This window comes from Triticum urartu, chromosome 6 (assembly GCF_003073215.2).
Source record: "Triticum urartu cultivar G1812 chromosome 6, Tu2.1, whole genome shotgun sequence".
NCBI lineage: Eukaryota > Viridiplantae > Streptophyta > Magnoliopsida > Poales > Poaceae > Triticum > Triticum urartu.
This window is the reverse complement of record NC_053027.1, coordinates 483,591,677-483,663,765: the sequence shown is the minus strand read 5'-3', so window position 1 is coordinate 483,663,765 and position 72,089 is coordinate 483,591,677. Positions and strand designations below refer to the sequence as shown.

The window sequence follows — 72,089 nt, the reverse complement described above, 5'->3', positions numbered from 1 at the left end:
ATGGGAAATCTTACTTATCAAGTCTTGAATACTTTCCGTGCTGTTTGTAGTGTTGCTCGCAAAAGCATGATGATCTAAATAGTAAGCCATATCTGAGAAGATGCAATAACCTACAGAATGACCAAGCAAAGAAAGAGAAAATAACTTGAACAAGGGTTAGGGGTTAGAGATATATCACATATATATAGCACAAAGGGAAAAACAAGAAAAACCTAGTCTATAGCCTAACACGGTCGCACGACTCTAGTCCCCGGCAACGGCGCCAAAATGATCAGGTGTAATATAGCAGGGTTTTTGCGCCCAAACTACGCATGTGTCATGTTCTCCACAGGGACTAGGTGACAGTGACTATGCTCAGCTAAAGCTAGGCTAGACAATTTAAGTGACGAATACAGGGAAAATAAACCTAAAGTATCTAAGATCGTTTCGGAAAATCGACGACAAAGTAAATGAAAATAAGCAAAGGGAGATTCAGATTATATTCTCTATCTTTTTGGTATATTCATAAAACTTGAGAAACTAAAATACTAACACAAGCTGACATCAATGACAACAGAAGTAAAAGGACATGAATGTAACATGACAAGGACACATCTATAACTATCAAACATGAACAGAGGGAAGAAACAAGGTTGTAGGACAGAATATATGTATCATATCAAAGACACACACATATGTATATAAATCACACACATTTATCTCACAAGAACTTGAACTAATACGTGGACTACAAAACTGAATATATTTCTACAGAAAAGGGAACACACTGTGACAACACATACATGAACTGGAATTAAAATACAAAGGGTGAACACGCATAAGTTCTAGCAGAACACTAATTACCAAGACAAAATGTTAGACATCACTTTGTTTCAAAAGAAAAGAAATCCACTATTCAGAACATAGAATTCATGACATGATATTTAACAAGTATGAACTGAACAAACTAATTGGTTTCAAACACTTATCAAAATCTGAACCTTACAAGTCCTACACCACTCCTATTACAGAAAATTTAGAGTACAGTAGCAAGAGAAGGGAGAGATTCAAAGATTAATTCCCAGTCAATCTTCAGGCTTGCAGCTATAGATGGTGTAGGTGATGGAGAAGATTAGCAGGGGGCGAGTTGGAGAAGGAGAGGTACAGCAGCAGAGGGCAGAGCAGCAGCGAGGTAGGGAGAAGAAAGAGCAGCAGGCTGGGGTTCAGAGAAGATTAGGAGCATCAACTAGAGGCAAAGGAAGAAGAGAGCAGCGACAGGAGAAGAAGGAAACAACAACATGATGAGGGGAGGAGTAGCAGCGTGAGAGATCAGCAAGGGGCGCGGTAGAAGAAGAGCAGCAACAAAGGGATTGAAGGAGGAGAAGAGAAGTGGAGGAGCAGCGAGGGGAAGAAGAAGGGCAGCAGCGAGGCAGGGGAGGAAGAAGGCAGTGGCAGAAGGCAAGGTCGCGCGGGGCACCAGACCCCTGGTCTGGTAGGGCGCGCGAGCGATGGTGGTGAAGGGGTGGCGCTGATGGATGGTGCAGCTGCGCGAGGTGGTGATGGATTGGATGGATGGTGGTATATGGAGGTGCTGGTGGACGGAGGGCGCGGTGAAGCGGTGGCGTGCCCCACGCCGGCCTGGCTGTGGCGGCGGCCGAAGGTGGAGAAGGAGGCGAGAGGGGAGATGTGCCAGGCCCCATTGGATCCCTCCAGCGCTTAGGGATTTTGTTCCCCTCCTCTCATTTGCACTTTGTGATTTGGCCATCTTACTTCTCTTCTTTCTTCACAAGAAGATCCTCCTACTTCTTTAGCTTGCCCCTGGTAACTTCTTTTCTTCTCGCACAAGTCCATTCTTCCTCCTCCTCTTCATTCTCTTAGCCACTAGTCCGGATCTTGAAGTTTATAGTGCCTTTGCGCACTTTTCTGCAAAAGAAACACAATGACTAGTAAATGATTCATTATATGATTTTCATGCAAATATTCAACTAAACTTAGGAAGAATAGATGGGCATAACCCAATGAATGGTATAATTGTATGCCAGAATTATATATATGAAATGTGCATATCAGTAGGGCATGCCGCAGTGTCGTCCAAATATTCATGTTCATCAGTGTCGCGCGATGAAGAATATGAGCTGGCCACCAGAGAAGGAACCTTTACCTTCTTGAATTTCTTCGGTGGAGGTGCAGACCAGTCAAAATCTTCATTAAGACCCATGTTCTTCAGATCTTCTTCACCATACAGATGTGACAGGATTGCCCAGGTGCGACCGAAGACTTGATGGAGGTAGTAGTGGTTTTTCTTCACTGCATTGTGTGTGGCAGTCATGTTGTGAAGAAGTGAACCAAACTGACGCTTAACCCATTTGTGATTTCGATCCACCTTCTGGTGAAGACTAAGCAGAAGTTCACGGTCAGTCATCACGCGCGGAGCAGTGGCTTGAGGAGTGGACTTAGGTGCATTGGCAGAGTCGTGTGTGGCAGAGTCATCATTGGTGGAATAAGATGCAGCTTTGCGAAACTGACCATCCAATGGATGAATGCCTTCATCAATTGCAGTTGGTGCCTTGCCCTTTCCATCAACTGAGGAATATGTCTGTTTGAGGACTTCAATTGAGGGCAAGTAGCTGAGATGATTCTAGAAATCAGCTTTGTAGTTGAGTGAAGACCTTGTCCTGAGGAATCTCATGATCCAAGGTGCATAAGGCTTCAACTCAAATGGAGACAGTGCAACATTTGCCATAGTCCTCATGAAGAAATCGTGATAATTGACAGGAATGCCATGAACGATGTTGAATACCAGATTCTTCATGATGCCAACAATTTCCTCATCAGATGAGTCGTGGCCTTCGATAGGACTGATTGTCCTCGTAAGAATACGATAGACAGTTCTGAGCACGTATAACAATTCCTTCACGAGGAATTTGGTTCTTGGTGCTTGACCTGGCTTCAAAGGTTTCATCAGCACCTGCATGTAATGATGTGTGAGCTCAGGTTCACTGTAGATGCAGCGAGCTTCTTTAAGGGGAGGACTGAGTGGTAGAGCACGAAGCAATTCAGAGGCTGGTGCAGTGTAGTGAGTGTTTTCAGACATCCAGTCCAGCACCCATGAATTCACATCTTCAGCATCTCCGGTGATGTGCAGCGTTGCATAGAATTGAGGAATCAGTTCTTCATTCCAATCGCATATGTCAGAGCAAAAGTTGAGCAGCCCAGCGTCGTGAAGAACACTGAGGACTGGTGCGAAGCACGGCAGAGATTCCATATCCACGTGAGGAATATGCTCATGGTAGAAAATCTTCTCCTTGTTGAACAGCACTAAGGAATAGAAATTGGCTGGACTAGCAGTCCAGAAACGCCTCTTCCTAATGCGAGCAGAGTCATATGGGTTGTAATCTTCGAAGAATACGTGCTCGCCGAAGAAATCATCAGCCTTGAACTTTTGCTTGCGTGAGATGGATCCTTTGGCTTCGGCAGAGGAGTGTCAGTGAGTTGCATCACGACCTCAGGAATCTCAATCGCAGGTTCTTCAGGCTGAGGAATTTCTGGTTCCTCCTCAGTGGCAGTCTGCGTCGTTGGTTGTTCAGCAGCAGCAGTTTCTTCAGCGCTAGTGGCTAGAATTTCCTCATGGACAGATGCAGTGGGATGAGTTTCTTTAGAGCCCATGTGAACAGTTTGTGTGGGGGACTGAGGAATTTGCTGTAGAGGAGTGAACATTGGAGAGTTTGGATGCTGACTTTCCTAGAATTCATCACTGATTACGGGTGTGGAGCAGCCAATGTCCACATCATCATATTCCATTTCTTCAATGCCAGCCTCTTCAGCTGTGAACTGAGGCATAGGCGAGGAGATGAGAGGTGTTGAAGGGATCGCATCCACTTCAATTTCTTCATCCAACGCTTCAGACGAAGCAGCAGAAGGAGTTTCTTCATCAGATCCGCTGGGGATCACATATTCTTCATCAAAAGGAACAAGGTCCTTTGATGGCCTGGTTGAGATGGGAACAACATCAATCGAATGTGCAAATGAACTTGTCATAGGCTTCATTTTCTTCGGAGCTGAAGAATCTGAAGCAGCTGATGCTTTCCTTTTCTTCACTGCAGCACGCTCTGCAGCCTTGGTCTTCTTCACATCCGACGCAGATGGAAGGATTGGAGTTGAAGTTGGTGCAGGAGCAGCTGAGGAATCTGGTTGATTTTCTTCAGGCACAACTGATGCAGTTGCCCTGAGTTCTTCAGTTTCTTCAGGCACACCACTAGTGGGTGCCCTGGCAATTTCTTCAGCGGCTGAAATGCAGTCATCAGCCCTGGAACTCACATTATCTTCAGCAGCCTGATTGTCATCAGCGGTGCTGGCATTTTCTTCAGTAGGCTGAGCAGATGCTGCAGCCTGAGGAATTTCCTGTTGCGTTGGGGCTGCAACATTGGAAGTGAAGTTATCCGCAAGTTTCACAAAACGAACCTTGGCTCCAAGCCAATCAATGCGATATGCTTTAAAGTCATCACTGAGTTTCTTAATCTCAGTATGAGTAGTGACAAGTTCTTCAGTTGTCATAGAGACAACGTTTTTCTTCAGATAGCGCTCTTTCTTGTACTGCGCTTTCTTGATCTGCCTGGCCTTCTCAAATTTCCACTTTTCTTCTTGAATGAAGTGGGTCAGCATGTGACTTTGGCCAGGAGTCAGCTTGAAGTCAGGCAAGGGAGTGTTGGGGTTCTTGTGCCAATCATCAATGTAGTCGAGGATCAGCTTGGGATCCAAAAGCAGTGGCACCTCTGATCCTTTGGCTCTAGCGGCCCTGACTTGCCTGTCTCTGATGATTTCTGCAAGTTCATCATCATCAGCTTCGTCTTCATCAGACGACACTTGAAAAGCAAGTTTCTTCTTTTGAGGACTTGGGCGTGGACCTCGTCCAGCAGTGGCCTTTGTCTTCAGTAGTGAGGGGGAAGCTGAGGAACTTGGTGCAGCTGAGGAACTAGCTGAGACAGCTGAGGAACTAGCTGAGACACCTGAGGCAATGGAGATGCCGGTAGTCCTTTGGCACGAAGCGAGATGCACAGGTGCTGAGGATTTGGTCGGAACAGCTGAAGGCTTTGGCAGAGGAGCTGAGGACTTTGGAGGAATAGGAGCAACATGAGGAATTGACCGTGAGGGCTTTGATGATTCTGGCCGTGAGGGCATTGCTGATGAAGCACTTGGCTTGCGCGCAGGCTTCTTTGACATAGCCTTCTTTGCCTTGACAGCAAAGGCCTCAGCAGAGGCAGCAGCAGCAGCAGAGTCTTCATTAAATTTCCTCACTGCTTCTCTGGCTTGCTTAGCCAGCTTGGCTTGGCGCTTGGCCCATTCATTAGGATAGTCCTCACCGCGCTTGAGGCTGATGGGATCAGCGATTTGGCCAGGTGCCAATGGTGCTCTTGGGCATGGAGGATAAAGTGCGAATTTCTTCATATACTTAGGAGTGACATATATGTACTCCCTCCATTCTCTTGCCCATCTCCTCTCTATCTTCTGAATGCGTACTTTGCGCTCATTCTTGGTTTCCTCAGTAGGTGTGCAGTACCCAGCATATATGTCATCAAGGATCTCAAACGTTGTATTTACCTCAGGCCTCTTTCCTCCCTTCTGTGTCATTTTACCATCAGCCATTTTCTTTAGTTGAGGAATTTGAACAATCGAATTCTCTGAAGAAGTATGCAACTTTTCTTCGAGGAATGCTGCAAATGAGTTAAGTTGATGAGAACCTAGTGATTCAGCAGCTGACATGTGTACCTGTGAACTGAGTATAGTTGCGAGGAATTTGGAGAGGTCATATGCGTTCTCAGAAGGTTTTTCAAAATGAACAGGTTTGAGGAATTTGACCAGATGAGTCTTGAAGATTTTCACTAAGCGTTCTTTGTCTTAGGTTCCAAAGTTGTATAGCTCGATGATCCACACAATTGAGGAATCTTGAAGAAAAATGATGCTTAGAGAAACGAATCAAGAACAGATGACTTGTGAGGTGTTCAGTGTGTGAAGATATGAAGAAAAACACTTTTGAAGATTTTGTAGATAATCATTCGAATCAACGAGGGCAGTAAAAGTAACTTTTATTTACCCTGGATGAAGAACACGACGAACTAGAGTGAGGAGATGTAAAGTTCGTCTGTGCAGGTCTTCCACGCCCTAACTTGGCAGAGGAAGACGGCTACGGCGGCGGCGGAGTGAAGATGTCCGCGGTCGGTGACAAGGTCGAGGCAATGAAGCTCTTCCTCACCGGCGGTGAAGTAGCGGCGGCGCTAGGGTTTGAGAAGCTCGAGCTGGAGAGAGAGGTCGAGCAGAGTAAAATAAGTGAGGAAGGGAAGGAGGGGCATTTATAGCCATGGTAAAAAACTGCTCGCCCGAAGAAATTGGACGAACGTGCCCCTGACCCTTCTCATTCGCATGATATGTGTCACCCACGTAGTGAGAGGTGGAGATCGTGTTAGATCGTGGGTGAGCGGATAAGTGTATCGTGGGATGCGAAACGGTTTGAGCGGCAAGACCGAAAATTTCGATAAGATAGGTTTTAAAGTTCCGTTCGCAATTTCTTCAGCTGACAAGGAAACATTGAAGATTTTGAACGAGTTTCAAATAGAACGCACATGAAGAATTTGTGAACAAATTGGGTTGAGTATAGCATAGAGGGGAAGGGTCCGATCACATTCACTTAGCAGAAAACCAACTTGAAGAAATAGCAATAAGTGAATGCTATAGAGGACATAAACTCATATATATATATAGCCAATGAAGAAAAACGACGGAGCCAGTGAAGACTATGCAAAGTTGAAGAATATGAATAATTTGAGGGATTTCAACTTTTGGTGGTGGCGTGACCCACCGTATAAGAATGATGATTTCAGACATCGCGTACAATTATCATAGGGTTCTGAGAATCAAATTCTTCGTTAATTTCTTCACACTAAGAGTGTTATTCTTCATTGATTGAAGAAAAACGTTTCTTCATGTGTTGCACATCTAAGTCATCAATTTTTCATAAGTGTTAGGATGAGTGTCCTTTTCAAAGAACATTCGAAGATTCTAGGATATTTAGCTCACACCGCAACTTGCTAAATCTCTTCTCATCCAAGGGCTTTGTGAAGATATCGGCTAGCTGTTCTTCAGTCTTCACGTGCTCAATAGAAATGTCGCCCTTCAACACATGATCATGAAGAAAAGGATGACGAATCTGAATGTGCTTTGTATTCGAGTGCTGAACTGGGTTGTGAGCAATTTTGATGGCACTCTCATTGTCACAGAAGAGAGGTGCATTCTTCATGTTGACGCCGTAGTCCTTGAGAGTTTGCTTTATCCATAGCAATTGGGCACAGCAAGAACCAGCAGCAATGTACTCAGCTTCAGTAGTAGATAGTGATACGCAGTTCTATTTCTTCGAGGACCAACAGACCAAAGATCGTCCGAGGAAATGACATGTACCAGATGTTGACTTGCGATCCACACGATCACCAGCATAGTCAGAGTCAGAATATCCAACAAGATCAAAAGCCAAGCCCTTGGGGTACCATAATTCAAGTGTTGGTGTGTGAGCTAGATATCGAAGAATATGCTTCACAGCCTTATGGTGTGATTCCTTCGGTGCAGCTTGAAATCGGGTACACATGCAAACACTAAGCATTATATCTGGCCTAGATGCACATAAGTATAATAAGGAACCTATCATGGAGCGGTATACCTTATGATCGAAGTCAATACCATTTTCATTAGTGCACAGATGGCCATTTGTGGGCATAGGAATTTTGACGCCTTTGCAATCTTGCATGCCGAATTTTCTCAGTACATCCTTGAGGTATTTCTCCTGAGATATGAATATGCCATTGTGTTGTTGACGAATTTGAAGACCTAAGAAGAATTTCAACTCTCCCATCCTATACATTTGATATTCTTCACTCATCATATAGGAAAATTCATCACTATAACGTTGGTCAGTACAGCCAAAGATACTATCATCAACATATACTTGGCACACAAACAATTCACCATCATAAGATTTAGTGAAAAGAGTGTTGGGGACCGTAGTAATTTCAAAATTTTCCTACGCACACGCAAGATCATGGTGATGCATAGCAACGAGAGGGGAGAGTGTGATCTACGTACCCTTGTAGACCGACAGCGAAAGCGTTAGCACAACGCGGTTGATGTAGTCGTACGTCTTCACGGCCCGACCGATCAAGCACCGAAACTACGGCACCTTCGAGTTTTAGCACACGTTCAGCTCGATGACGATCCCCGGACTCCGATCCAGCAAAGTGTCGGGGTATAGTTCCGTCAGCACGACGGCGTGGTGACGATCTTGATGTACTACCATCGCAGGGCTTCGCCTAAGCACCGCTACAATATTATCGAGGATTATGGTGGAAGGGGGCACCGCACACGGCTAAGAATATGATCATGTGGATCAACTTGTGTGTCTAGAGGTGCCCCCTTGCCCCCGTATATAAAGGAGCAAGGGGGGAGGAGGCCGGCCCTAGGGGGGCGCGCTAGGGGAGTAGGATTCCTACTCCTAGTTGGAGTAGGTTTCCTCCTTTCCTAGTCCAACTAGGAGAAGGGGGGAAAGGGGGGAAGAGGGGAAGGAAGGGAGAGAGGGGCCGCGCCCCAAACCCCTTGTACAATTAGGACTAGGCTTGGGAGGGGCGCGCGCCACCTCCTGGTCCTTCCCACTAAGGCCCATTAAGGCCCATTGCTTCTTCCTCGTATTCCCGTAACTCTCCGGTACTCCGAAAAATACCCGAATCACTCGGAACCTTTCCGATGTCCGAATATAGTCGTCCAATATATCGATCTTTACGTCTCGACCATTTTGAGACTCCTCGTCATGTCCCCGATCTCATCCGGGAATCCGAACTCCTTCGGTACATCAAAACTTATAAACTCATAATATAACTATCATCGAAACCTTAAGCGTGCGGACCCTACGGGTTCGAGAACAATGTAGACATGACCGAGACATGTCTCCGGTCAATAACCAATAGCGGAACCTGGATGCTCATATTGGCTCCCACATATTCTACGAAGATCTTTATCGGTCAGACCGCATAACAACATACGGTGTTCCCTTTGTCATCGGTATGTTACTTGCCCGAGATTCGATCGTCGGCATCTCAATACCTAGTTCAATCTCGTTACCGGCAAGTCTCTTTAATCGTTCCGTAATACATCATCTCGCAACCAACTCATTAGTTGCAATGCTTGCAAGGCTTGAGTGATGTGCATTACCGAGAGGGCCCAGAGATACCTCTCCGACAATCGGAGTGACAAATCATAATCTCGAAATACGCCAACCCAACAAGTACCTTCGGAGACACCTGTAGAGCACCTTTATAATCACCCAGTTACGTTGTGACGTTTGGTAGCACACAAAGTGTTCCTCCGGCAAACGGGAGTTGCATAATCTCATAGTCATAGGAAACATGTATAAGTCATGAAGAAAGCAATAGCAACAAACTAAACGATCAAATGCTATGCTAACGGAATGGGTCAAGTAAATCACATCATTCTCCTAATGATGTGATCCCGTTAATCAAATGACAACTCATGTCTATGGTTAGGAAACATAACCATCTTTGATCAACGAGCTAGTCAAGTAGAGGCATACTAGTGACACTCTGTTTGTCTATGTATTCACACATGTATTATGTTTCCGGTTAATACAATTCTAGCATGAATAATAAACATTTATCATGATATAAGGAAATAAATAATAACTTTATTATTGCCTCTAGGGCATATTTCCTTCAGTCTCCCACTTGCACTAGAGTCAATAATCTAGTTCACATCGCCATGTGATTTAATACCAATAGTTCACATCACCATGTGATTAACACCCATAGTTCACATAGACATGTGATCAACACCCAAAGGGTTTACTAGAGTCAATAATCTAGTTCACATCGCTATGTGATTAACACCCAAAGAGTACTAAGGTGTGATCATGTTTAGCTTGTGAGAGAAGTTTAGTCAACGGGTCTGCCACATTCAGATCCGTAAGTATTTTGCAAATTTCTATGTCAACAATGCTCTGCACAGAGCTACTCTATCTAATTGCTCCCACTTTCAATATGTATCCAGATTGATGTTTAGAGTCATCTGGATCAGTGTCAAAATTTGCATCGATGTAACCCTTTACGACGAACCTTTTGTCACTTCCATAATCGAGAAACATATCCTTATTCCACTAAGGATAATTTTGACCAATGTCCAGTGATCTACTCCTAGATCACTATTGTACTCCTTTTCCAAACTCAGGGCAGGGTATACAATAGGTCTGGTACACAGCATGGCATACTTTATAGAACCTATGGCTGAGGCATAGGGAATGACTTTCATTCTCTCTCTATCTTCTGCCGTGGTCGGGTTTTGAGTTTTACTCAACTTCACACCTTGTAACACAGGCAAGAACTCCTTCTTTGACTGTTCCATTTTGAACTACTTCAATATCTTGTCAAGGTATGTACTCATTGAAAAACTTATCAAGCGTCTTGATCTATCTCTATAGATCTTGATGCTCAATATGTAAGCAGCTTCACCGAGGTCTTTCTTTGAAAAACTCCTTTCAAACATTCCTTTATGCTTTGCAGAATAATTCTACATTATCTCCGATCAACAATATGTCATTCACATATACTTATCAGAAATGCTGTAATGCTCCCACTCACTTTCTTGTAAATACAGGCTTCACCGCAAGTCTGTATAAAACTATATGCTTTGATCAACTTATCAAAGCGTATATTCCAACTCCGAGATGCTTGCACCAGTCCATAGATGGATCGCTGGAGCTTGCATATTTTGTTAGTACCTTTAGGATTGACAAAACCTTCTGGTTGCATCATATACAACTCTTATTTAATAAATCCATTAAGGAATGCAGTTTTGTGTATCCACTTGCCAGATTTCATAAAATGCGGCAATTGCTAACATGATTCGGACAGACTTAAGCATAGATACGAGTGACAAACTCTCATCGTAGTCAACACCTTGAACTTGTCGAAAACTTTTTTCGACAATTCTAGCTTGGTAGATAGTGACACTACTATCAGCGTCCGTCTTCCTCTTGAAGATCCATTTAATATCAATGGCTCGCCGATCAATGGGCAAGTCAATCAAAGTCAATACTTTGTTCTCATACATGGATCTCATCTCAGATTTCATGGTCTCAAGCCATTTCGCGGAATCTGGGCTCATCACCACTTCCTCATAGTTCATAGGCTCGTCATGGTCAAGTAACATGACCTCTAGAACAGGATTACCGTACCACTTTGGTGCGAATATCACTCTGGTTTACCTACGAGGTTCGGTAGTAACTTGATCTGAAGTTACATGATCATCATCATTAGCTTCCTCACTAATTGGTGTAGTAGTCACAGGAACAGATTTCTGTGATGAACTAATTTCCAATAAGGGAGCAGGTACAGTTACCTCATCAAATTCTACTTTCCTCCCACTCACTTCTTTCGAGAGAAACTCCTTCTCTAGAAAGGATCCATTCTCAGCAACGAATATCTTGCCTTCGGATCTGTGATAGAAGGTGTACCCAACATTTTCTTTTGGGTATCCTATGAAGACACACTTCTCCGATTTGGGTTTGAGCTTATCAGGTTGAAACTTTTTCACATAAGCATTGCAACCTCAAACTTTAAGAAACGATAGCTTAGGTTTCTTGCCAAACCATAGTTCATACGGTGTCGTCTCAACGGATTTAGATGGTGACTTAGATGGTGCCCTTTTAAACGTGAATGCAGCTGTCTTTAATGCATAACCCCAAAACGATGTTGGTAAATCTGTAAGAAACATCATAGATTGCACTATATCCAATAAAGTACGGTTATGACGTTCGGACACACCATTATGCTATGGTGTTCCAGGTGGCACGAATTTGTGAAACTATTCCACATAGTTTTAATTGAAGACCAAACTCGTAACTCAAATATTTGTCTCTGCGATCAGATCATAGAAACCATATTTTTCTTTTTACGATGATTTTCCACTTCACTCTGAAATTCTTTGAATTTTTCAAATGTTTCAGACTTATGTTTCATCAAGTAGATATACCCATATCTGCTCAAATCATATGTGAAGGTCAGAAAATAACGATACCCGCCACGAGCTTCAACACTCATCGGATCACATACATCAATATGTATTATTTCCAATAAGTCCGTTGCTCGCTCCATTGTTCCGGAGAACGGAGTCTTTAGTCATCTTGCCCATAAGGCATGGTTCGCAAGCACCAAGTGATTCATAATCAAGTGATTCCAAAATCCCATCAGCATGGAGTTTCTTCATGCGCTTTACACCAATATGACCTAAACAGCAATGCCACAAATAAGTTGCACTATCATTATTAACTTCGCATCTTTTGGTTTCAATATTTTGAATATGTGTATCACTACGATCGAGATCCAATGAACTATTTTCATTGGGTGTGTAACCATATAAGGTTTTATTCATGTAAACAGAACAACAATTTATTCTCTTACTTAAATGAATAACTGTATTACAATAAACATGATCAAATCATATTCATGCTCAACGCAAACACCAAATAACACTTATTTAGGTTCAACATTAATCCCGAAAGTATAGGGAGTGTGCGATGATGATCATATCAATCTTGGAACCACTTCCAACACACATTGTCATTTCACCCTTAACTAGTCTCTATTTATTCTGCAACTCCCGTTTCGAGTTACTAATCTTAGAAACTGAACTAGTATCAAATACTGAGGGGTTGCTAAAAACACTAGTAAAGTACACATCAATAATATGTATATCAAATATACTTATGTTCATTTTGCCATCCTTCTTATCCGCCAATCACTTGGGGTAGTTCCGCTTCCAGTGACCAGTCCCTTTGCACTAGAAGCACTTAGTCTCAGGCTTAGGACCAGACTTGGGCTTCTTCACTTGAGCAGCAACTTGCTTGCTGTTCTTCTTGAAGTTCCCCTTCTTCCCTCTACCCTTTTCTTGAAACTAGTGGTCTTGTCTACCATCAACACTTGATGTTTTTCTCGATTTCTACCTTCGTCAATTTCAGCATTACGAAGAGCTTGGGAATCGTTTCCATTATCCCTTGCATATCATAGTTCATCACGAAGTTCTACTAACTTGGTGATGGTGACTAGAGAATTCTGTCAATCATTATTTTATCTGGAAGATTAACTCCCACTTGATTCAAGCAATTGTAGTACCCAGACAATCTGAGCACATGCTCACTAGTTGAGCGATTCTCCTCCATCTTTTAGCTATAGAACTTGTTGGAGACTTCATATCTCTCAACTCGGGTATTTGCTTGAAATATTAACTTCAACTCCTGGAACATCTCATATGGTCCATGGCGTTCAAAACATCTTTGAAGTCCCGATTCTAAGCCGTTAAGCATCGTGCACTAAACTATCAAGTAGTCATCATATTGAGCTAGCCAAACGTTCATAACGTCTACATATGCTCCTGCAATAGGTCTGTCACCTAGCGGTGCATCAAGGACATAATTCTTCTGTGCAGCAATGAGGATAAACCTCAGATCACGGATCCAATCCGCATCATTGCTACTAACATCTTTCAACACAATTTTCTCTAGGAACATATCAAAATAAACATATGAAAGCAACAACGCGAGCTATTGATCTACAACATAGATATGCTAATACTACCAGGACTAAGTTCATGATAAATTAAAGTTCAATTAATAATATTACTTAAGAACTCCCACTTAGACAGACATCCCTCTAATCTTCTAAGTGATCACGTGATCCATATCAACTAAACCATGTCCGATCATCACGTGAGATGGAGTAGTTTCAATGGTGAACATCACTATGTTGATCATATCTACTATATGATTCACGCTTGACCTTTCGGTCTCCGTGTTCCGAGGCCATATCTGTTATATGCTAGGCTCGTCAAGTTTAACCTGAGTATTCCGCGTGTGCAACTATTTTGCACCCGTTGTATTTGAACGTAGAGCCTATCACACCCGATCATCACGTGGTGTCTTAGCACGAAGAACTTTCGCAATGGTGCATACTCAGGGAGAACACTTGTCCCTTGATAATTGGTGAGAGATCATCTTATAAAGCTACCGTCGAACTAAGCAAAATAAGATGTATAAAAGATAAACATCACATGCAATCAAAATATGTGACATTATATGGCCATCATCATCTTGTGCTTTTGATCTCCATCTCCAAAGCATCGTCATGATCTCCATCGTCACCAGCATGACACCATGATCTCCATCATCTTGATCTATATTAATGTGTCATTACATGATTGTCTCGCCAACAATTGCTCTTGCAACTATTGCTATCGCATAGCGATAAAGTAAAGCAATTATTTGGCGCTTGCATCTTATGCAATAGAGAGATAACCATAAGGCTTTTGCCTGTTGCCGATAACTTCAACAAAACATGATCATCTCATACAACAACTTATATCTCATCATGTCTTGACCATATCACATCACAACATGCCCTGCAAAAACAAGTTAGACGTCCTCTACTTTGTTGTTGCAAGTTTTACGTGGCTGCTACGGGCTGAGCAAGAACCGTTCTTACCTACGCATCAAAACCACAACGATAGTTTGTCAAGTTGGTGCTGTTTTAACCTTCGCAAGGACCGGGCATAGCCACACTCGGTTCAACTAAAGTTGGAGAAACTGACACCCGCTAGTCACCTGTGTGCAAAGCACGTCGGTAGAACCAGTCTCGCGTAAGCGTACGCGTAATGTCGGTCCGGGCCGCTTCATCCAACAATACCACCGAACCAAAGTATGACATGCTGGTAAACACTATGACTTATATCGCCTACAACTCACTTGTGTTCTACTTGTGCACAACATCAACGCATAAAACCTAGGCTCGGATGCCACTGTTGGGGAACGTAGTAATTTCAAAATTTTCCTACGCACACGCAAGATCATGGTGATGCATAGCAATGAGAGGGGAGAGTGTGATCTACGTACCCTTGAAAACCGACAGCGGAAGCGTTAGCACAATGTGGTTGATGTAGTCGTACGTCTTCACGGCCCGGCCGATCAAGCACCGAAACTACGGCACCTCCGAGTTTTAGCACACGTTCAGCTTGATGACGATCCCCGGACTCCGATCCAGCAAAGTGTCGGGGTAGAGTTCCGTCAGCACGACGGCGTGGTGACGATCTTGATGTACTACCGTCGCAGGGCTTCGCCTAAGCACCACTACAATATTATCGAGGATTATGATGGAAGGGGGCACCGCACACGGCTAAGAATATGATCACGTGGATCAACTTGTGTGTCTAGAGGTGCCCCCTTGCCCCCGTATATAAAGGATCAAGGGGGGAGGAGGCCGGCCCTAGGGGGGCGTGCCAGGGGAGTAGGATTCCTACTCCTAGTTGGAGTAGGTTTCCTCCTTTCCTAGTCCAACTAGGAGAAGGGGGGGAAAGGGGGGAAGAGGGGAAGGAAGGGAGAGAGGGGCCGCACCCCAAACCCCTTGTCCAATTCGGACTGGGCTTGGGAGGGGCGCGCGCCACCTCCTGGTCCTTCCCACTAAGGCCCATTAAGGCCCATTGCTTCTTCCTCGTATTCCCGTAACTCTCCGGTACTCCGAAAAATACCCGAATCACTCGGAACCTTTCCGATGTCCGAATATAGTCGTCCAATATATTGATCTTTACGTCTCGACCATTTCGAGACTCCTCGTCATGTCCCCAATCTCATCCGGGACTCCGAACTCCTTCGGTACATCAAAACTTATAAACTCATAATATAACTATCATCGAAACCTTAAGCGTGCGGACCCTACGGGTTCGAGAACAATGTAGACATGACCAAGACATGTCTCCGGTCAATAACCAATAGTGGAACCTAGATGCTCATATTGGCTCCCACATATTCTACGAAGGTCTTTATCGGTCAGACCGCATAACAACATACGGTGTTCCCTTTGTCATCGGTATGTTACTTGCCCGAGATTCGATCATCGGCATCTCAATACCTAGTTCAATCTCATTACCGGCAAGTCTCTTTACTCATTCCGTAATACATCATCTCGCAACCAACTCATTAGTTGCAATGCTTGCAAGGCTTGAGTGATGTGCATTACCGAGAGGGCCCAGAGATACCTCTCCGACAATCGGAGTGACAAATCCTAATCTCGAAATACGCCGACCCAACAAGTACCTTCGGAGACACCTGTAGAGCACCTTTATAATCACCCAGTTACGTTGTGATGTTTGGTAGCACACAAAGTGTTCCTCCAGCAAACAGGAGTTGCATAATCTCATAGTAATAGGAACATGTATAAGTCATGAAGAAAGCAATAGCAACAAACTAAACGATCAAATGCTATGCTAACGGAATGGGTCAAGTCAATCACATCATTCTCCTAATGATGTGATCCCGTTAATCAAATGACAACTCATGTCTATGGTTAGGAAACATAACCATCTTTGATCAACGAGCTAGTCAAGTAGAGGCATACTAGTGACACTCTGTTTGTCTATGTATTCACACATGTATTATGTTTTCGGTTAATACAATTCTAGCATGAATAATAAACATTTATCATGATATAAGGAAATAAATAATAACTTTATTATTGCCTCTAGGGCATATTTCCTTCAAAGAGTAGGGTCGAGTGAACCGGGTTTGAGGCCTTTCTTGATGAAGAGTTCCTTCAAGGTATCATACCAAGCCCGTGGGGCCTGCTTGAGGCCATAGAGGGCCTTGTTGAGTCTGAAGACTTTGTCAGGATTCTTTGGATCTTCAAAACCTAGGGGTTGAGCAACATACACTTCTTCCTCAAGCTTACCATTGAGGAATGCACTTTTCACATCCATTTGATATAGAGTGATATCATGATGATTAGCATAAGCAAGTAATATGCGAATAGCTTCAAGTCTAGCAACAGGTGCAAAAGTTTCATCGAAATCAATTCCTTCAACCTGTGTGTAGCCTTGAGCTACAAGCCGTGCCTTATTCCTCACCACAAGGCCATTTTCATCTTGTTTGTTGCGGTAGATCCACTTTGTGCCGATGATATTGTGCTTGCGAGGATCTGGACGTTTGACCAGTTCCTAGACATTGTTGAGCTCGGAATGATGTAATTCTTCTTGCATGGCCTGAATCCACTCAGGCTCCAGAAATGCTTCATCTACCTTAGTGGGCTCTGTAATAGAGATAAAAACATACTACCCACAAAAGTTAGACAAATGTGAAGCTTTTGAGCGTGTGAGAGGACCTGACGCTTTGATGTCATTGATGATCTTTTCAACTTGCACTTCTTTTGCAATGCGAGGATGAGCTGGTTGTCGTTGAAGAGTTTGATCAGCGTTTTCTTCAGCACCATTTTCTTCAGCATTTTCTTCAGGTGCATTAGCTCGACGTTCTTCATGTTCTGGAATGAATTCTTCAGCAGATTCTTCAGTAGGAATGACATCCTCAGTAGCCTTGAACTTGATAGTTTCCTCAGGTGTTGGTTCATCTATCACAGTAGGTAGGTGCTCTCTTTGCGAGCCATTAGTTTCATCGAACCACACATCTACAGTTTCAACAACTTTGTGAAGAACGTTGTTGAAGACTCTGTAGGTGTGCGAGTCCTTTCCATAACCAAGCATAAAACCTTCATGTGCTTTAGGTGCAAATTTTGAGTTGTGATGAGGATCTCTAATCCAACATTTAGCACCGAAGACTTTGAAATAACTTAGATTGGGTTTCTTATCAGTGAGGAGTTCATAGACAGTCTTTTTGAAGAATTTGTGAAGATATACTCTATTGATGATGTGGCACACAGTATCAATTGCCTCAGTCCAGAAACGACGAGGCGTTTTGTATTCATCAAGCATAGTGCGAGCCATCTCAGCAAGAGTCCTATTCTTGCGCTCCACGACGCCGTTCTGCTGAGGAGTGTAAGGAGCAGATAACTCATGAGTGATACCAAGTTCATCAAGATAGTCATCGAGACCAGAATTCTTGAACTCAATGCCATTGTCACTTCTGATGTGCTTGATCTTCACACCAAAGTTGGTTGAAGCCCTCGAGGAAAATCGTTTGAAGACTTCCTGCACTTCATGTTTGTAAGTAACAAGGTGTACCCATGTGTAACGAGAATAATCATCAACAATAACGAAGCCATATTGAGATGCTTCATTTGAAATAGCAGAATAATGATTAGGACCAAAGAGATCCATGTGAAGCAATTCAAATGGGCGAGTGGTGGTCATGATAGTCTTCGCTGGATGCTTGGCCTTGGTCATCTTCCCGGCTTCACAGGCTCCGCATAGGTGATCCTTAAGGAATTTGACATTCTCGATGCCAATGACATGCTTCTTCTTCGCAAGCGTGTGCAAATTCCTCATGCCTGCATGACCAAGTCGTCGATGCCAGAGCCAGCCTTCTGAAGCTTTTGCAAGTAAGCACACGGCTGGTTGTGGTCCTGTAGAGAAATCAACAATATACAGGTCTCCTCTCCTAAAGCCTTCGAAGACTTTGGAATTGTCAGCTTCCATAACCACAACACAACGGTACTTGCCAAAGACAACAACCATATCAAGATCACAAAGCATTGAGACAGACATAAGGTTGTATCCTAAGGACTCAACAAGCATGACTTTGTCCATGTGTCGATCCTTTGTAATCGCAACATTACCTAGACCAAATACCTAACTTTTTCCTTTGTCAGCAAAGATGATATGCTTCATATGCGACGGAGATAATGGAGCATCCATCAATAGATTCTTGTCACCAGTCATGTGGTTTGTACATCCACTATCAAGGATCCCACTCAGTGGCTTTGGGTTGATCATCCTGCAGATGAATTAGTGCAGCTTACAAACTCATATACTTCATCAGTGAAGAATATGACATCAATTCATCAGATCAATTTCATCGAGTAAAAGAACTGATAAAGCAATATGAGGACGTGAGAAATGAAAGTTCATTTCTTCATGATTATCCTGCGTCCTATCAGGCATGCTCAGGTCTCCAGCAAATTCTTCAGACGATTATGTGCGTCTGGAGACCTGACCCTGCAGAAGAGATTAGTTCTTTTTCTTCACCACTCACATCTGAAGGGGTGGCAAAGAGTTCATCATTCTGCGAGCTCCATATGAGAAGGATGGCATAGAAGCCAATCCATTTCGTTTCACATAAGATGGGTTAGATTAAGCATATGAGTAAGCAGAGAAATTCTTTGAGGACTTACGGACATAATGATTTGAATAATAATGCACATATCCATAATCCTTAGATCTTCCCTGCGAAACAGACATGTTAGCACGATGATGTTCATATGAGGACTTTGCTTCATATGAGGAATTTGGTCCATATGAAGAATTTGATCTGGGGTTCCTATTCTTCACAGGTGGCGTCATGATGACATTCACCTGAAGATTTTCAAGACATCTTTTGGGAACCCAGATTTTCTTCATAGGGGAGCCGTTCCTGCAGTTAGTGCCAACATATCTAGCAAATACTTCACCATTCTGATTTTTGAATAGCTTATAGTTGGAGTCAATTGACTCATCATCAGAATGAGGAGATTCACATGCAAATCCAGATAAGTTAGATGGATCAACTGGAGGTCCCTTTGCAGCGACCCAAGTAGTTTTGGCGTACTGCTCAGGCTTCCAATATGTACCATCAGCATTGAGTTTCCTCTCAAAGGCGATACCCTCTTTCCTAGGGTTCCTGTTGAGGATCTGCTTTTTAAGCACATCACAAAGAGCCTGATGCCCTTTGAGGCTTTTGTACATGCCTGTCTTGTACAATTCCTTCAGCCCTGCATCGTCAGTGATACTAGCAATGTCCTCAGATGAGGAATTAGTGATGGCAGAGGCATGTGAAGAATTTGAAACATTAGCAGCATTTGAACATTCAGGTGAAGAATTAGCATATTCACGTTCAATGCACTTCAAGCATGGAGGAACAAATTCTTCCTGAGGTGCGCTGATTTGTTGAGCAAGTAATGAATCGCGCTCCTTCTGAAGATCTTCATAACTCACTCTTAGCTTCTCAAGGTCTTGCTTTCTTTGAAGAAATTCATAAGAAAGCTTCTCATGATCCGATAAGAGAGTGTTATGTTGATCTTGAAGGGTGTCATACTTAGTATGAAGTCTCTGAAGACTTTCAGCCAAAGCTTTTGACTGATCCATTTCCTCACCCAACATATCATCGCTCTTATTTAGCATATAGTGAGCTTTTTCCAAAGCTCTTTGTTGTTTAGTAGCAAGGGAAGCAAGTTTGACATAGTTGGGTCCAAATTCATCACCAGATTCATCATCACTGGACTCGGATAGGTAGCATTCAGTTACCTCAGCATCTTTTGCCATAAGGCATGATGCAGAAGATGATGATTCTGGTTCGAATGTCATCGTTTTGAGAGATTCCTTGAAGTCCTCAAACCAAGGATCATGATAAGTTCGATGACCTTCATAGACCTCAGAGAGACGGTCCCAGATGAGTTTCGCATGATCGAGATGCATGATATTCCTGAACTGATTTTGTGATAGGCTGGAGCAGATGGCATCCTTCGCCGTGAGGTTGAGAAGAGTATACTTGCGAATGTCATCAGCATCCGCCATCTTGCACAGATCAGTCAGGCCAATCTCAGTGACGGTCCACAACTCGCTGTTCATCGCCATGAGGCGTTTCTTCATCATGGCCTTCCACTTGGGATACTCGTGACCGTCAAATATGGGGCATGTCACCTTCATCATACCTGCGGTCGACATAACTAAAACTCTAGGCGGTTAAACCAAAATCACACAGAACAAGGGAGTACCTTGCTCTGATACCAATTAAAAGTGCATTATATCGACTAGAGGGGGGGTGAATATGCGATTTTTATGAAAGTCTTCACTGAGGAATTTGCCGGTGAGGAAATTCCTTAGCGAAGAACTACTAGCAGCGGAATAAGTACTCAAAGGTAAACATAACAGAATACAAGCATAGTCATCATGATGAAATGAAGATAGGCACAGAGTACAGGAAGCGTAATCACAGGATAACTCAGGATGAAGACAAACAGACTGAAGAAATTAAACTGAGGAAATTGAGAAAGTCTTCAGTCAAAGTTTTCAAACACAGATATGAACAAACATACAGCAGAGTTATGAGGAAATGAAAGAGTTGAGGAAATAGAACCAGTAAGCTCGGTGAAGACAATGATTTGGTAGACCAGTTCCAACTGCTGTCTCAGTTGTACGTCTGGTTGGAGCGGCTGATTATTTAAACTCGAGGACAGACAGTCCCGGACACCCAGTCAAGGACACTTAGTCCAAGACACCCAGTCCTCACCGTATTCTCCTTGAACTAAGGTCACACAGACCTTGTCCAATCACTCGTGGTAAGTCTTCATGCGACTTCCAAACCTTCACAAACTTGGTAACTCGGCGATCCACAATTTCTCTTGAATGCTCTAGACCATGACGCCTAACCGTCTGGAAGAAGCACAGTCTTCAAAGGAAACAAGCGTCGGATCCACTCAGGATCAATCTCTTCAGTGATGCTCAATCACTTGGGGTTTGTAGGTGTTTGGGTTTTGGGTTTTTGGTTTTTCCTCACTTGATGATTTTTTCTCAAAGTCCTCGGAGGATGGGTTGCTCTCAAATGACAAGTGTCAGTTTCTCTCGGAGCAGCCAACCAGCTAGTGGTTGTAGGGGGCGGCTATTTATAGCCTAGGGAACAGCCCGACATGATAAGACATAAATGCCCTTCAATGATATGACCGTTAGGTGGATAGATATTTTGGGACAGCTGGCACATAGCACAAAACGGTCGGAATTTTGAGTAGCAAAATCCTCAGGGCTATCATGTTCCTCACTGTGTAGGCAATCCGCACTGGCGAATTTCTAACTCCTCAGTCAGGACAAATTCCTCAGAGACCAGAAGAACTTCGTCTCTGTCACTGAAGAAATTGACTGAACTGTATGAGATTTCCAATGGCTTCAATCGAAGGGATTGGTAGGTGTAGGATTTGAGTTGAGCATCACATGGAAATTTTTCCTTAGTATTTCCTCGACCCCCTTTAACAGTACGGTGTTTCCTATGACTCAAGAAAGAGAAAAACAAAACTATGAACACGAAAGTCTTCAAGCTTCATATTTCTCGCATGAATATCAAGTCTTCACGGACACACCAATTTCTTTATTTTCAAAGTCTTCATGGAAGTCTTCAGAAATACCAAAATCTTCAGTCGAAGATATTCATTTTTAGGGGTCGACTTTTCCTGTAAATATCAAACTTCTCATAGACTTATAGACCTGTGTATACTCACACACGCATTAGTCCCTTAACCTACAAGTCTTCAATACACCAAAATCACTAAGGGGCACTAGATGCACTTACAGTTTACATGTTTCACTTTAGTTCTCTATCAGCATTGTCAAAAATATTCTCGTTAGTCGCACGTGATTTATAGTTGTAGAAAAATCACATCAAGTCACCACGCTGGGTTTAGAACACAAGTCAAGAGAGGAACACAATTTACATAGCTTCACAAGGGCGGGAGGCTTTTCCATTGATCTTATCGGAACCTTAGACTATAGTATACAGTTTCTTACATGAAAATTAGAGTGGATATACAATAATAGTTGGAAAAGATGAAAAAACATATTGATTCCAAGAAAGCAATAATCAACTACTAGGCGACCACTGATGCATTATTCTAGTAGGACACATTGATCTGTAGAGTGAAGAGGCTAAGCGCTCTGGACTTCAACTTCATTTGCTGCAGCGGACCGCTCTCCAACAAACTTTGCACCCCAAGCATCTGAGCGACACAAAACCAGTGGCTTGATTATGAACATACTAAACAGAAAAGGCAGGATGAATTAAAGTTTCAAATTTTAACTTCAGCATCAATACCTTCTAAATGATCTTCTTGAAGTAGATCGGGTGCTCATCCATGGAGGCATGGATGAACTCATCGATGTGTTCTTTCACAACTTCAAGGGAGATAGTATCAACAGTTTTCTTCTTTCGACATGACAACATGACGGGGTCTTCAGGAACTGCAGGATCCATATCATCACTGAAATAGAACAATGGAGAAAAAGGTTGATATACATATTCCAAAGAGGAATACAGTAACCATTAATATGAAATAATTAGTTATGTAAGGCCTTGTACAATGCATGGTGCTTAGGGGGTGTTTAGAAAAATAAACCGGGTTTTTTTCTGAAGCAACAGTACCTATTTCTACAGAAGAGATGCCTAATTAAGCGTCTAAGCACCGATGCTTAAGAAAAGCTTGATTTATTTCTTTAAGCACCTCCCGTAAGCACCTTGCAGTGTACAAGGCCTAAGTACTCAACTAATATATCTTACTTTGTACAAACAAATTGTTTGCATCTAAGATGCATCAAATAGCAAGTAGTGCAACTGTGATAATGATTCGGTTGGTTGTAATGCAGCCGACTGTAGATTAACTAGGATTTTTTGGAGAACATGAGTTTAAGTACTACTCCCTTCGTAATTTAATATAAGACGTTTTTCGACATTGTCATAGACACTAAAAACGTCTTATAAAAAGTTATAGAGGTAGTGCATCATCTTACCAAAATGTTGAATGGAGCTCGGCCCTCATGGAGGCTGAATTTGAAATGATCAAAATTCAAATCCGCATGTTTTAAAAAATTAAGAAAAATACACATATACTTAGAGATATGATGCACATGTGTATAAATTTGCAGGACAAAATACGTTAAAATGAGTGCTACACAAAAAAAATTCAAATGTAAGACTTTTTTAGTAGATGCACTATTCATTCTCAAAGTTCATGAAATTTGTCTTTCTTGCACATATCATATTTGAAGGTATTTCATCCTGAAATTTTACAGACATACACATCACATCCTTGTTGACTTGTACAAAAAAATTAGATTTTTTTTACACTGAAATGTTTGATTTTCTTTTCTTTTCCTTCTGATTGACGGCAATCATGGCTTAATGGTTCATGCATCAATCACAATGGGGACATTTTTTTTCATTTTCTTTTAATTTGCCTTCTACAAAAAACTTTCAGGATTTAAAAAAACAGAATCTAAAAGGTTTTTCCTGATTTTGATAAACGTTTACCAATTTGGACAAATCAGAAATTTGAAAAAACGGATTTAAAAAATGAATTTTAAAAACGTTACCAGAGTTAAAAAATGTTCATGAACTTCTAAAAATCGAATTAAAAAATGTTCACGATTTTGAGAAATTTTCTCGGATTTCAAAATGAAATTGTCAATTTGAAGGGAAAATGTACCCGAATTTCAAAAAAGTAACACGAATTAAGTAAGATGTTCTCGGATTTCAATAAAAATATGAATTTAAAAAATGACCTGAATTCAAAAAATATTCATTATTTGAAGGAATGTTCCCGGATCTCAAATTTTTCGCATGAATTTTTAAAATGTCCCAGACTTGAAAAAATCACGGATTTCATAAAATGTTCGAAATTTGATAAATGTTCCCAGGTTTCAAAAAAATCATGAATTTAAAAGTTTTTCTGAATTAAAAAATATTGATTTTCAAAAATGTTCTCTGATTTCAAAATTTGTTCGGGAATTTGAAAAATTGTTCTAGGATTTCACAAAATCATGGATTTGAAAATATATTCCAAATTTCAGGAGAAATCCTGTATTTCCAAAATTAAAAATTAAAAATAAAGAATAAATAATAAAAATGAAAAGGAAAGAGGAATAAAGAAAACATAAAGAATAACCAAAAATGAAAGGAAAAACGAGTAGGTAATATGAAGGAAAAACAAAACGCGGAAAACAGACGAACGGGCCATCACATTATACGCGAGCAGGGGTGTACCTTTGGTCGCTATCCTCCGACCCGCACGGGGAATAGGATCGGTTGTTTGCTAAGCTCGTTGGCAAAATTTTATCGGACATGTTTGATTGTAGTAGATTAATTGGGCCTCACCCTCTTTCATTGCACTAAAGACAAGAAAAAATGAATTCATAGTTAAGGCTTACCCCATGCAAAGGTCATCCCCCATCTTCTAACACATGGCACACTGCGTGTGTGTCATTTGTCGTAATCTAGGTGTTTTCTCTTTTTTTTAGATTCGTTTATTCAAAATATTTTATCTCTTGAACCATGCGTCTGAATCCCGAATGGTTTTCACTGTTGGATTTATTGTATTGAGATCTTCAAAAATAGACCTCATGTTAATAGTTTTTGACAAACTTTTTCACAAAAAAGCAAAAAAAACAAGAAACAGGGAAGAAAACAGAAAAACAAAACGAAAATAAAAAATGGCAACCGAAAAAGGAAGAAAAAACAGGAGCCCAAAAGCCCGGTTGCGGTTTTTCACTTTTCTTTTTCGAGAAGCATGGCAGAAGTAAATATGTTTTTCTTGTGAAAGCATAATTTTTTAATAAGAAGACTCGTGAAAACAAATATGTGCTTGTGCTTCTTGTGGAGAAACATATTTTTCCCCCTTATTGAGAAGTGCAGGAAGCAAATATGTGTTGGTTCTTCTTGACAAAAGAAAAACATATTTTCTGCAAAACGTAGGAACAACCAAAATCCCAAAAACGCGCACAAAAAATAAAACCAAATCAAGAGAAAATGGCGAACATGTGATACGTGATGGCGCTGAATGCACCACTTGCAACACTCCCTCGCTAAAAAATAACCCCCCACCCTGTTGGGAGCCCTCAATGGATTGAATCTCCCCCTCAGTTGGTCTCGAGCAAAAAAGGGTTGAATCTCCCCGGCTCCGAAGATCGAAGCCATCTTGATGAATGGGATTAGGGCATCTCCAACAGCGACCCTCAAATCACCCGCAACTATCCCGATCAAGCGGTTCGGACGTGCTTTGCCATGCGATCCTGGATCAGTCCGTCGACTGGTCCAGATGCATTCCCGCAAACCGAAGAAAAAAAGGAAGGGCTTTGCGGGCGCCCGGACCGCTACCACACCCACGTCTGAAGAATCTAGCCCACCCAAAACCCCTCCGGCACCCGCGCGCGTCCCGGCCGTAGCCAGCTGTCTACATTCACGCCACTCTAGAAGCGGTGCTCTAGAGCAGCCGCTCCGCATTCATGCCGGCCCAGAGCGGACATGACCTCTCGCTAGCACTGGCATTTAAGCGGCTCGCAGGTCGAGGGCGCTGCCCATGCCGCATCCCCGTTGCCCGTGTATGTTCAATGCCGAAGAGATGTTTACTGGACGGGACAGGACGGATATCTACCACGCTCGTTCAATGCACATCGCTCCATGTGCCGCCATGAAACAAGTTCGTCGACCGAGAAACCAACTCCGGCGCCAAGCATTAACGCACCCAGACGCTTGACCTCACCAGCACCTACTATTTAAAGGCGGACACACCTGGCGAACATCACACCACAACCTCATTTGTTCACATCTTCCTCCCGTGCACCACATCCGCCATGACCGCGAGCGGAAACGCTCTGTGGGAGAGCCAGTTGATGGATTTGAAGCACGAGGTCGCTGCCCTTGTGGCCACCTGGAAGAGGCGTCCTGCCATGCAGATCCAGGCCGGCATGCCGGCCAGCTCCCCGGAGGCCTCCTCGCCTGCGTCGGCACCTATGTCACTGTTCCGGAAGATGCAGGAGAAGAAGCGGTACAACCTGGTCCTCCTCGAGCAACCCCGACTGGCAAAGGGCCAGATCCACGGCAAGCGAGGAGGCTATGGCGGTCATGGCTGCGGCGAACCCCAACTTCGTTGCCGAGCAGCAGGCGCTCTATGAGGCCGCCCACGTTCAAACCGCTGGTCGCAACACATAGGCAGCCGGACGTGGACGCGGAAGTGGTGTTGGTTGCGTAGGCGATCGCAAACCAGAATGTCGGCCCCCTACATTTCCATCGTGGACCTCACGTCCACCGGCGATGGACAAGTCGCAGACTCCTTCGAGGATAGGGCATGGGAAGCGGCAGCGCCTTATGTCTCAAGTGGGCCGGTCCGTCTTCCATCTTTTACTCTTCCTCTCCCGTGACCGCACCTTCACTTCACTGGTCTTGCCACCGCCGCTCATGGAGACGGCGGATGGAGGAAGCGGTCGCCGGAAAGGAACAACAAGGACTTGGACAACAGACGTCGCCCTAGTCTAAGTTTAGGTCTGGTCCCCTCCTTTTTAATGAAAATTGTCAGAAATGTAATGAATGTGCTTCGTTTGAATGAAATCATTAGGTTCGCATGTAATTCATCCGGTCAGTTTAAAGCTGATTTGAAATGTATGTGGATAGTGTTTGATGTCCGGCTCCTGTATCCATGTCCGCGAACTAGTTTCCCTTGTCCGCGGATGGATGCGGTGTCTAGTTTACGGGTCAGTATTGGAGATGCCTTTTTTTCGAGAGTACACAATCGTGTATCATACTTTTACGGTTATAGAAGACAGAAAAAGATATACAAGAGACCTCACCATGATGCGAACATCGTTGTAGGAACACCCACACCAAACGCCCTAATTTAGCCTATTCTCTCACAAAGAGTTGTAATCCTCGTACACCCTACTCTCTCACAAAGAGTTGTAATCCTCCTACACCCTGAAGAGCTAATTTCCAATCTCAAAGTTCATCCAAAATCACGCTAGCAAGACTCTTGGCGTCCGATTGCTGCTCCTCTCTGTCCAAGCGGTGCAGATGACAAAACTGTCAAAACCCCTTCTGTCCATTATGTTGAAGCCTACTCTGCGCTTAAGCCACCGGTGCGGATGACAAAACTGTCAAAACCCCTTGTGTCCATCGTCTTGAAGCCTACTCTGCGCTTAAGCCACCAGTCCACGAGGGTGTCCGTCTCCGATTCTCCGAAGGCACCGGGATCTGAAGTTGCAACTGATGAAGGCATCTAAACCAAACTTCCCGCGCATACACACACTGGATCCCCCGCAAAAAAAATCTACACACTGGATCAAGATGTGTTCGGCGTTATCCTCGTTTTGGAGACGAGTGTAGCACGCTGAAATTGGAGATGCCCTTGTGGCTTGCATTTTCTGACCTTTTCGACGCCATTTGTCGGCCGGCGGCACGTCCGTCCGTACCTGGCCACATGTACGAGCGAATTTCAGTCGGCGCACCTATCCGCCGCACGCCCGGTTGGACTGACGCTGACTCCGGCGCCGCGCGCGGGTCCGACGGATGCCCGGCCCGATGGCGACGGGACACCGACCGAACAGGACAGGCGTTACCGCTGCACTGTTTACTGTTCCGATGAAGGGAGAAATGCAGCTTTGCTTTAGTTTGGTGATTGATTGATGATTGATTGAGAAGGATCGATGCGAGAAGCTCCTTTCCTCTCATAAAGCTTCCAGGCCTGGGAATTATCCCATTCATGTGTTGATCGTTGGCGTGCCCCGTGGGCACTATGCTGAGATTCTTTGTTCCTTTGCATGATCGTGCTGTGGTGCCGCCCTGTGTCCGCAATCTTCTTATACACTCCCATCAGGACATTGCTAGGTTCGATGCCATCCGTCTAATAGTCGCCAGTGAAGGAAACAATATTTGTCTCATCAGGAATTTCTTCTAAGGGCATCTCCAAGGCAGACCGTGCGTCGTGAAAGTCATCCAATGCGGGTTTGTATCGGTCCGCTGCACGATTCAGACGTACTTTCTTCCCTAAACCGGAGATAAACATGGGGAGCTTTGTGTGAGTCCGGACAACACACACATAGGACTTCGACACCCTCGGCTCACCCAAAACTCTTTCTGGACCCTGCGTCTCTATCCTTCTCATTTTCTCTCCTTAATTCTTTCTCTATTGCCTTCGCCGCCACTCCACCACCCCGGTCGTCACGCCATACCTCTGTTGGAACTCTACGTCTCCGTCCCCTTCAACGTTCTAGCTAGGCTCCACCACACTTCTCCTCGGTCGCCGTTCAACCCCTGTCCTCCGACCGCCTCACTGGTACCACCCGCTACTGCTATACTCACCGTGACCGACAACTGTTCGATGAATTGTCGGAACTAAACAAGTTTTTCCTTCTTCTTTCTAGCAATGGATTCCGATTTCGAGTACATATACGAGCAATATATGTTGAGTCGTCCGACGGCTCGTCCAACGAGGAGGACTGCTCAGATGAGACAGCGATGATGCAGGCGGTCCTTGAAGACGTGGATCATGTTCTCAATTTCAAGGGCTTGATCAAGGGTCATCGAGTGCTCAACCGCAATAGGGTGCACGGCCACTTGACACTGATGGATGACTACTTTGCCCCGGATGCACTCTTCCTGACCATTTTCGCCGGTGTTTTCGAATGCGCGAGACTGTTTCGATCGTTTGTACCATGGCGTTCGGTCCTATGATGACTACTTCGTCTTGAAGAAGGACATCGTGGGAACGGTTGGCTTCTCTGGTTACCTACGGATGTCTGAGAGCACATGCAGAGATGCAATGGTCAGGTTTGCAATTGCCGTGGTCGAGGTGTTCGAACCTTGGTACTTGAGAGAACCAATTGTGGTAGACACTGAGAAGCTCTTGGCAATCTCAGAAGCAAGAGGGTGGCCAGGTTTGCTTGGATCTCTTGACTGGATGCATTGGAAATGGATGAACTACCCGAAGGATCTACAAGGGCAATATCAGGGTCATGTTAAGAAGTCCACCATCATTCTTGAAGAAGTTGCATCACATGATCTTTAGATTTGGCACGCTTTCTTTGGCATGTTCGGGCCTCACAATGACATCAATGTGCTGTAGTGATCACGGTTGTTTGCGAGGCTGGCTGAAGAAAAAACTCCTCCTTGACACTATACTGTAAATGACATGAGTACAACATGGACTACTATATGTTTGACGTTATCTATCCTTCGTGGGGTACCTTTGTCGGCACCATCTCTAACCCTGTTGACCAGAAAAAGGCTCACTTTGCCCAAAGACAAAAAGCAACTAGAAAGGATGTTGAGAGGGCATTTGAAATTCTGCAGGCCCGTTTTGCAATTGTTTGTGGACCTGCTAGACAATAGGATCCGGAGACCTTGTGAGAGGTGATGACATGTTGTGTGATCATGCGCAACATGATCGTCAAGGATGAGGGTGAGGATGCTGTCGCAAATCTAGAATTTGAGAACACGGATGATCCCATCGAACTTTCAGAACAGAATCTGGCCACGTTTGAAGAATTTATTCAAATGCATCAACGAATTCAACATCGACCAGCTCACGAGCAGCTGAAGGAAAATTTGATTGAGCATCAATGCGCGGGTAAAGGGGACAAAAATGTTGGAATGTAAAATTTGCACTTTTTAAAATTTGAACTAGTGTTGCATGTGGCTATTTGAACATATGTACTATGTACGCGGCTATTTAAACGTCTGAACTCTGTGTATGCGGCTATTTAAACGTCCGAACTATAAAAAAAGAGGGAGGTTGGATGTATGCAGATAGCGTTGGATGGCGGCATCCCGCATCTATGTCTGCGGACTGATCCCACCTGTCCGCGGACGGATGTGAGAGGAAATTTGCAGGTTGCTGTTGGAGATGCCCTAACTAAAACTAATACTCACTAGATGCATCCTTTTGAGCGACAAGTAATATAAAATCGAAGGGACTAGTATTTTCTTCTTCTTCATCTTGGTCACTTTCTAACCATGATATTATTTACCTACATGTTTCAAACCCCTCTTCTTCTATCTTTGTTCGCTCTCTCACCCCACATCACCCCATACCATATGTGTTATGAGCCCTCAGGCATCCCAATCACTGTGTCATCGAGTTTTGTGGCACGATAGTCGTCATCTTAATCACACCCTCCTATGGTGCTACCTCCTCAATTGAAATTTTAGACTCCCGCTTGCCTCACTTCTTCGCCCTTGGTAGCCATTAGTCTCGACATGGCCATTGTCGTTACTCCCTGGCCCCTTCCCCCTGACACGTACAATAATATGATGTACTATCTATATACTAGAATATAGGACGCTTTTGTAGTTCAATTTGTATTGCAAAAACGTCTTATATTTTAGTACAACTGAACTGCAAAAACGTCTTATATTTTTGTATGGAGGGATTACATGTGTAGGCATTCATGGTGAAAGGTAGTAGTGCCATTGGAAGGACTTGGTACATTCTTTTATACGTTTGTTGGAATTACCCTAACTTTTTTCTAGGGAAACAACATGACTCTCTTTGTGTATTTTTATTGATTTTTTAATAATTAATACAAATGGCCCAAAAGAGAAGAAAAACTATACAAGCTAGATTACCCTAACTTACCTACAACATTACCCATACCTTGTCAAGTACACCATTACGAGGGTGGAAAATGAACTGCCACAACTACTCTTAAGAATTAAATTAGCACAATGCCAATGCATTGCTACGGAGCCATAAAAAGACAAGGGGTTTGGCTACCTGCTTATGAGATGGTTAAATGATGTTAGTTTCCTGCGTCTGTTGCATGATTCACGATTGAAAAGAGAGCAAGAAATCAGATAAGAGGGATGCAGTAGGCGTTGAGAAGTTTTTGAAGTGACCATAGTAGGTTCTTTGTAACATATAAAGTGAGATAACATTTCAATTTTGAAACATAGGAGGGCAATGTTTGTTGCCGCGTTGAAATTACAGTTTGTTCTCTCTCTTATGCTATGATATAGAACTTGTAGAATTGGTTGGAAAGAGAAACTAAAACCAAGATAATGATTTTGAGTTGGAGTCATGGTTTTGCATTTCTTATCTTGTGCCTTCTACAAGAATGTTGTTCTCACATTAGCAGTAGCACATTTGTTTAATTGTGTTAGGCCCCACATGTTAGTAGTGCACATTTGTTTAATTGTGTTAGGCCCCACATGTTAGTAGTGCACATTTGTTTATGTCTCTTGGAAGGTGGTTGGATTTCCGTGTGGAGAAGAATTGTGAAGGTTGTTGGACCCACATATGAACTCACTACCAACTCTAATCTTTATAAATAGGAAAGATATTGCTAAACAAACTAATACTACGACAATGTTGCCACGGGATGGTGTTGGCCATTATATATGCAACATTCTGCAAAATAGTATTGCAGACAACATCTAGGTTAAGCTAGTTGAAGTAGAGTTTACCTTTATGGATTTATGTATTTCTAAATGGAGATTACACTGATTGTTACTCATAGACCCGGGGAAACAACCATCTTTACTTTAGGATTGTCTTTGTCCTTGACTGCAACAATAGCGAGGGAATAGTGCAACATTGAAGTCTAGTCCAAGGGAGGCGGCATGTCCCCAATAAATGAAAACCACTCCGTGAAGTCAATGTTTAATTGGTGGAACACGCGCCACAATGTTAATTTGAAGTACCCATAAAAAAGTTAATTTGAAAAATAAAATTACCCGTCAATAAATATAATGCTTTGGTTAGAAGAATGATTTGAACGTATCTAGGAAATTTTAGCCGATTCATTATTTTTTGGTTCGCAATGCATGAAAAAAGGATGTACTGCTACCTGACTACTTGTACTTTCTTTGTTGCAATGATTGAACATACTGCAACGATCCAAGCACTAATGTTCTTTCGTCTTGTAGCAGTCACCGATGGTTCTTTACTTTAGTTAAATAACTAACTTCATTTAGTTATGATAGCCAATTACGTAGTATTATTTTCCTTGCAACATCCACTTGTGAAATATGGAATTACAAATTGCAGCCGTACAAAATAGGGATCCATTGACTAATGACTGGTCTTAAAGGAGTGGACTAGCGTGTGTGACACATGAACGATCTTTGTCACCATGATCTCATCATGATCTCAAGCGTGGTGCAACAAAATGTGATCGGAGCGGCATCATAGGCATGAATGTTCATGCCACATATTTCTCATACATGACAAACACCCAATACTCCATACCACAAACAGCACAGCTTGAAATCATGTCAGAAATGTTATAAAATCAATTCTGATTCTGCAAAGATCACATCAATAAAATGTACAGTTTCCAATTTTACAAATCACATGTTCTCAAACAGGAGCAATTTTTGAAGTTCTAAGGGCCATATTCGAAACAAAGGCACACCCTTTAACTTAGCTATACGAAGTGGTACATTATTTTGACCAGTAATTGCCAAAGAATTTACATGAGACAAGTATTTCACATATTCTGGCTACGTGCATTCAAGTTATGCATTTCTTTTTCCACTTTCAATATCTGGTCTGAACAATATAAATAGCTTCAATCCTATAAATAGCAGTAATATGTTTTTGTGCTCGGTGTCTCCTTTTATGTAACACAACGAAGCTGTGATAACTAAACATGCATGCATGTACACCACTTAATCAACTACTAGTACGTACCTCCTTTTTATCTACCTTGTGGTGTGTAGTCGTCAACATCGGTCGAACTGACGAGTTGAGAAAGTGAACGTGCATGCAGCAAATTAAATTAAATTAAACCCATTCCGCGCATGCATGCGCTGCTTGCGTGCACCTTCTTCCAAAGGAATTATCTGCAGCCGCCGGCGGCGAAGCCGATCCTGTTGCTCTTGACGTCGTAGACGACGCTGAACGTCTGCTGCTGGGTGTTGCCGATGATGGCGGCGCTCCTGGCGGGCGCGAAGGCGAGGCACGTCGTGGAGCTGTCCACGTCGACGAGCAGGTTCTGCGCCGACAGCTTGAGCGCCGCGCCGCCGGAGAAGGCCATGCTGACCGCCGGGACGCGCAGGCTCGAGGCCTGGCCCACGAAGCACGTGTCGAGGATGGAGTAGGCGTCGGCGCGCTTGGTCCCCTTCATGGCCCCCGCCACCGCCTTGCTGAGGGCGTCGTAGACGGTGGTGGGCAGGCGCGTGATGACCGTGCCGGAGTCGATGATGGTGGGCAGGCTGGAGTACTCGGAGGAGGAGATGGCCAGCGGCTTGCCGGCGACGGTCATCCCGGAGAGCTTGATGAAGTAGAGCGAGTCGTCGAGCGTGCTGGAGACCATGGGCGTGTAGGAGTACTGGCCCGGGTTGTAGGAGCCGATGGAGAGGTAGCCGGAGGAGGAGGAGGAGGGGAGGCAGTAGGAGAAGGAGTAGCCGAGGGTGGGCGCGAGCTGGTAGAGCAGCGAGAGCTTGTTGCGGGCCAGGCCCATGAGGCCGGCGGAGCGACCGAAGAGGCCCTCGTTGTCCTGCCCGCACCCGTAGTAGAAGTTGGGCACGCTGTTGGAGCCGAAGGAGACGGTGTCCTTGCTGAGGTAGCCCACGGAGAAGGAGCTGTCGCCGTAGCTGGCCTGGTAGATGCAGACGTCGGAGGAGGAGCAGGCCGCCGGGTTGAGCGTGGCGGTGGAGAGGTCGTTGCACTGCGGCGTGGAGCAGGAGACGGCGGCGTAGGAGCTGGACGTCTTGGGGTCGAACACCGGGCCGGACTGGCGGTGGCACGACACCCGGCAGGGGGAGCACTGGAGCCAGGTGAGGGAGGACCCCGTGTCCACCACCATGATGTACGGCTTGGCCGGGGTGCCCAGGCCCATGCGGGTCACGTAGTTGCCCACGCCGTACGACGTGCCCGGCGTGAGCGGCACGGACGCCAGGGAGGCCGCGACGCCGTCGACCTCGTCATTCGCCCGGTAGAGCGAGGCCACCGTGACCGTGGGGCGCGCCGAGGACGACGACGACGGCGCCTTGGCGAGGCGCGCGGCGAGGGACGCGATGCGGGCGTCGTCGTGGGTCAGCACCGCCGTGAACGGGAGGTCCGACGGGGCCGACACCGGCGAGCAGGGGCCCCGCGAGTGGTGCAGCGGGAGGTGCATGGCGGAGCTGTTCAGGTGCTCGAAATCTGCAGCTGTCCAGCAACACACAGTCAGCGCTTCAAATTCAAAGTAACCGCAACTTATTAACCCTGACAGAATTCACCGTTGTTACAGTATACGGATTAGTTTGCTGCTGCCTGCTGACAAGCAAGAGCGCAAGACCGTTCGTACGTCCAGTGTGCATCGTCGGCAACCACTGGACCTACCGCACCACCGGGCAGGCAGCTCGACCAGCAGGTCGTACGTATCGTATCGTTAGCAGTCTTGTGATCTGAGACTGAGCGTGATCGATGTCCTGCGATAACGTATCGATGCCTCGCCCGACATGGCAACCGACCGAGCAGGTGCCACGTACTCCCACCAGTGGCACTGCGGCAGTGACTGCAGTGAAGGCACATGCATGTCTCATATGTCATCAGATTTGGAGGTGTCTGTCCGGGTTTCAGAGTAAAGAAACCTGACACCAGATTATTCCTGTCCATCATTTCCCTTCCCGACGGGCCTCCGAGTTTGGATCGTTCACACTTGACATATGTATGGCCCAAACCAAACCAGCACATGCAGGCTGGTTGTAATTGTATGCATGCAAGTGGCGATCGCGTCGATGAGAAGGTAAAGTTTTCGCGCACGAGAATGGCAGCTCTCATGATCGCCTTCCGGGGCGCATCAACTGGCCATAACCGTATTAAATCGCGCCTGATATGGCGTTAGTGGTAGTAGGCAGCAGAGAGGCTAGTGCAACATGTGACTTGTGAGATTTTTGTAATTATTACAGTATTTTGGAATCCTTGTTCGCAGACACTGAAATGAAATGTGAGTTTTTTGCCACGTTGAAAAGTCCAACAGGAATGAACACACGTCGGCAAGCAAGTGAGACGTACGCTTTTGGTTGGCAGCTAGCTAGCTAGGTACAGTTAACAGCAGTGCTCACCATGATACAATCGATGATTGGGGTGGTTGCCAATGCCATGATTAAGGGCCACCAGTCAGTTCAACACGGCTTCCATGACTTTTAGTGCCTTAAGCACACACTACTACCATAACATGCCATGCCAGTACAGGATAAGTACCATATATTCTTATTATTCAGGCAAAAAAGGTGAAAGGTGACCATTAGGAACACCCTACAAAGATGAGATATTTTTCTCAGGGAGAACTAGCGCCAAGACTGTACACCCGGAGCACCACCACTGCATTAATTGGATGATTGGGGACGGGCAACAACCCCTCTGATAATCAGACAAGCTAATCTAAGCTAAGCCAGTGTTCAGGACGGACCTACAGCCCCAGCCAGATATGGCTACACGTAGTACCGCGAAATCATTCCACGCTCCAACATTTCCGGCGTGGGTACGTGCCGAGCCACAAAAGCTGAAGCAGAACTGACGCCGTCCATACACCAGACACCTCCGTGCGCGTGTGTGGGTATACATCCTGGCCGGCGACACGCACGCGCCCGCTGCCCGCCCACGCATTTCGGCGGCCATCCCGCCGTGTCGCGCTAGATACGGCGGTGGTTGGCGGTGGGGCGCGTACGGGGCCATTGATGGACCGATCGATGCACGTCACGGCACGGGCGGCCGAAGTACATCGATCGATCGGCCACTAACTCACCGGCCATCAATTCTATCTATATCGGTGTCGATCGGGGCCATGTGAATGTGATATGATCGATTCGTGGGCCGGAAAGGAGCGGCGTTGATTAATAAGCGGCGATTAGCGGGGCATGATTGGCCTAAAGCGACGCTGCTGTGATGAGGCGCCGATTGGCCGTGGACGAATACGTGCGCCTAACCGAGGGAGACGCTTTCCGTCCTGGCGGTGCCATGGAATTCCAGCGGAAAGCATGCGTAATCTACCGGTCATTATGCACCTAACGACATGGTGGTGGTTATACTAGCATTGTTTTGCCTCCTGGTGGAGAAAAGAATTGGCAAAAGGGAGGGGCTACTGGGAGGAGATTCTGCCTGGATTGCCCTTTTGAAGTTTTGGCTCCGGCCATGGCTGTCGACTCTCACACGGTTACTATCTTTGACAGTTACAGGCGCTTTACGCGCTGCAGGTTGGAAAATGTTTTTACAGCGTGATGCATACGGTGAATCTGACCTGTCTCGGCCTACATGTGTGTCACGGTGTTACTACTTCGGTTCAGTTTCAGGAGTCAGGACAGCAGTGCTTCTACCTTCCGGCTGGCCACTTCAGCAAGGGAACATCTTCAGATTAATCCATCCTAAGGACTGTTCTACGCCTTGTAAATTTTCGAATTCTGCACTTAGGCGCTATATAAGTCAATAGCCTTTTCTATTCCTACTGAACCATCTAATCTAATACGTAATATGTCAAGTCATCATGTACCCCTGTTTTTAGCAAGTCAACAGATCAGTTGTCTTTGATCCAGTTGCATAAGCAAGACATAACCAACGGCAAAGCAATTACACACACACACACACACACACACACACACACACACACACACACACACACACACACACAAGAACAGTATCCAAGAAATCTAGCCAGTCTAGGAGGAAGGAAGGAAGGAGGGAATTATATATACCCTGCACTTGCGAGGAGCAGGCGTCGGCGACGTCCCTGATCGGAGTCGCCGCCGCGAAGAGCAGGGAGAAGGCGGCGACGAGCAGGGGCAGCGGCGCCGGCGCCATCTCGCCTGAACTGAAACCTTCTTCTCACCCCCTCTCTCCCCCTCTTCTTCTTCCTCCTTGCGGTGGCTGGCTCAGTGCAGGCTATGGGTGGGTGGATAGATAGCACCAAGCTCAGCACCCGTGTGGGCTTTTATAGAGTTTCCCCGCCGCATGGGCGCGCGCCCTCCGCGCCCGGGAGTCCCACGCACGCACGGGTAGCTTTCAGCGGCTTTGAACCATCTTTCATCCGTGGCAACTCCAACCACCGGGTTACCACAATGATATGTGACCGACGCCGCACGTTTGGGTGCTGCTGCTGCTACTTCCAGCCCTGCCTGTTCAGACTCTGCCGTGCGTTCAGCCAAGGCATCTGAATATATTCTGCACCGACTGCCGGCGTCTTGTTTTTTGAGCTATATGCTTTCTTCAGCTACACAAGCCATGCGTGTATTGCCGCCTTCGAAATTAGTATCTGTATTGTGACGGGTCGAAGGCAAGGCATATGGTACGTACTGGGCGAAAGCTGCTTTGGTGTGTAGCCCAGCAAACTCCGGTTCGGTGCGCACATTCATGAAGTCGATCGACTGAATCAGGTTGGCAGTTAAGCGCAACCATCGCCAAATTGAAGCCGATCTTACGGGTAACGCGCGCGCCCATCGCAGTGGTTAGCGAGCTCGAGCCACCATCAGAACAATTATGTGTCGTACTGTCATGGGCCATGGCACTTGGCGTCTGATGCATGGCAACTTCAGTCCGGGCGGGCTCTGGCCACCGTGCAACTGGACCTTCACACGACTCTGAACTCTATGGTGGCTGGCAATCAGTGGTGGTACAGTGCGGTGTAGTCTTGCTTGATAATCATGGAAAAGGGGAGAGAGTGACCTGCTAGCTAACCGATATTAGACCCATGTCATGATCATATTATTATCATGTTCCCATTGGAGCAAATTCGTTATATTACCGGAGAAACGGAATCTATTGTACGGCACGAATTCTACTTAATTTGCTCTTTTTTTATGGGTACTTTTGACTGGTTTCCAAAGCTGGTATAGATTATCCAAGTTCAGGCCTCTTTAGGCTGAGCTAGCAGCCACCATGCAAAGGGCAAAGCCTCACCTCACTCACTTCCTAAGAGCAAGAAAGTGGCATCCATTCCGTGCTAATCGACGGGGATCGATCGCGGCTTTCTGACCGACGATCGTATCATACCATCGTCGTCTTTCTCCTCGGTGCGAAATCGGTGGTTGCTACTGGTGGTGGTGGGGAGACGGAATCTTGCACTGCTGCTCGTGCGTGATTAGCCGATGAATCTTTAGAGAAGCTTCGGGTTGAAGCCTTGGATGGGGGCAGCGCAACCGCTGCCCGATGGATGGATAAAGGAGACGGGACGGGGGCGGGAATAATGGAGCGAGAGCCTGTCAGGCCGCGGCGCCTATGGCTAAGCGAGCTAGCTGCATCTGCATGCATGCATGAGCGGAGGCACCAAACGGCCGGAGAGTCCGATCCAACCGACGACACGGCCACCAGCAAGAAAACGACCGTCTTACCGACCACGTGAGCTGTTCCGGCCGGCCGGCCGGCCCTCACTAAATCGCGCGCGCGGCGCCCGGAAGTCATGCCCATCAAGGCGGGCGGTTTTTCTTTTCCTTCGTCTCGACGCGACGGTCGACGGAGAAGACGACGACGACGGGCGAGGGTACGTAGTGCGTACTGTGTACGGCATGTACGTTGTAGCTGGCGACGGAGCGGCGATGTAGTGTGATTACAATGGCGCGGCTAATTAGGAGCGTGTATAAATAGCACGTCGTCTTCTTGGTCTTGGGTTGATCGGCGAAGGCGCTGAGGAGTGAGGGGGAGGTTGTGGGAGCAACTCGCCCAAAGTTTCATGGCAAGCGTGGAGCGCCAAAGACTTTGGCATGGTCCCCAAGAAGCATAGATACTCGTGTCTCCGAAGTAACCGCTTGTACGTAACGTACGTCTCCGTCTTTTATTGAACAGCGAGTTAAAAGAACATCTCTAGCCTTTGAATTATCCTTTCCACATAATTTAATTCCGCGAATAATCCTTTAAAGCTTAACCTCTTAAATTTTGAGGAGTTGAAATGTTGCACATCTAACCCTTCTCATATAATTTTGCTCCCTATATCTTTCTACACCCCATGACACGTGGGGTTTCCACCATCTATCTATTTCTCTCTTCTCCCCCATGAGCGTCCTAGTGTCGCGCCGAACCTTCTAAGGTACATGCCTAGCAGCGGACCCGGATGGCTATGGCTCGCGCGCCACCGCCGAGGAGGTCGTGGTTGGCAACGTCAGACATATCACCGCAATCGTCACCAGCGGGCACACTAGGTTGTGCTCCCAGGGTCCTGACGCACAGCCTCGAGGCGGACAAGGGCGCCCATGCCCCCATCCTCGTCGACCTCGACACCATATTGGCCACCGTAACCAACAACTTGATCATCGTGTTGTTGCTCGACTTCTCCAATGGCGGTTGTAGCGTCACTATGCGCAGGGGCGGAGACAGGACCCAGGCCCCGAGGGCCTGGGCCCGGGGCGTGAGGTCCAACTCCTTTGGTGAGTGTATACTGTTACCTAATACGTAAGGCCCAAATCCTGGAGCAATGCTTGAAGGCGGCCCGGGGCACGATGCCGGCCTAGCTCCGCCCCTGACTATGCGACAGCGGAGTCGGGGTCGGGATGGGTGGGGGCGGGGACGAGACGTCTCGGAGGACGCTACAATAAACTGGAATTTGAGGAGTTAAACTAGGCGCTCCTCAAATGCGAGGAGGAAGGGATTCTTTTGAGTAACCCGGGTATTTAAAATATTTCAGAGAAGGGTTAGATGGGGTTTAACTCCTTAAGTTCCAAGATGATGTGCTATCTCAGTCTCTCGAAGGTGCCCACAAGCCATAAGGTTAGGTTGAGCGTGCGTGCGTGCATGCATGTGTGCATAAGGGTAAGTGTATATGCGTATGTATGAGCGTCTTCGTGTGTATTATATAAAAAATAATAATTTCTAGGGACTTAAAAGTTTCCGGGGGAAACGCTCACGCCAGCCTATATGGGCTGAAAGTGGATCGAGTCATTTATGTCTTTTACTTATTTTCTAGGAATCAATAAAAAGGATGGGGAGATGCTTAATAAGAGAAAGTAATGTTAAAATAACTACACATACTGAAAATATATTACAAAAATAGGAACAATGCTCACTATATATTCAAAAAATGTGCACATTATGTCTATAAAATGTTTACCATGTTTTAAAAAATGTTCTTGGGTATTTTCAAAAAATTCACCGTCTAATGAAAAAAAATCCTAAGCTATTACTAAAAATATATTCTATGTGTAAATAAAAACTATTTATCATATATTTAGAAAAATGTTCATTTACTAAAAAAAATATAAGAAAATAAAAGGAGAATAAAAAATAGAGAAAACCAGTTGGAATACCAAAAACCTAGAGTAAGACAAAAAAGGTAAAACAACTTAAACTGCAATAAAACGTAGAATTAAATAATGTACTCCCTCAATATTCTTATACAAGGCCACAAACTCATATTATAGATACCAAGATAAATTTAATGACTCCTTTACAAGTTAACTTTTCTTTTCATTAATCGGGATCATTAATACACCATAAGCATGCAAGGAATGAATGAGAAGGAAGTGGCTGATTGTCATTATGACTACATGCATGTAAGTATTTAAAAGTTGCTAGTACGAGAAAACATCATTAATTTTTGCCTCGATTACTGTTGGTGGCCTTGTATTGATGCAAAATGTATTTTTGATAGTGACCTTGTATAAGGGAATGGAGGGAGTATCAACTATAAATATTGAAAAACTATTACGAATAAATAAATAAATAATATCCAAACTGTATCTGTACAATGTTCACTGTGTATTAAAAAATGTTCATTGGGCATTTTAGAAACATTCACTGGATGATAAAAACATGTAAGCTACTATGAAGAAAATATTCAACGTGTATTCAAAAAGTATTCATCATGTATTTTTTAAAATTATTTCATAACAAAAACTATAATAAAAAGAGCAATGGAAAACCGGTTAAAAAACCAAATAAAAGCCAGAAGAATATAGAAAAGAAATAAAAAAAGCTTAAAACTGCAATAAAACCTAAAAGGAAAAACTGAATATATAATATAAGAAAAAAATAAAATAAAAATAAAATTGAAGAAGAATAAATAAAAACCGAAGAAAGTGGGATAGATCATTGAACAGACTAAAAAACAAAACAAAACATAAACAAATGGCAAATTCTATATGACGCCCTTAGGAAATTTTCAAACACACGGTGACCATTTAATTGAATACACGTGGAACATGTTTCGAATACACAACGTGCCTTTTTTCAAAACAAGATAAACATTTTTAGGATTGTGAACATCATTATATATATAATATATATAGGGTCGCGCTATTCGTCACCCTGGGTGAGGAATAGTTATTCTTCACTCCCTCTATTTTACCATCAATGCACCGTAATTTTACGTTCTATAAGTTTTGTCTTATTTCCGATGTAAAAAGAGACCGTAAGAAAATATATAATCGCCGTAAAAAATATTTTATGTAATGCAAAATTACAAACGTAAAAACATAGTCTAAAATACACATAAACTATAAATTTTCTTGTCTTATGATCTATATTTTTATTTTCTTATGTTAAATTTTACGTAGTGAATCTATAGGAATGTAACTATTTGAATTCTAAACGTAATTTAATTATGAAATGATCGTAAGATTATGTTGAGTGAAGAATAACTTATTCTGCACCCTGAATGATGAATAGTAAAATGAAAGTGGGGTGTTGATGGCTCGCGTGTGCCACCCACTGAAAGGCGATGTTGGCCGTTTCCGCTCCTATATGATGCATCAAGCGTCATATATGTCTCGAAAGTGACCGGACCAATAACGAAAAGAAAATCGTTTGAAAGAATAGAAAAATGTGCCAGCCCAGAACATACGCTCTCGTGCGTTTTGTCGGCTCTTTTTTTAACATTGTACAGATGCAAGTTATCGAAATGCGGTTCTTCTTTTTTGCGGGTAAGACAGGGTTCTTCGTTTCGGGGGACATGCAACGAGTCCCAATTCGAATGGGCTAGGCGGTGATGGTGGGAGAGGATATGTCTCACTTCTAGCACCAGGTATTGGGCTCTACTCAACAGCGCGAGACCCGCGTGCTTCAAGCCATGAGATGCACGCTCGAACACTTCTAGTTTTGTTCTTTTTAGATTTTTATTTATTTTATCCCATATTTTGCATATGACAAAAAATAATTTGCATAAACTTTTCAAAATGTACATTATACATTTAGAAAATGTTCATGTAGTGTAAGAAAGAGTTTGACCAACTTTTAAAAATGTTGAGAGCATCCAGAAAATGTTCGTCACAATTTTAAAAATGTTCCTGTTTTCTCAAAAAAATGGTCATGATTTTTCATATAACTTCAAATAATGCTTCTTACCATTTAATGAGTGTTTTGTGACATTTTCGTAAAATGTTGATGTCTTGCAAAAATATGTTTCAGACATTTTTAAAATGTTTAAACAATGTAAAAATATCTGCTTAGTTGTAAAAAGTTGTTCATATCATCCAATAAAATGCTCAATGCATATTTGAAAAATGGTATTAAATGTATTCAAAAAAAGTTCAAACATGTATTTGAAAAATATATTAAACAATGTAAAAATAAGTTTGCCTATTTTTTAAAAACATTTCGTACAATTCAAAAAAATGTTTATGCGTATATGTTTTACATGTACTTGAAACAAATGTTCAAAACTTGTGTTCGAAAAATGATCAACATGTGTTAAAAACTGCTCCATGTGTATGCGAAAAGTATACAATGTGTATTGTAAAAACCAATCATGTATTGAAGAAATAAAAATGAAAAAGAAACCAAATAAAACCAATGGAAACCATAATGAAAAAAAACACTTAGGAAAAAAAGAACTGAAGCATCTAAAACCGAACTGAACCGGTTCCAAAACCGTTCCGGGAGGTACCTTATTGGGGCCGGCTTGCTAGCCTCGCGCCATCTGCGAGATGATTCTCTGGGTACGGGCAAGTAGCCCGAGCGGGTGAGATGTATTCTCCTTTCTTTTTAAGGAAAGTGGGATGTATTCTCATAGTGAGCTATACAAACCGCATCGTGCACGTCGATCCCCTTGGCGGGCTGGCCCTGCTCATAGGGTGCATGATCTTTCTTTCCACTATTTACTTTATTTTTTCTATTTTAGATGGTTTTATTTAAAAATTAAAAAATATTTGTGAATTTAAACTATGTTTATTTTTTTTTGAAAAAACGCTCATGAATTTTTAAAAGGTTCATGAGAAAAAAAAGTTCATAATTTGAAAAAAAATCATGAATATGAAAAATGTTGGCGAATCCCAAAAAATGTTCACAAATTATAAACGTTCACGAATTTGATATTTTTTACATATTTGAATAAATGATCATTGATTAGAAAAATAGATATAAAAATGTTTGAGTATTCAAAAAATGATGGATTTGAAATATGTTTGTGGACAAAAAATATATTCATGAATTCAAAAAAAATTGTCCCCAAATTTGTGAAATATTCATGAATTAATTTTTTTAAGGAAAACTTGAATTAAAAATAGAAAGGACGTTATAAAAGAAAAAAGAAAAAAAGAATGAAAAAGGAAAAAGGAACAAATAAATGAATGAAAGTCAAAAGACAAATAGAAAACCTAGCAAAGAAAATCATAGAGGAAGAAAAAAGATCGGAAGCTTTCAAAAGTGGGTGAGAAGCTTCGAGAGCCTTCCCAGAACAAAAATCATTAATTAAGGGGTACTCTTGGAAAGACGACTCCCACATCCTGTGATATTTACGAGTGGCGCACCGCATGTGCGGCAGTTGTCACAACGTGGGAGTTGAGTGGAATTTTTTCCCACATATGGGAGGCTTCATTGTGTTAGTTTATGTTTTTTTGGTAGATTCTGTTGGTGTAATAATTTGACTTCTTATGTTTTGAAGATTGTTGTCATAAACAGTAAGGGACTAATGTGTTTGCTAGTGCACACAGAGGAACAAGTCCCTAGTCATGTGGAGTTTGGTACAAATTTTGAAGATAACCTCATGCATGGCAGCGAAGATTATCGCCGCAGGTTATGCCTATCGGAAGTTGATACATCCATTTTGCATCATGTTTTCATATATTTATAATGTTTTTGTCATTATAACACTTTATGATGCAATTCTAATGCATTTTTTCTCTTAATTTGTAAGATTTGCATGAAGAGGGAGATTGCCGACAAGTGGAATTTTCAACCTGAAAAAGCTACCATGGATATACCTATTCTACAGAGCTCCAAATGACTTGAAATTTCACGGAGAATTTTTATAGAATATATAAAAAATACTGGAGTAAAGAAATACCAGAGGGGCCACTAGCTGCTCTCAAGGCAACAGGGCACGGCCACCCCTAGGCTTGCCTTGATGCCTTGTAGGTCCCACAGCTAGCCTCTGGTGCCCATCTTCTGCTATATGAAGGGTTTTGACGTAGAAAAAAAATCAGGAAAGGACTTTCGGGACGAAGCGCCTCCATCTCGAGGCGGAATCTAGGCAGGAGCACTTTTGCTCTTCGGCGGAGCAATTCTGCCGGGGATACTTTCCTCTGAAAGGGGAAAATCGAATCCATCGACATCACCAACGATTCTATCATCCTGGGAGGACCAATCTTCATCAACATCTTCACCAGCACCATCGCATCTTAAACCCTAGTTCATCTCTTGTATTCAATATTTGTCTCAAAACCTCAGATTGACACCTCTGGGTTGCTAGTAGTGTTGATTACATCTCATAGTCGCTGCTAGTTGGTTTACTTGGTGGAAGATTATATGTTCAGATCCTTGATGATACTCCCTCTGTCCGGTGAAGAGTGTACATGTAGCTTCAAAATTTGTCCACAAAAGAGTGCACTTCTATCTTCCCAATATATTCTAAAGTAGAAAAAAATACTTCTCTCTCATCACACGGTAATCAAGACCAATAGCAATCTACACATGGCTTTCTTAATTTGTACATGCAATTAACTCATTGGGGGTTGGGTAATTAAAGAGGAGAGAGATGATGGCTTGCACCTTTTCAATGCATTTTTTACTTAACTTCATAATTTGTCCTAAAAAATTTAGATGTACACTCTTCATCGAACGGAGGGAGTATTCAATACCCCTCTGATCTTGAACATGAATATGATTTGTGAGTAGTTACTTTTGTTCTTGAGGACATAAGAGAAGTCTTATTATAAGTAATCATATGAATTTGATATTTGTTTGATATTTTGATGATATGTATTCTGTTGCTTCCTTTAGTGGTGTCATGTGAACGTCTACTACATGACACTTCACCATATTTGGGGCTAAGGGGAGGCATTGTGGAGTAGTAATTATATGATGGGTTTATAGAGTGACAGAAGTTTAAACCCTAGTTTATGCGTTATTTCATAAGGGGCTGATTTGGATCAATATGTTTCATGTTATGGTTAGATTTATCTTAATTCTTTTTCCGTAGTTGTGGATGCCTGCAAAAGGGGTAATCATAAGTGAGAGGCTTGTTCAAGTAAGAACAACACCCAAGCACCGGTCCACCCACATATCAAATTATCAAAGTAGCGAATGTGAATCAAATAAACATGATGAAAGTAACTACATGAATTCCCATGTGTCCTCAAGAACATTTTTCTTATTATAAGAGAACGTTCCTGCTCATCCTTTGCTATATATAAAAAAGAATTGGTCCACCTTGCTGCACCTTTGTTACTATTTCTACTTGTTGCTTGTCACAAATTATCTTATTATCAAACTATCTGTTACCGATAATTTCAGTGCTTGCAGAAAACACCTTGCTGAAAATTGCTTGTCATTTCCTTTTGCTTCTCGTTGGGTTCGACGCTCTTACTTATCGAAAGAATTACAATTGATCCCCTATACTTGTTGGTCATCAAGACTCTTTTCTGGCGTCGTTGCCGAGGAGTGAAGCATTTTTGGTAAGTGGAATTTGATAAGAAAACATTTATACTGAGTGTTGACATTTACTGTTATTTGTTTCTATGAAAAACAATTCTTGGAAGGGTTTGTTCGGGGTATCTTCACGTCGACCGGAAGCAATGCGCGTATACTATTAAAGGCGGTGCACTTGAGCCGCTCCGGCGACCTATACGTGGGATCCCATGACCGGCTGTTCGAGGGAGATCGGACGAGGAAGAGACGATCCACGCGGACACATTGCCCCAACTCTTCTTCCGCTACACGACACTGCACGTATAGTGGTAACGATGTGTGATCCATCTCCTGTAGCATGTTTTTGGTTATTCTATGCATAGGAAAATTTTAATTTACAATCGACGCACTCTACCGTAAAACTCAACATGAACTCCTTGACTTTATTGTTAGTAAACTCGTAGACGATGTAAACCTTATTTGAGTTTTAATAAAATTAGCTATGATGGTTTTCCCTTAAAAAAATACATCAGTAACCCAGGAGGTACATAGTACGCTTTGATTATCTATGCCAACACATATGATCCGGATCCCAAGTCCAAGCGTGTTCCTAAAACACGAAGCACAAAAGCATGCTAGGATAGCCTCCACAATGTAGCATGGCCAAGTTGTGGCATGCAATCCCAACCCACGCCATATCAAGCTCACCGTCTACACCATCATAATACATGAACATTGGTTCTAGATTCGTGACATTTGAACCAGCTGAAGCAAGAAATATATAGAGCAGCTCGACCTGTTTGTGGAGTTGACTCCGACAACAACCCTTAGGGAGTCAGGGTCCATGAGCGCTCACCTGTCCAATGTAGAGCCACATCAACTTCTCTGATGCCATGTAGATCCATCTCTACCCAGATTAAGCGCTAGGACCGCCGGCGCCCTTCTCACACCGACTTCTTGTCTTCTCCATAGTCGTCGCCCCCGTGTGTCAGGACGTCGTGCCATTCTTTTCCACATCGGGCGCCATGCCGTCGCCGCAATGTCAAAACACCGCTCCGCCCCTGCACCAATTAAACCCATTAAGAGGCGCTAGAATGGTGGCCAACCAGCTACGCCATGTGGCGCATGCCGGTTGGTCACGGTGAGAAAGTTTTTTTAGATTTTTTAAATGGTCGGGAGACTTTTTTTCGAGAAAAGTTTTTCTACGCTTATTTTTCTTTTAAGATGGCTGTGATGTCCATATGATGTGAGGATATTTTTTAAATTTTTTGACATGATGATGAGATGTGCATAGCTTTCTCTCAAGCGGCCCGCAATGGCGGGCCCCAACCACTAGTTGAGCACCATGAGCCGTCTCCTCCACACTGGTACGCTGCTCCGCTCACATCGGATGACATACCCGCAGCACTGCCACTACTGCTAGCCACTGGGTGCTGGACATGGAAGATTGGAAGTATGGGAAACGAGGAAGAAGATCAAATTGACGAGATTACACGAAGGAGATCAATCTGAGAAAAGAGTGAAAAGAGGAGAGAGGTGACAAAACTGAAAAACCCACCGCTCGCCTCACCCTACATGCCATGGGTCAACCTGGCAATTCGACCCATGGGCAGCCATGCCCATGGGCACCCGACCCGAATGGGTAGGGTATGGGTCGCCATGGGTAAGTTTGATGGGTAACCCGATTAGTCGTGGGTAGGGTATGGACATAAGGTCATGCCCATGGGTCGCCCGATGGGTTACCCGATTAATAGTAATAAAAATATGCATTTAATTTTACATGACATGTGGTCTTTTTTGTGAATATGCAGATAAATAATACATTTTTGTGAAGATGCAGACTAACAATATTCACAAAAATGCTGCCAATGATACCCACCAGATCTTCCTTTCTTTATCGTTGGAGAAGTAGAGAGGTCAACCCATAAAAAAAATTAGAGATGGAAAACTAGTAACAGCCCAAGTATAACAATGATGCAACATGTTGGCCTGTTGGGCTTCTAAAGCCAAAAGCCCATCAGCTTGTGCCGTGCCATATGTGTAGTCACACGAGAGCAAACTACACACTAGAAGCTTATTTAGTCCTCCCTCGGTTTCAAAATAGATGACCCAACTTTATACAAAGTTAGTACAAACTTGGGTCATCTATTTTGGAACCGAGGGAGTACAACCTCGCCGTGAATGGGAGGTGGAGCTCTGTCTATAAAGATGCTCTTTCAACAAGCCACTCAGTTGTTGTGACGCGCCGAGACCGATGCGCCAGGTGTCTTCCAGTTATTCGATGTCGTTGTCATGTCATTTGCTTACGTGTTGCATCTTATCATGTCATCATGTGCATTGCATCATCATGTTTTAAAAAACTTGCATCCGTCCCGGTCTCCTCGTTCCGTCCGTTGTCCGTTCTGAGCCCAGACACACTTGCACGCGCCCGCGGCATGTCCGAAATAGTATTTTATAAGTGGCCGAAAAATGTTCTCGGACTGGGTTGAAAGTTGGCGTGTGGTCTTATTTTAGTGTAGATAGACCGCCTGTCAAGTTTCATCGCATTCAGAGTTCGTTTGATAGCCCAACCGTTAAACTATAGCGACATTATAGCCGGTCTAACGTCGGACGTTTTCGGTCTCCGGAAACCGTGCCGGGCTGCATCTCTCCCCTCTTCTCTCAGACCAACCCGCTCTTCACAATCCGCCAAGCCCTACCTAACCTCTCTCGTCAGCCCGCGGACCTCCTCTCGCGCGCGTCCGAAAATTGTCTCGGACCCGACCCGGGCAGTCGTCTCCGTTGGTTCCGGATCATCCACAAACATCTACAAAACGTCTCCGTTTTGTTAATTGGACTTCCTAACCTATATTTTCTCAGCCGCCCGATTACGATCGTAGGGACGTGATAGCCCCTATCCTAATCTCATTGCAATATAAATAGTGGACAACCCTAGAAACTAGGGATCCTGTCCCCTCCATCCATCCAATCACTCCGCCGCCGCCGTTCCACCAAATCCCCTCGGGATCCCCCGCTCCTCGTTTTCCTCCACCCACCAACCAGGGACCCGAGCTCCTTCTCCCACGCCCACGAGCGCCGAGGCCTCTGCTTCTCCTCACACCGCATCAGCAGCCCCACGCGCCTGTGGATCCCCTTGGCCTTGCCTGAGCTCGCCGGGGAGCAGAGCACGATGACGCCCGATTTCCCGTGCCCCTCTCGATCTAGGAGCCCGAGCTCACCTGCCTGAGGCCGCCATTTTCAACCAGCCTCGTCAGAGACCAGCGCCCTGCTGCCTTATCCTTCCAGTTCGATCCGGAGAGGAGCTCCTCCATGAACCACCCGCGCCTTGGACCTACGCCACTACCGGATCCCAACCCTGTGCCCGACGCTGTCCTACGCCATCGTCGTTGACCACCAGATGAGCATCCCGCCCATCTCTTCTCTTCTCCCTCCTTTCATTCATCTCCCTCTCCCTCACATTACTCCCTCTGTCTTGGTTTGTCAACAGGAGGAGCCCCGTCGCCAGCAACCTCCTCTGCGCCCTGTCGACCGCACCAGTGCACACCTCGTCGCCGTTTTACCCAGCCGCCGTCAAGCTCGCGTCCGGCCCCGATCTCATTTGCCTCCCCCGCCTCGGATCCGGCCTTCCCGCGCCAAGTTTGCCGCCGCCACTCCCCTGCATCGCCATGATCTGCAGCCCTGCCCGTCACCGCTGCTGCCTTGCTTCGTCTGAACCTCCCTCCATGCCGCCAAGTCCTTTGCTGCTTCCCCTACGTTTGTGTGCAAGCGCGGAGGATGAGTATGACAGCACCAAGTTCCGGCCGGTTCCCGCCGATCTCGTCGCTGAACCTCGTGCGTCGCGTCTTCTACCTCGCCTTCAGCCTGTCGCTGCCGTTCTTCTTTAGAACGAGCCGAGTGCAGCACCTCGCCCACTCGCGTTGACCATGCGCTCTCCCATCGCCTCGTTGGGCCACTGCCAAGATCCACCCTCCTTCCCCAGATCCGGCCTGCTGCAGCCTCTTCCCAACTGGGCCTCAGCCCAATGTGAGCCACCCCAGCACCCCACCTTTTTTTTCTTTTTCTTCTTCTCTGTTGGGCCCTGTTCCAGATCCGGCCCGTGTAGGTTTTTTTAGGATCTGCATTTAGTTATTTTTTTCCAGAGTTTACAGATTTGCGGTAAAACCCCTAAGCTCCATGCATATCATAACTCACCAACCGGGCATCTTTTGTAAAAGCATTATATATGAAACTTGCTTAGTTTTTCATCTAGTTTAATAATATGCAATTTTCATCTATGTTTAAAATGTTTAAAATGATGTTTGCATATATTTTCCCATATTGCCATGTAAAATGCTTTAATTCATAGCTTAATAACCGTAGCTCGGATTTTAATAAACTTTATATGTAAATGGGGTAGAATTTTGCCTAGTTTATCATGGTGGCATCACTTTGCATGTTTAACAACTATAAAATATGGTTTAGAGCAGAACAGTACCAAACCTTAAAATATGCATATGGGGATTTTTCTGGACTTGTTGCTTGTTGTTCCGGCCTCATTTAAACTTGACTAGATAGGTAGTTTTATTTTGCGTCACCCTCTTGCCATGTTTAACAACATTTAATATTGTTGGGTACATAAACGAGATCGAACTAAATAACTTGTTGTGGTGTTTCGTCAATATGCAACTCGTTGCATATTGAGCTCCACTTAATTTGTAGGGTTGCTTGTGCATTTTGCCATGCTATGCCTCTTTAAACCGGACATGCATCATACTTGATTGTGCATCATGCCATGATTATGTGGTGGTTGTTTACTATGTTGTTTGCTTATTTCCGGTGTTGCTTCTTCGGGTTGGTTCCGATAACGTCGCGTTTGTGAGGAACCGTTCGACTACGTCCGTTTGTCTTCTTCCTGGACTCGTTCTTTTTCCTTGCGGGATTTCAGGCAAGATGACCATACCCTCGAAATCACTTCTATCTTATTTCCCTTTGATTGTTCATGTACCTTGTGGATCTTGTGTGTTTGATTGTCTAGTGGATGTGTGATTGGACTTGTTCTTGAGTGTTCCTCTTGTTTTTCCCTCTTGTGTTCATCTTGTTCTTGGGGATTCCCCCTCCAATTAGTGAAAGATCTCCACTTAGGGTTCCACCCTATATCATTTGGTATCATGAGCCAAGGTTGATCACGAAATTGGAGCCCCCTCTTTGTTTTTCTAGCCTAATCTTGCTTGTTCTTGCCCAATTTCAAAAATTCCCCACAAAAAGAGACATAACATTTTTTTTGTGATTTGAAGTTTCTTGTGAGTTTTTGTTGATCTTGATCCATGGATCTGGTGTCTAGCAAGTAGATCTAACTCCTATTGCGTCCCCATACCCCAATTTTTCTTTCCCCCATCGAATTTGACAAGAAAATCGCGAATTTTCAGCCTACCCCGTGCCCACGGGCTCCCCACCCCGTGCCCACGGGCCCCCGCGAAGTCTCTGGTGACCCCGTGTCCTCGGTACATGTACCATGCGCACGGGACCCCGTGTCCACGGGCCCTGGACCCCGTGCGCACGGCCCCCCTACAGCACCCGCGAGCATTTCACGTTTTTGCCCATAACTTCCACTCTCGAACTTCGATTTGGGTGTTCTTTGGCTCGTTGAAAAGCTAGCGACGTGCCTGAGCTGCTCATCTTGGTTTTACCACCATTTGACTCCATTAAATTTCCTTCATTTTTGCACCTTTTGCTTAGTCCCTCCGCCATAACTTCCGCACCACCACATAAAACTTCCGCAACTAACCCATTTTGGTTCCTTTGGTATTTGTGGTCGGTTGAGTTGTGATTTGAGTATCCTAAGGTGTTTCGGCTACTTAGGGACGGTTACATATTCATCCATCACCGGTGACTTGTATCGGTCCATCGACTACATCCACCACGAGCTTCCACATCGACGACGACCATCCATCCTTTCAGACCATCTTCAACCGGAAGCAAGGCCGGTTACCCACCGACTTCGTAAAAGGTTAAGTGTGATGAAGGTATCCATTCCGTCATAAACTTTTCCTTCCTTGCCATTACATCTTGATAGCCCCACCATCTTTGCGAATACCTTCATACCTATTGAGACTAGCTATCCGAGTATTGCCGGGCTTCACGAAAACTTGTGCACCATAGTGATACGATATCATATTATTGCATCATTGGACATATCATATAGTGCAATTTCTTTGTCCCATGCATACCTTGTGATACCTATCTCATATGTGTGGTTGAGGCTCAATAAGATAAGTGGAAAGGAAGAGAAGAGCAAAAAAAAAGGTCAAAAAAGCTTTTAAGCAAGAAAGAGAATGATAATAAGCTTATAAGCAAGGAGTTGAGCATGAAAAGAGATACTTGTGCATGAGGATACATGGAATAGGAAACATTAGCTTGCATGCATATAGGTTGGTGCCAAGTGGTGAATCGTGCCCAAGTGTGCAATCAAGCTAGTGCTCTCCTAGTGTTTGTGCAACACGAGCTTAGTCTTCGTTAGGCAATCTTGTATTGCTCATCCCTATAGTTGCACAAGCCCCATTATCCTACCGCGTGTGTTTCTTTATTGCCCTCCTCTATATTGGTGATCACTTGCTTTGCATTTTGAGTCATTTGGATTTATTTCAACATTTACAATATCTTGGACTTCAATTTGCATGAAATTTGTGCCACTTGTCCTAACCAAGCCACTCGATAAGCTTTTACTTGTAGGTGTGAGTGAACAAGTCCGGTACCAATTCCACTATTCTTTCATCTCACATTGAGTGATACGAGATACATCCTCAACTTTGGGAAAAGGTAGCTTGGTATTGTTTATCTCATTTCCTACTCACCTTTGCTTGAGTCTTGTGATGGATAGGCAAAGCACATCATCTCCGGTCTACAACCACGACAGCGAGTTCGATGCTATGAATAAAGTCATCGACGCCAAGATGGACAAGCAAATGGAGGAGCTCAAGGCCCTCATCAAGAACCTCAAGCGGTCTTCCTCATCTTCGAGAAGACGCTCAAGTGCAAAGACTCCCGAGATACCATCTACGGCAAGTACACACAAGCATCGACATCGACAAGACCATGAAGAGCGACCTACTAGACGAGAGTTGGCTTCTCTGCCATCCCCGTGCACACGGGCCCTCGACCCCCGTCCACACAGGACCCCGTGCACACGGCCTCCAGCACCCCCGTGCGCACGGGCCATACAGTACAGCAACATCGACTACAAGGCTATGGCTTCTTCAACACCTTTGGCATCTTCACCAAGTGACTTCATGGTATCTTCGCCTTCGGACGTACGGCATCTTCGCCTACTCCAAGAGCTCAAGTCCACTACTCCCTCGAGCTACTACGACATCGAAACCAACCACGAGATTCCTTTCTATGGGACTCTAGAACCCAAGGAGTATCTCGAGTGGGAGCGTTTGATGGACGACTACCTCAAGCTACATCAAGTCCCTCTCGAAGATCAAGTGAAGTGCGCCTCAAGAAACTTCCACGACTACGCGTCCACATGGTGGCTTCACTCACCTTCAAGGAGCTCCGACATGATTTGGTCCAAGACGAAGAAAGTGATGCGGCGATAATTTGTGCCTTCCACCTACACGAAACATCTTCAACGCCAATTGGAGAATACCATACAAGGATCCAAGTCCCTCGACGAGTACTTCAAGAGCATGAAGGAAGCCTTGCGACATGCCGGCGTGGACGACCCCATTTGGATGAAGTTCTACTTCATGATGGGATTGAACAACGACATCTCCAAGACTACCTTCCTCGAGAACTACAAGTCCCTCGATGACAACTACATTGGTGCTCTCAAGGCGGAACAAGAACTCATGAAGGCCAAGGCTTCTCCACCCCAAGCACACTTCGTGGAGACCAAGCTCTATGACCACGAGCATGAGGATAGTAGCACCAAGATATCCAAGCCCGATGAGCTCCAAGACGACCCTCCCAAGTTCGACTTCACCGCCATCCCTCTTTGTGGCATTGATGATGCCGAGTCTCCTATGACTCTTTTTCAAGACGGTGCGGCAATGAGTTCAACTACGGAGACCTTCAATGACCAAGCTTTGGAGGCGAGCGACACAGTGGCGAGAAAGGATGATGCTTCCATCTTAGGAGGCGAGAGTGATGATGTGCCATCTTCGGCCTTCATCCACGGCGAGAGTGATGTTGTGCCATCTTCGGCCTTCATCCACGACGGCGACTACGAGACAGTTGAGCATGGGATTTTCCCTTCGACCATGGAGACAAATGCTGACTTGAGTGACTTTAGCCACCATATTGAGAGTGAGAGTGATTTCACCACTAGCCCCATATATGATGTGTTTCCACTATTCCCATGTGAGGAGAGCCACAACCCCCACCTCTTGAGTGAGATGAGTGACTCCACCATATGTGAGTTTGAGTGCACCTATTTTGAGGGAGTGAGTGAACCACCACATAGAGAGAGTGAGGTAGTTGATAGGGCATGTGAGGCCACTATGATTTCTAACGACTTGACCTCTACATCTATTGTGTCTTCTCATTTGGTGCTAGGTCCCTTATATGATGACGCGCCGATTCTCGACGACTTCGTCCTACCTTTGGACAAGACGATGGCCATGGTGGAATGTGATGCACCCCCCACATGGTTCCATCAAGATGAAGATGACCACCATTTGGTCTTTCCCACCTCACCTACACCACATGAGTGGAATGACAAAGGTAACATAGGTGAAGGTGATGCTCTAGTCCCACTAGTGGACATTCTTGACGTTGATTGCTTGCATGATGTTGATCAACCTATTTCCATGCTTCATGCTAGTGTGACTTCCCCATGCGATGATTTACCCATTTATGATGAGTATGATGATTGCCATGTGGAGTCTATTAGTTGTGATGCCATGTTACATAGGATTTCTTGTGCTAATTCTCTCGGTCACATCATGTTTGCCAATCCGCTTGACTTGTCATATGCTATGCATGAGATCGACCACATGTCATATTTGCAATCTCTTCATAGTGACTATGCATATGCCATTAAGATTAACACAATTTGCACTTATGGCATAGATGACAAGCCCATGGTTATTGGCATTTGTTTTTCTTGTGATGATATTGATATGCTCCCTTTGCATCATTTATCTCATATGCCATGCCATAACCATCTAGCTACGGATATGCATTGTTTTGGATGTTGTCCATTTTCTCCATATGACGTTTCCAACATTGCTCATGAGGAGACCCCCATAGTTTCCTCATACATTTTAGGAGATTTTGATTCATCCCATCCATTGCATGATCCTTATACTTGTATGCTCAATTTGCATCCCCATCGTGTTATACACAATAACTATTCTTTCATGATGGATGACATGTTCATATACCATGCTTCCAATTTCTTCGAGCATTGCATATCTTGTGCTAACTCACACATGCACATACACATCATGATGGATGATGTGTACATTTACCACGCACACACGTTCTTTCGTTTGTGTCTCTTTTGTGTAGGTACCCATGAATACTTGTCAACCTCACAATCCCATGAGTTGACAAAACGAGCTCTAGAGAGCAATGATGACTTGGGATCCCATGGATTTCCTTTACCACCGCTCTCTTCACGCAAAGCCTTCGTGCATCTCTTCTACACGGCCCTCACATGGTTATGGGTTATTGTCCATTACATACTCTATGCCCATCTTGCCATGTTCACTTTGCATGATATGCTTATTCCTATACCTTTGCCATGCATTTGTGACCCATGCTTTGCATTACACATGATGATTGTTTCTACTACTTATATGTGTATTTTCAAGCTTGGTGGAGACATTGCTTGTTATTTCCATGTTCCATTTGTGACCCATACCTATGATGATACTACGATCTTGCTATGTGTTCGTGCTTGCGACATGTCATATGAATTGTCTATGCCTCTTATTTGCTCACATGACATGATTGCTATGATTTCCTCTAGTATGTTGCATCTTCGCACTACTAGCTTGCATGACTTGATTCCTATGATTTCTTGATTTGTTGCATCACCAACGATTCATACTTGCTCACTTCATGCGGTTGATGACAACCATCTACATGCTTATCACATGATTGTTATTGCTTCTTGTCATATCTCTCCATATGTTGCCTCTCTCATGCTAGATGATTTGCCATGTATTGAGTGCAATTATGCCTTTAGTCTTGATAATGAGTTTGCCCCCATAGCATTCTCACATATATTTGGAGATTTTGACATATTCCTTATGAAGCATGCTTGTCTTACCTCTTTGCACCATATACCTAGTGCCATGAATATTGCCATTGTTGCATCATATTCTTCACGCACTTGTGCTTCTAATGGTTATGTGCGAGAGAATAGAACCATCATGATGGATGATGTGTTTATCTACCATGCACATACGTTCTTTCTTTTGTTGTGTGCATGTGTAGGATACTTGGACTTCATGTCAACTTCCATGTCACGTGAGTTGACAATCCGAGCTCTTGAAAGCGAACCACCTTCTACCACGATGATTCTACATCGCACTTGCTTGTACTTAGGCATTGTGGAGGACGCACAAGAACATGCTTTCAAGGTGATATACTTCTCTTTTGAGAACCCCCAAACCATGAGCATGCACATTGTGGATCATACTACTTGTGTTGCTTGCACCATGCGACTTATTTGTCATCTTGGACCCCTTGCTTGCGCACATGTTAGAGATCTTGCTTCCTCTTATCATTTTCACAATTCCATGCATCATGATATATATGCCTTGTGTGTTGCATCCAATTCTTGGATTACTTGCTCCTATCACATGTTTGGTTGCAACAATGTCATCACTTCACATATGCCATGTCCCATTGATTGCTACATGCTTGCCTTGATTGCCTCACACATGATGAACACTTGCTTTTTCTTTTGTGTTGAGTGCCACACTATATTCACTACACCCCATGCACATTATGCTTGGATTGTCTTGCACTTGACCCATGTGTTTAGACACCTCATTCTACTTGGTGTTGTGAATGATTCCTATGCCTACCATAGACCTTTTGTTGAGCACATTGCGCATTCTTGCTATGATCTTGAGGTTGATGCTTGTTCACTTGTCACACATATTAGCATCTTTACCTCCCATTTGCATACTTGTTTCCATGATTTCCTTGATTGTTCTCACCTTATATGCTTAAATGCCATGCCACACTTCTTTGTCAAACCATATGCTATGCTTGATGACAACACTTGTTGGGTGAATCACCTCTTGAATGCTTGGTTTTGCTCTTACGCCAACCACATTTGTTTTTCCAAGTGCTTGTTATCTTTGCTCCTTTTGAAGGAATTACAAGATGGTACGGCATCGGAGAGTGCCCATTTGGAACTACAAGATGATGAATGCTTGGTGATCATCCACTACTACACGGCAACATCATCTCTTTCCCATGGTGATTTGGATTTCGATCCGAGGTCGGATCTTTCCCAAGGGGAGGGGATGATGCAGAGCATCCTATGGATATCACCATGTCAAGAGTCCATTTGGCAAGTGACACGTGCCACATCTACTTCATACATACAAAGGTGAATCATCTCCTTTACACGTGTACACTTGTACCTCTCGAGGATGGTATACAACTTGACCCCTCTCTCGTATGCATACATAGGTGTGAGCGGAGCTACACATTCATCGAGGAGGAGTCCAAGAAGAAGAGAACATCTACACCATCCAAGAGGGAAGCCTGGAAGCGGAGAAGGAAGCGCCAAGAAGAAGGCAGCGGCTCCCAGGCAACCCCGTGCGCACGGGCCCCTCCGACCCCGTGCCCACGGGCCTCCCAGGCTGGCGGTCCTAAAGCCCCCGTGCGCACAGGCGTGTACCGTGCCCACGGGACCCCCGTGTCCACGGGCCCTTGCGTCAGGTCTCTGGATACCCCGTGCGCATGGGCTCCACTTACCCCGTGCGCACGGGCCCCCCTGTGTGTTGCTGCGGGCTTTGCCCATGTAATCCCCATTTCGCCCCTGCTTACCCCTTCATCCCTTGGATCTATATATACTCCTTCATCTCCTCCTTCTTGACTAAGCTAAGAATAGATCTAGATATTAGAGCTTAGCTCATGTACCTCCCCTTGTGGGATTTCTCTTGAGAGAGAGACACTCCATTGGGGTCCAAGGCCTCCATTGGAGAAGATCCCTAGTGGATTCAAGACCCCCTTGAGGGAAGGATCTACCTAGATCATCAAGCCCTCATATCCTTCATAGGATTTGGGATGAACTCTACCATGTATCTTATTTCCCTTTGATTGTTCATGTACCTTGTGGATCTTGTGTGTTTGATTGTCTAGTGGATGTGTGATTGGACTTGTTCTTGAGTGTTCCTCTTGTTTTTCCCTCTTGTGTTCATCTTGTTCTTGGGTATTCCCCCTCCAATTCGTGAAAGATCTCCACTTAGGGTTCCACCCTATATCAAAACCTCTGGTGAGATTTGTGTCTATCACTTTGAGGGAAAGGAAGAGATATCCGGTCCAATGTGAAAACTACCGGAGTTTTGCTTTGTTTGCGGTTGGATGGGTCATGTTATTGAGGAATGTGGCGATGGCATTCATGATATTAACAAATGTGAGTGGGGAAACTGGCTCTTATGGGATGGAGCACTGGCAAGGGATCGGACAGGTGGAGGCAGGTGATACGTCTCCAACGTATCTACTTTTCCAAACACTTTTGCCCTTGTTTTGGACTCTAACTTGCATGATTTGAATGGAACTAACCCGGACTAACGTTATTTTTAGCAGAATTGCCATGGTATTATTTTTGTGGAGAAATAAAAGTTCTTGGAATGACCTAAAAACCAACGGAGAATATTTTTGGAATATATATAAAATACTGGCGAAAGAATCAAGGCCAGGGGGCCCACACCTTGTCCACGAGGGTGGGGGCGCGCCCCCTGCCTCATGGGCCCCCTGGTGCTCCATCAACCTCAACTCCAACTCCATATATTCACGTTCGGGGAGAAAAAAATAAGAGAGAAGGATTCATTGCGTTTTACGATACGGAGCCGCCGCCAAGCCCTAATCTCTCTCGGGAGGGCTGATCTGGAGTCCGTTCGGGGCTCCGGAGAAGGGAATCCATCGCCATCGTCATCATCAACCTTCCTCCATCACCAATTTCATGAGGCTCACCGCCGTGCGTGAGTAATTCCATCATAGGCTTGCTGGACGGTGATGGGTTGGATGAGATTTATCATGTAATCGAGTTAGTTTTGTTAGGGTTTGATCCCTAGTATCCATTATGTTCTGAGATTGATGTTTTTTTTGACACATGAAACAGTAGGAGAGGCTCCTACTGTATATATTGAATTAAAGTATCAAAAAGTTTTGTACAAGGTCATAACCTTACATCCATAGCCATGATAAAAATAAGGGTATATGTAGGTAGCCTAATTAAGTAGTAGACTATGGGACGACAAAGGTCTGGATAGAAGTTGAGAGGAACTGCTTGTGTTTCTCTTTAGCTCTATGTATGAGTAGAGAGAGGTCTTCTTTGAATCTCCTTGCCCAAAAGCCAATCGTGGGGTCAATTCTCCTAAAGTGCTTGTTATTACGTTCTTTCCACAAACTCCAGGAGGCATATAGAAAAATCTCCATAAACATTTGATTCTGAGATTGATGTTGCTATGAGTTTGCTATGCTTAATGCTTGTCACTAGGGCCTGAGTGCCATGATTTCAGATCTGAACCTATTATGTTTTCGTGAATATATGTGAGTTCTTGATCCTATCTTGCAAGTCTATAGTCACCTATTATGTGTTATGATTCGTTAACCCCGAAGTGACAATAATCGGGATACTTACCGGTGATGACCGTAGTTTGAGGAGTTCATGTATTCACTAAGTGTTTATGCTTTGGTCCGGTACTCTATTAAAAGGAGGCCTTAATATCCCTTAGTTTCCAATAGGACCCCGCTACCACGGGAGGGTAGGACAAAAGATGTCATTGCTACCTCTTGAGCACTGCGTTGGTTTTCCCTTGAAGAGGAAAGGGTGATGCAGTAAAGTAGCGTAAGTATTTCCCTCAATTTTTGAGAACCAAGGTATCAATCCAGTAGGAGATCATGCTCAAGTCCCATGCACCTACACAAACAAATAAGAACCTCGCAACCAACGCGATAAAGGGCTTGTCAATCCCTTCACAGTCACTTACGAGAGTGAGATCTGATAGATATGATAAGATAATATTTTTGGTATTTTTATGATAAAGAGAAATAAAGATGCAAAGTAAAATAAACAACAATAGAAATAACTAAGTATTGGAAGATTAATATGATGGAAGATAGACCCGGGGCCATAGGTTTCACTAGTGGCTTCTCTCAAGAGCATAAGTATTACGGTGGGTAAGCGAATTACTGTCGAGCAATTGATAGAATTGAGCATAGTTATGAGAATATCTAGGTATGATCATGTATATAGGCATCACGTCCGTGACAAGTAGACCGAAATGATTCTGCATCTACTACTACTACTACTACTACTCCACACATCGACCGCTATCCAGCATGCATCTAGAGTATTAAGTTCATAAGAACAGAGTAATGCTTTAAGTAAGATGACATGATGTAGAGGGATAAACTCATGCAATATGATATAAACCCCATCTTTTTATCCTCGATGGCGACAATACAATACGTGTCGGTTCCCTTTCTGTCACTGGGATCGAGCACCGCAAGATTGAACCCAAAGCTAAGCACTTCTCCCATTGCAAGAAAGATCAATCTAGTAGGCCAAACCAAACTGATAATTCGAAGAGACTTGCAAAGATAAACCAATCATACATAAAAGAGTTTAGAGGAGAATCAAATATTGTTCATAGATAATCTGGATCATAAACCCACAATTCATCGGATCTCGACAAACACATCGCAAAATAAGATTACATCGAATAGATCTCCAAGAAGATCGAGGAGAACTTTGTATTGAGATCCAAAGAGAGAGAAGAATCCATCTAGCTAATAACTATGGACCCGAAGGTCTGAACTAAACTACTCACACATCACCGGAGAGGCCATGGAGTTGATGTAGAGGCCCTCCGTGATCAATGCCCCCTCCGGTGGAGCTCTGGAAAAGGCCCCAAGATGGGATCTCTCGGGTACAGAAGGTTGCGGCGGTGGAATTAGGTTTTCGTGGCGCTCCTGGATGTTTGGGGGTATGTGGATATATATATATATAGGAGGAAGAAGTACGTCGGTGGAGAAACGAGGGGCCCACGAGGGTGGAGGGCGCGCCCCCCTCCCTCGTGCCCTCCTCGATCGTTTCTTGACGCACACTCCAAGTCTCCTGGATCATGTTTGTTGAGAAAAGCACGTTCCCAAAGGTTTCATTCCGTTTGGACTCCGTTTGATATTCCTTTTCGTCGAAACCCTAAAATAGGCAAAAAACAGCAATTTGGGCTGGGCCTCCGGTTAGTAGGTTAGTCCCAAAAATGATATAAAAGTGTAAAATAAAGCCCATTAACATCCAAAATAGATAATATAATAGCATGGAGCAATCAAAAATTATAGATACGTTGGAGACGTATCAAGCATCCCCAAGCTTAATTCCTGCTCGTCCTCGAGTAGGTAAATGATAAAAGAAGAATTTTTGATGTGGAATGCTTTCTAACATATTTCTCAATGTAATTTTTCTTTATTGTGGCATGAATGTTCACATGCATAAGATTCAAGACAAAAGTTTAATATTGACATAAAAATAACAATACTTCAAGCATACTAACTAAGCAATTGTGTCTTCTCAAAATAACATGGCCAAAGAAAGTTATCCCTACAAAATCATATAGTCTAGCTATGCTCTATCTTCACCACACAAAATATTTAAATCATGCACAACCCTGATGACAAGCCAAGCAATTGTTTCATACTTTTGATGTTCTCAAACTTTTTCAATCTTCACGCAATATATGAGCGTGAGCCATGGATATAGCACTATATGGTGGAATAGAATGGTGGTTGTGGAGAAGACAAAAAGGAGAAGATAGTCTCACATCAACTAGGCGTATCAACGGGCTATGGAGATGCCCATTAATAGATATCAATGTGAGTGAGTAGGGATTGCCATGCAACGGATGCACTAGAGCTATAAGTGTATGAAAGCTCAACAAAAGAAACTAAGTGGGTGTGCATCCAACTTGCTTGCTCATGAAGACCTAGGGCAATTTGAGGAAGCCCATCATTGGAATATACAAGCCAAGTTCTATAATGAAAACTTCCCACTAGTATATGAAAGTGATATCATAGGAGACTCTCTATCATGAAGATCATGGTGCTACTTTGAAGCACAAGTGTGGAAAAAAGATAGTAGCATTGTCCCTTCTCTCTTTTTCTCTCATTTTCCTCTTTTTTTCTTTGGGCCTTCTTTTTTTGGCCTCTTTTCTCTTTCTTTTTTTCGTCCGGAGTCTCATCCCGACTTGTGGGGGAATCATAGTCTCCATCATCCTTTCCTCACTTGGGACAATGTTCTAATAATGATGATCATCACACTTTATTTACTGACAACTCTAGAATTACAACTCGATACTTAGAACAAGATATGACTCTATGTGAATGCCTCTGGCGGTGTACCGGGATGTGCAATGATGCATGAGTGACATGTATGAAAGAATTATGAACGGTGGCTTTGCCACAAATACGATGTCAACTACATGATCATTCAAGCAATATGACAATGATGAAGCGTGTCATAATAACGAAACGATGGAACGTTGCATGGCAATATATCTTGGAATGGCTATGCAAATGCCATAATAGGTAGGTATGGTGGCTATTTTGAGGAAGGTATATGGTGGGTGTATGATACCGGTGAAAGTTGCGCGATACTAGAGAGGCTAGCAATGGTGGAAGGGTGAGAGTGCGTATAATCCATGGACTCAACATTAGTCATAAAGAAATCACATACTTATTGCAAAAATCTACAAGTTATCAAAGCAAAGTATTACGCGCATGCTCCTAGGGGGATAGATTGGTACGAAAAGACCATCGCTCGTCCCCGACCGCCACTCGTAAGGAAGACAATCAATAAATAAATCATGCTCCGACTTCATCACATAACGGTTCACCATACGTGCATGCTACGGGAATCACAAACTTCAACACAAGTATTTCTCAAATTCACAACTACTCAACTAGCATGACTCTAATATCACCATCTCCATATCTCAAAACAATTATCAAGTATCAAACTTCTCATAGTATTCAATGCACTTGTATGAAAGTTTTTATTATTACCATGTTGCTCTAAAGGACTCTCAAAATAATATAAGTGAAGCATGAGAGATCAATTATTTCTATAAAATAAAACCACTGCCGTGCTCTAAAAGATATAAGTGAAGCACTAGAGCAAAAACTATATAGCTCAAAAGATATAAGTGAAGCACATAGAGTATTCTAATAAATTTAAAATCATGTGAGTCTCTCTCAAAAGGTGTGTACAGCAAGGATGATTGTGGTAGACTAAAAAGCAAATACTCAACTCATACAAGACGCTCCAAGCAAAACACATATCATGGGGTGAATAAAAATATAGCTCCAAGTAAAGTTACTGATGGACGAAGACGAACGAGGGGATGCCTTCCGGGGCATCCCCAAGCTTAGTCTTTTTAGTGTCCTTGAATTTTACCTTGGGGTGCCATGGGAATCCCCAAGCTTAGGCTCTTGCCACTCCTTGTTCCATAATCCATCAAATCTTTACCCAAAACTTGAAAACTTCACAACACAAAACTCAAAGTAGTAAATCTCGTGAGCTCCGTTAGCGAAAGAAAACAAAACACCACTTCAAGGTACTGTAATGAACTCATTCTTGATTTATATTTATGTTAAACCTACTGTATTCCAATTTCTCTATGGTTTATAAACTCTTTTACTAGCCATAGATTCATCAAAATAAGCAAACAACACACGGAAAACAGAATCTGTCAAAAACAGAACAATCTGTAGTAATCTGTAGCTAACGCAGACTTCTGGAACCCCAAAAATTCTAAAATAAATTGCTGGACGTGAGGAATTTATCTATTAATCATCTTAAAAAATAATTAACTAAATATCACTTTCCAAATAAAAATGGCAGCAATTCTCGTGAGCGCTAAAGTTTCTGTTTTTTACAGCAAGATCAAAAAGACTTTCCCCAAGTCTTCCCAACGGTTCTACTTGGCACAAACACTAATTAAACAAAAAAACACAACCAAAACAGAGTCTAGATAAATTATTTATTACTAAACAGGAGAAAAAGCAATAAATAAAAATAAAATTGGGTTGCCTCCCAACAAGCGCTATCGTTTAACGCCCCTAGCTAGGCAAAAAAGCAAGGACAGATCTAGGTATTGCCATCTTTGGGAGGCAATCCATAAGTAGCTCTCATAATAGATTCATATGGTAATTTAATTTAATTTCTAGTGAAGTGTTACATGCCTTTCCTTAATTGAAATTGGAATTTAATATTCCCTTCCTTCATATCAATAATTGCACCAATCGTTCTAAGGAAAGGTCTACCAAGAATAATAGGACATGAAGGATTGCAATCTATGTCAAGAACAATGAAATCTATGGGCACATAGTTCCTATTTTCAACAATAAGAACATCATTAATTCTTCCCATAGGTTTCTTAATAGTAATTCCTCCCAACAAAAAGAGAAGGGGAACTGAGAAGAGAGGGCGAATAAAACGGCAAGGGTGAAGTAGGGGAGAGGGAAACGAGAGGCAAATAGCAAATAATGTAATGCGAGGGATAAGAGTTTGTGATGGGTACTTGGTATGTCTTGACTTGTCGCGAATCTCCCCGGCAACGGTGCCAGAAATCCTTCTTGCTACCTCTTGAGCACTGCGTTGGTTTTCCCTTGAAGAGGAAAGGGTGATGTAGTAAAGTAGCGTAAGTATTTCCCTCAGTTTTTGAGAACCAAGGTATCAATCCAGTAGGAGATCACGCTCAAGTCCCACGCACCTACACAAACAAATAAGAACCTCGCAACCAACAAGATAAAGGGGTTGTCAATCCCTTCACGGTCACTTACGAGAGTGAGATCTGATAGATATGATAAGATAATATTTTTGGTATTTTTATGATAAAGAGAAATAAAGATGCAAAGTAAAATAAGCGGCAATAGAAATAACTAAGTATTGGAAGATTAATATGATGGAAGATAGGCCCGGGGGCCATAGGTTTCACTAGTGGCTTCTCTCAAGAGCATAAGTATTACGGTGGGTAAACGAATTATTGTCGAGCAATTGATAGAATTGAGCATAGTTATGAGAATATCTAGGTATGATCATGTATATAGGCATCACGTCCGTGACAAGTAGACCTAAACAATTCTGCATCTACTACTATTACTCCACACATCGACCGCTATCCAGCATGCATCTAGAATATAAGTTCATAAGAACAGAGTAATGTTTTAAGTAAGATGACATGATGTAGAGGAATAAACTCATGCAATATGATATAAACCCCATCTTTTTATCCTCGATGGCAACAATAAAATACGTGTCGGTTCCCTTTCTGTCACTGGGATCGAGCACCGCAAGATTGAACCCAAAGCTAAGCACTTCTCCCATTGCAAGAAAGATCAATCTAGTAGGCCAAACCAAACTGATAATTCGAAGAGACTTACAAAGATAAACCAATCATACATAAAAGAATTCAGAGGAGAATCAAATATTGCTCATAGATAATCTGGATCATAAACCCACAATTCATCGGATCTCGACAAAGACACCGCAAAAGAAGATTACATCAAATAGATCTCCAAGAAGACCGAGGAGAACTTTGTATTGAGATCCAAAGAGAGAGAAGAAGCCATCTAGCTAATAACTATGGACCCAAAGGTCTGAAGTAAACTACTCACACATCACCGGAGAGGCCATGGAGTTGATGTAAAGGCCCTCCGTGATCAATGCCCCCTCTGGTGGATCTCCGGAAAAGGCCCCAAGATGGGATCTCTCGGGTACAGAAGGTTGCGGCGGTGGAATTAGGTTTTCGTGGCGCTCCTGGATGTTTGGGGGGTATGTGGATATATATAGGAGGAAGAAGTACGTCGGTGGAGCAACGAGGGGCCCAAGAGGGTGGGCGCCCCCTGCCTCGTGCCCTCCTCGACTGTTTCTTGACGCACACTCCAAGTCTCCTGGATCACGTTTGTTGAGAAAATCACGTTCCCGAAGGTTTCATTCCGTTTGGACTCCGTTTGATATTCCTTTTCGTCGAAACCCTAAAATAGGCAAAAAAAACAGCAATTTGGGCTGGGCCTCCGGTTAGTAGGTTAGTCCCAAAATGATATAAAAGTGTGAAATAAAGCCCATTAACATCCAAAATATATAATATAATAGCATGGAGCAATCAAAAATTATAGATACATTGGAGACGTATCTGTCATGCAAGTTCTTTTCCATAAGCACGTATGACTATATTCGGAATACATGCCTACATTACATTGATGAACTGGAGCTAGTTCTGTGTCACCCTATGTTATAATTATTGCATGAGGAATCGCATCCGACATAATTATCCATCACTGATCCATTGCCTACGAGCTTTTCACATATTGATCTTCGCTTATTTATTTTTCTGTTGCTACTGTTACAATCACTATAAAACCAAACTGCTACCGTTACTTTTGCCACCGTTACCACTTCTATCATATTACTTTGCTACTAAATACTTTGCTGCAGATATTAAGTTTCTAGGTGTGGTTGAATTGACAACTCAACTGCTAATACTTGAGAATATTCTTTGGCTCCCCTTGTGTCGAATCAATAAATTTGGGTTGAATACTCTACCCTCAAAAACTGTTACGATCCCCTATACTTGTGGGTTATCAAGACTATTTTCTGGCGCCGTTGCCGGGGAGTATAGCTCTATTCTTTGAGTCACTTTGGATTTATATCTGCTGATCACTATGAAGAACTCGAAAGATAAAACAACCAAGATTTTCCCCTCAACTACGAGGGGAGGTAAGGAACTGCCATCTAGCTCTGTGATACGTCTCCGTCGTATCTACTTTTCCAAACACTTTTGCCCTTGTTTTGGACTCTAACTTGCATGATTTGAATGGAACTAACCCGGACTGACGCTGTTTTCAGCAGAATTGCCATGGTGTTATTTATGTGCAGAAACAAAAGTTCTCAGAATGACCTGAAACTTCATAGAGATTATTTTTGGAAATAATAAAAAAATATTGGCAAAAGATCAAGACCAGGGGGCCCACACCCTAGCCATGAGGGTGGGGGCGCGCCCCCCTACCTCGTGGGCCCCTTGGAGCTCCTCCGACCTCAACTCCAACTCTATATATTCGTGTTCGGAGAGAAAAAAATTAGAGAGAAAGATTCATCGCGTTTTACGATACAGAGCCGCCGCCAAGCCCTAAAATCTCTCAGGAGGGCTGATCTGGAGTCCGTTCGGGGCTCAGGAGAGGGGAATCCGTCGCCATCGTCATCATTAACCATCCTCCATCACCAATTTCATGATGCTCACCGCCGTGCGTGAGTAATTCCATCGTAGGCTTGCTGGACGGTGATGGGTTGGATGAGATTTATCATGTAATCGAGTTAGTTTTGTTAGGGTTTGATCCCCAGTATCCACTATGTTCTGAGATTGATGTTGCTATGACTTTGTTATGCTTAATGCTTGTCACTAGGGCCCGAGTGCCATGATTTCAGATCTGAACCTATTATGTTTTCATGAATATATGTGAGTTCTTGATCCTATCTTACAAGTCTATAGTCACCTACTATGTGTTATGATCTGGCAACCCTGAAGTGACAATAATCGGGACCACTTCCGGTGATGACCGTAGTTTGAGGAGTTCATGTATTCACTATGTGTTAATGCTTTGGTCCGGTACTCTATTAAAAGGAGGCCTTAATATCCCTTAGTTTCCGCTAGGACCCCGCTGCCACGGGAGGTTTGGACAAAAGATGTCATGCAAGTTCTTTTCCATAAGCACGTATGACTATATTCGAAATACATGCCTACATTACATTGATGAATTGGAGCTAGTTCTGTGTCACCCTAGGTTATGACTGTTACATGATGAACCGCATCCGGCATAATTCTCTATCACCGATCCATTGCCTACGAGCTTTCCATATATTGTTCTTCGCTTATTTACTTTTCCGTTGCTATTGTTATCATCACTACAAAATACCAAAAACATTACTTTTGCTACTATTACTTTTGCTATCGTTACCACTACTATCATATTACTTTGCTACTAAATACCTTGTTGCAGATATTAAGTTTCCAGGTGTGGTTGAATTAACAACTCAGCTGCTAATACTTGAGAATATTCTTTGGCTCCCCTTGTGTTGAATCAATAAATTTGGGTTGAATACTCTACCCTCGAAAATTGTTGTGATCCCCTATACTTGTGGGTTATCACTTTGCACTTGATTCACCTTCTGTTTTGAGTAAACTTGCGACACCTACACCTGCTATTCATTCTGATATGTCGCATGTTATTGATGATGCCACTTCTGCTTTGCATGATGCTTATGATGAAACTACTTCTATGCTTGATAATACTGTGCCATTAGGTGAATTTCTTGATGAACAACTTGCTAGGGTTAGAGAGAATGAAATTATTGAAACTGATAATATTGATGAAAGTGATGATGAAGATTCTCCCCCTAGATATGAATTGCATGTTGTGCCTGAGGGTTATGTTATGGATGAAGAAACTGCTAGAGACTTCTTAGCTTGCAATGATAGATCTGATCTTAAGAAATTATTAGCTAAGCTTAAAGAAAAGTCTTTGAATGCTAGAATGAAATACGTCCCTGCTTTTGCTACTTCACCTATCTTTATTTCCGATAAGGATTATGATTTCTCTGTCGATCCTGAGTTAATTACTTTGGTTGAATCTGATCCTTTTTATGGCTATGAATCTGAAACTGTTGTGGCACATCTTACTAAATTAAATGATATAGCCACCCTGTTTACTCATGATGAGAAAACTCGCTATTACTTTATCCTTAAGTTATTTCCGTTCTCATTAAAGGGTGATGCTAAAACATGGTTTAATTCTCTTGATCCTGGTTGTGCGCGTAGCCCCCAGGATATGATTTATTACTTCTCTGCTAAATATTTTCCCGCTCATAAGAAACAAGCTGCCTTAAGGGAAATATATAATTTTGTGCAAAGTGAAGAAGAGAGTCTCCCACAAGCTTGGGGGAGGCTTATCCAATTACTTAATGCTTTGCCTGATCATCCTCTCAAGAAAAATGAAATACTTGATATCTTTTATAATGGACTAACTGATGCTTCCAGAGACCACTTGGATAGTTGTGCTGGTTGTGTTTTCAGGGAAAGAACAGTTGATCAAGCTGAATTGCTATTGAATAATATGTTGAGTAATGAAAATGATTGGACACTTCCTGAACCAACTCCTAAGCCAACTCCGAAGAAAAGGGGTATTCTATTTCTCAGTCCTGAAGATATGCAAGAGGCAAAGAAATCTATGAAAGAAAAGGGTATTAAAGCTGAAGATGTTAAGAATTTACCACCTATTGAAGAGATACATGGTCTTGATAACCCAACACAGGTAGTAAAGGTAAATTTTCTCTATAGATTTGATAAATGTGAAATCCCATCTTCTAAGTTTGCTAGCCAATGCTTGGATGAGTTTGATGACTTTATGGTTAAACAAGAAGACTTCAATGCTTATGTTGGTAGACAATTGAAACGCAATGCTGATATGCTTGAACACTTGAGTGATTATATGTCTAGAGTTAAAGGTGAACTTAAACTTATTAGTAAACATGCTTCGATGGCTACCACTCAAGTAGAACAAGTACTTAAGGCTCAAAATGATTTGCTCAATGAATTAAATAATAAGAAAAATGATAATGTTGTTAGAGTTATGACTAGAGGGGGTAAAATGACTCAGGAAACTTTGTATCCTGAGGGCCATCCTAAGAGAATTGAGCAAGATTCTCAGAAAACTAATATTGATGCACCTAGTTCTTCTAAGAAGAAGAAAAATAAAAACGGTAGGACTTTGCATGCTTCTAGTGAACCTGTTGTTGACAGACCTGAGAATCCCAATGATATTTCTATTTCTGATGCTGAAACACAATGTGGTAATGAATATGAACCTAGTGATAATGTTAATGATGATGTTCATGTTGATGCTCAACCTAGAAATGATAATGATGTAGAGATTGAACCTACTATTGATCTTGATAACCCACAATCAAAGAATCAACGTTATGATAAGAGAGACTTTGTTGCTAGGAAGCACGGCAAAGAAAGAGAACCATGGGTTCAGAAACCCATGCCTTTTCCTCCTAAACCATCCAAGAAAAAGGATGATGAGGATTTTGAGATCTTTGCTGAAATGATTAGACCTATCTTTTTGCGTATGTGTTTGAATGATATGCTTAAAATGAATCCTTATGCTAAGTACATGAAGGATATTGTTACTAATAAAAGAAAGATACCGAAAGCTGAAATTTCCACCATGCTTGCTAATTACACTTTTAAGGGTGGAATACCAAAGAAACTTGGAGATCCAGGAATACCAACTATACCATAATCCATTAAAAGAAACTATGTTAAAATTGCTTTATGTGATCTTGGAGCCGATGTTAGTGTTATGCCTCTCTCTTTATATCATAGACTTGATTTGAATAATTTGACACCTACTGAAATATCTTTGCAAATGGCTGATAAATCAATTGCTATACCTGTTGGTATTTGTGAGGATGTGCCTGTTGTGGTTGCAAACGTTACTATTTTAATGGACTTTGTTATTCTTGATATTCTCGAGGACGATAGTATGTCGATTATCCTTGGTAGACCCTTTTTGAATACTACAAGGGCTGTTATTGATTGCAACAAGGGCAATGTCACTATTCATGTTAATGGTAATGAGCATATGGTACACTTTCCGAGGAAACAACCTCAAGTCCACAGTATCAATTCTATTGGAAAAATTCCAACAATCACTATTGGAGGCTTTGAATTTCCTCTTCCTACCGCCAAGAAGAAATATGATATTCTTATTGTTGGGGATGTGCATATCCCCGTTGAGGTAAGCTAGTGTTATTCGAAAATTCTTCAGTTTCATGTTATTCGAAAGGAGTTTATTAACAAGACTTGATCAACCTTGTTAGTGGATTCCTTTTGATGAGCATGAGATGGATGAAGTTAGAAAGCACAACTTTCTGTACCTTTTTTTACTTTCTGTTATTTAGTTTAAATAAAGAAACAATAATATTTTCTGTCTGTTTTTCTGAATTATCCTTGCAATAAAAAAATACCCCGAAAATAAAAGTTCTCCAAATGTCCCGCAAATGAAATATGTTTTTCTAGAATATTTAAGAATTATTGGCACTGAGAACACACCAGGGGGACCCACCATGTGCCCACGAGAGTGGAGGGCGCGCCCCCTGCCTCGTGGACCCCACGTGGGTCCCCTCCACTTATTCTTGCACCCACACACTTCTCTTCGTCCAGAAAAAATCATCCACCAGCTCAAACCCGAGTTCTACCTCATGTTGCTGCCATTTTCGATCTCCTTGATCAAAGCTCCATTCACAAAACTGCTTTGGGGGATTGTTCTTAGGTATGTGACTCCTCCATTGGTCCAATTAGTTTTTATTCTAGTGCTTTATTTATTGCAAATTTTTGCTGCTTAGGTGACCCTGTTCTTGAGCTTGCATGTCAAATTTATGTGGTCAAAAGTAGTTTTAATGCATGATATAGCCTCTAGGCACTTGTAGGATTAGTTGCTATCAATTTTGTTGAGTTTGGTTCACTTTTATTTTAAGCCACTAAAAATTTCAGAAATTTTCAGAAAAAGATGAAGAGATTTTTGAGG

General features: G+C 43.4%; 1 protein-coding gene across 2 annotated transcripts; it reads right to left on the bottom strand.

The window, feature by feature from the left end:
* Window positions 1–32,798: 32,798 nt before the first annotated feature.
* Window positions 32,799–37,432, bottom strand: LOC125514407 (aspartyl protease family protein At5g10770-like). Of its 2 annotated transcripts, none has more exons than XM_048679723.1 (2): window positions 37,196–37,432; window positions 32,799–34,664 (listed from the first exon to the last, which is right to left on the bottom strand). In XM_048679723.1, the coding sequence occupies exons 1-2, from the start codon at window positions 37,299–37,301 to the stop codon at window positions 33,358–33,360; spliced, it is 1,413 nt and encodes a 470-aa protein (XP_048535680.1). In that variant the 5' UTR covers window positions 37,302–37,432; the 3' UTR covers window positions 32,799–33,357. The 2 variants fall into 2 exon arrangements, with proteins under 2 accessions (XP_048535680.1, XP_048535679.1); XM_048679722.1 differs by having other exon boundaries at window positions 32,799–34,670; window positions 37,196–37,417.
* Between the last annotated feature and the right edge of the window lie 34,657 nt (window positions 37,433–72,089).

Coding starts and splice junctions, on each gene's coding strand:
- LOC125514407 (XM_048679722.1), bottom strand. CDS start 37,301: ATGGCGCCGGCGCCGCTGCCCCTGCTCGTCGCCGCCTTCTCCCTGCTC. Junction 34,671..37,195: donor CTGCTCCTCGCAAGTGCAGG/GTATATATAATT, acceptor GTTGCTGGACAG/CTGCAGATTTCGAGCACCTG.